The following is a 72,089-nucleotide window of genomic DNA, read 5'->3' as shown; positions in this document are numbered from 1 at the left end:
TGATAGGCCAACATTATCGCCCTCAAGTGGCCAAAGAAAGACTATCGTCTTTAAAACCATCTGGAAAGAGACGCTGCCGCCGCTGTTCCTAATTCTGCGAACATTGCGCTACCGTACCCCTCGCAACCGCCGCCAGCCCGCAAAGCAAGAGATAAACAGAAAGACGAAAACCGGCTAGCGCGCGAAAAGCCAAAGAGGGAGGTCCCGCCACGAAATAGGGACAGTACAGGCGCTACGCGTCGTTGTGTCTATTTCCGTTAACAACTAGGCCAAAACCCACACGGGTCTGATCTTACTAATTTTTCTATGCGTGTGTGTGCGGTTAACCAGAGCACCCGAAACAAATTTGCTGCACCTGGCGACGCGCCGACGGTGGGCCCGATTCACGCCTCGGTCAGCCAGCCCGCGGCAGACGTTGATTGATTGAAGGGTTTAACGCGCCGACGCAACGCAGGCGATGAGGCGCGCCGTAGTGGAGGGCTCCGGATTAATTTTGACCACTTGGGGATCTTTAACGTGCGCCGAAATCTCGTACACACGGGCGTTTTTGCTTTTCGCCTCCATCAGAAAAGCGGCCGCCGCGGCCGGGAATCACACCCGCGACCTCGTGCTCAGCAGCGCAACGCCTTAGCCACTGAGCCACCGCGGCGGGTCCGCGGCAGACGTGCCGCAACTGGCGGCACACGGCGCCACCGAGTCTACTCTCCTTTTCCCATCGACACGGCCGCACCAAATTATGCTTGGGACGACCGGCCCGCAAAAGACACGCAGCGACGAGTAGACTCTGGAGACCGCGCCGCTGAGTCGCCTCCCCTTCCCCATTCGTGGCTCGGCTGACGCAATCACTTCGCCTGCATTCGCTGGATTCAAACTGTGGCCAGTGATAGTCCTGATTGGAAAGATTCGAACTGCACGCGGCTGCGGCGGAACCCCTTGGGTATAAAACCAGCCCTGAAGCAGCGGCTGTGCGGCGGCATTTCATCAGAGGCACTGAGTTGAGAAGTGCCTTTGTGCGAGCCATGTAACGCTCTTGCTACCTTTGTATATATTGTATATGAATGCAGCTTAAAATCACCGTCGGCTCGACAACTTCATCGCTCTCCTCTGCGCCGCGTCGATGGCGGACTGAGCAGGGCAACGTCACAACATCTATGCATCTGTATATATGCATCTGCACCTGTGGCTTTTGTATCTATGTTGTACAACGCGCCCCTTATGTAACACCCCCCTGTGTGGTCTTTAAGGAAATAAAGTGAAGTCAATCGAACAGTGGTGACTGAGCTAGAATGGCCCAGTCCAAACAGTGTGTGTGTGTGTGTTCGGGGGGGGGGGAGGGGGCGTGGGGAGGGTATCGGTCGCTGTCGAGGGCCGCAGGGCACCCAGTTGCTGCCGGTACTTGGCAGCCGTTACAGCAGCGTAGAACTGCTCTGCCGTGCTTTGTGTACTCGAGAACAAAGTTTGTAGACGCGTTTTTCGGGGGCGTGATAGCTTGCACTGACGTCACTGTATTGCCGTGTTGGTGGGTTAGTTGCACAGTGGAAATTTGCAGCTCTTATCTCGAGCAACGCGGATGAAGCTTACAGCGATCGATCAAAAAGTCCGGTGACGTCGTTATGTGCAATCCACATGTTTTACGAGACGTTCCAAGATGCGAACTTAAGCGAAAATCCCGGCGTCTGGCGTTGGCGTTCATCAATTCAGAACAACTCCTTTACGAGGCCTTTCACAGTGCGAGCTTAAACTAGGCGGTATAGTTGCTAGCGAGGGGTGGTGTGGTCGCCCCGCCTGTAAACAGTAGTGAAGGTAGGGGAATAACAACCACCGAAATTCACCATCATCGTCAGCGCCCTCATTACACGGTGGCATAAACGAGAAGCGGCGAATCGGGTTGCCACAAGAAAGTAAAGCCATTCGAAAGCAAAACGCTCCTCCAGCGGCAAGATGACAGAGCTCTTCGACAAAATATGCGAGGCTAAACAAGCCGCCGCACGCGTTGAACAGGATATTATGATGTCCGATTCACAACTCACAAGCGTGCTTAGGTGTACTCGGATATTTTATTTCCATTGCTTGGGCAAATTTCACCGCCGCACCTGCACGATGTAGTGCACGGTGGGGCTATATCCTCACTTGTAAATGGCAATACACGACACCATATTACTAGCGAACCTGAGCAAAATGTTTCAAAACGGGAACCTAATAAAACCATATGGGCGCACGTACATCAGCCAAACTGTCGCTTGAATACGCACAGCGAACGTTACAAACCACGCAGTCGGTTTGACGCGAGTTACTTAAATTAACTGCGACTGTTGAAATGAGCGGTTCGGCTCACGAAACGACTACACAGCGTGACATGCGTCTACGGAAACTTCTGAAGACTGAAAAAGAGGGACTTCAGTACGCCTAGTTCGTGCGTTGTTAGCAGCCTCCACCACCTCTCCCCTAAAACAATTGCAAGGGAGCAAGCGCAATGAAGCCGCCACGCGTTCACAGGCCGCGTCAACAAAAATAACTGCGGCAGTCAACAAGTCCCATCAGAGACGAGCAACTGCGGCCGCGTTTCCCACCGGGCTCTCACCCCTCCTTTTTTCCTCTTCAACGTGACCCCTTTGCGAGCGACCGCCGACAAACGCTTACAGCGCCAAACAGAGACCGGGAAAGGAGGGAGGTGCAGTTTTCGTTGTCTAATTTTACCACCCTTGACAGTTAAGCTGCACAGCGGCACCGCTAAATGTTTGCGACTCGTACACGCGCGTCCGGACTCGAGCTTGTGATAAAACTTGTTTGCACTGTACTCAGGAGTGCATATACTCATGAATACACAGTACTCATGAGTACACAGTATTTTTGAGTATTGTACTCATGAGTGCTGTGTACTGATGAGTACTGTGTATTCATGAGTACTGTGTACTCATGAGTATTCATACTCATTAGTATTCAAACTCGTGAGTACTCATACTCATAAATACTGTACTCATGAGTACTCATACTCATGAATACTGTACTCATGAGTACTCATACTCATGAGTAGTGTACTCATGAGTACTGTACTCACGAGTAGTGGACTTACCCCTGTACTCACTCGTCATCGTACTCACTGTTTTTTTTCTGGGTGTGTGATCACTCATCATCGTACTCACTCGTGAGTTTGAGTACAAATGAGTACAAATGGGTATACTCACGAGTGAGTACCCCGACCTATGGTTGGCGACTATAAACTTAAGTTGTGTACCCCGCACATTGAGACAAAGGAGAGGTGTACACAACACTGTTTGGATGGCGTGCTTGTACGGTTTGCATTTCTCCGGTCTGCTTAGTGTAAATGTGTGCTCTTCGCATTTCAATACGTTCTTAGCCTGAGCCTAAAATGACCAAATCGGCATGCTATGCAGGGAAACGAAAAAACTGCAGGTTTTGTTGGCAAAGCAAATTTTTTTAGAAAGTGCGCTCCAGCGGTGACATGGCAAATTATTAAGACAGGATTGCTTGTAATTTTATTTTGTCTAAAACACAATGGAGAAAACTGTTGTGTATATCAACAGAAATATCCTAGGGCCTCAAACTGCTCGAATTGATTATTTGCATCTAAATATTACTAGTTCCAATGCCTAAGATTAAGTAAAGCTTTTAATAATCAACCTCAAAATAGCACGAACGCACTTGGGACATCGCTGCTGTTTCCGTAGCTAGTTCTATAAGGCTTGCTGTTGCGAGAGCATACATTGTTTTCTCGTACAAGGGGACAATTGAAATGCTTGGGTGTGGTTTTATTGTGTTTCTGATTTTACCGAGTGTAGGCCAAGCTGAGTGAAATTGTGGGCCAGTTCGAGAGCGACCACCGCAAAGAAGTCTGCGCCTGCTTGCTCACCTGTCCAGGACTCTAAGTGCCACAAGGTGTGGGCAAGGATGTTCGGGATGATGCCCAAGCACTGGGCCATGGGTCACACAGACCGGCTGTGGCAGGCCGAAGATAGAGGCCCCCTACCATAGCGGCTGTGCACCCACTTGCCTTTGCGTGTGTAGTTCCCTGTTCTTGCTTTTCCTCTACGGGCAGGTGGTGGCCCCTGTGGATGGGAGGGCTCTGGTGGGTCCCCTGCCCCGGTGGCCGAGGTGCAACTGGCAATCTTGGGCAAGCGCAGCAAACAACGGGCGCCCCAGTGTGGGCAGCCCAGTTGACTCGGGCCATTATCCGAGATGACCTGAAGGACCACACCCTGACCTATGAGGACGGTTTTGTGCGACAGAGACAGGGCTCGGCCTCAGCAGCCTCCCTGCTGGGGTGGTCAGCCGGCAGGCACTGCTGTAGTGCGCCGCGTCGTCAGTCATTGCTCAGCTGGTGTATGTGAGCCTGAGCCTGATGCTGGAAATGGAGCCCACCCCAGCTGTGTGCCCTGCTGTGAACCTCCCGGGTGGCCCTGGTGTGCATCCGGGAAGGTTACCCGTGCTTACTCCTGGTGCGGGGAGTGCCTTCTCGGGGCACCTGGGTATAGCCGCAGTGGGTGCCCAGACACGAAGCTCAAGGGCAACAAGCCAGTGATTTCTGCGCCAATTGTGCCTAACCGCGCCGAAAGGTAAATCCTGCTACGTCCTGCTACATTTCAAGCAATCTGTGACAATCTTGCACCGAAGCTTCGTTTCGCTGTGCTTCCCCGATATGGTCGGCTCGGGTGGGCGGAGTCCTCATTACACCACAGGCGTTGCAGTGGAGGGAATCACTTGCTATCTCCTTTGCAATAAAGCTTAGCAGGAGTTCATGTGACTAGCTCCGAGGGGTCGAGATGGAGAGGGAATTAAAAGGGGAACTAGCGGGAATAGGACGAAAGTTCAAGATGGCTTACTGGGGGGCCGGCTTTAAAGAAAGCAATCTTGTCTTGCTCAGCATGTCGTTCAGGAGGACAGCTACGGGATCGCTTAAAGGAGTAACGACATGAAATTCCAATGCTTAGATTACCATGTAAAATGTTTCCTGTTTAGAAGGAAATATCTCCCAGCAATTTTCAACTACTCGTTAGGTATAACATATATTAAATTTATTTTAATATTTGCTCTCATAAGATAGCCCAGAGCGGGCCGACATGACATCATGTGATACTTGCCCCATACTGCTGATGACGGGGCTCCCGTGCGTAGCCGACACGCCGGCTGCGGTTGGCGCGTGCTGCTAAGTCGTAGGTACCACTTCACTTCGTGGGTACCACTTCACCATCCCCAGGATCCTGGGGATCGTAGGGATGGTGAAGACCTTTGATTGATTGATTGATTGATTGTAGGGTTTAACGCGCCGACGCAACGCAGGCGATGAGGCGCGCCGTAGTGGAGGGCTCCGGATTATTTTGACAACCTGGGGATCTTTATCGTGCGCCGTAATCTCGTACACACGGGCGTTTTTGCTTTTCGCCTCCATCAGAAAAGCGGCCGCCGCGGCCAGGAATCGAACCCGCGACCTCGTGCTCAGCAGCGCAACGCCTTAGTCACTGAGCCACCGCGGCGGGTGATGGTGAAGACCTTGGCCGATATTGGAAGCGCGTCGAAACCGAAACTGACTCGAATAAACGACTGCGTAAATGGGTGTTTACGCTGCGTTCGACCGTCTAATGTGCCAAGGTATGATTAGTGGGCATATAAACCTTATGCAAAAGTGCCACCATCTACCGGACGAAAAACGAAACAAGCGCGAGACAACATGTGTTGGGATGGCGGTCGCGGAATTGCTTGGTACGGACCATGTGAGGAACTTTCTCGGACTGGCGATCCTTTTATTTTCAGATTTAGCGCAGCATAGCAGCGATGAGTGGTCTGTGGACCTTTCTCTGTTGCCTATATTTCCGAGCGACTTCGTAAATACGAATTATGCATCGAAAAAGCAGTCATAAAACCCGCAGGGAAGCTTTTGGGGGTGGTCGCGTTTATTTTTATTTTCTTTCTTCTGGCTTTGAGAACACAAACATTGAATTACATCTATGTTGGTTCGCACCCTGCGGGTTTATGAGGAAGTCATTCCTGAAACGCTTCGAGCCGATGCGGGCCGTCCTGAGGTTGAAATGGGGGCAGGAGGGGAAGGGAGAGGGACTCCGCGATGTAGCTATACACGTCGAGCTTTGCGATCGCCGCGTTGCCTGCCGCCTCATCGCCGCGGCTCATGCGGGATGACTGCTGCGTAGCTGATAGCGGCCCATACAGTGTTTTGGTTCTCTTTTGCTTCTTTTTGCGTTCCCGCGCCCTAAATAACTTATTATGGTGATGTGTGTAAGCAACTAGTACGTTTATAGTACCTTGAAAAACAGCTGCATCCTGGTATAGTGCTCGAACGCCAACTAGAGCTATACGGTGACGCGAACTGCGCGCTGCTTCTCCGCTCTTACGGCCGTCGGTGACGGCAGCAGTATATCACCACTGTCGCTTCCAAATACGTCAGGCGCAATTGCATTCTATTATCGCCTTGTTGAGACCTAATAATGGCACAGACAGGGGTTCGTTTTGTTTTGCAGCGCGGACAACGAATGCGGCTGTTTCTAATATATATACGTCGTAGAAAAATACTTTTTGGTTAAACAATACCTTATAATACCTTGCGCCTTTTATGGGAGGCTCTGCGTCGGGGAATGTGTGCCACTCGTGCTTTTATCAAGAACTTTGGTAAGTTAATAAAACCACGGAAAAATAAATGGTCTGCAATTCCGGAAAAACCAGAATAACTCGTACGGGAATGAGAAAAACCCGGTGCAGCTTCGGAAATGCTGGAGACGTTGGTCTAACTTAGGCAGGTAGTACTCACTAGGCCAACTTGGTTGGAAATGCACTGATATTTTCAAAGACAAATGGGGAGGGCAGGGTGCGCTTAACTATGGTTGTGTACAAGTGCTGAACGAAATCAAGTAATGTCTGTTTTAATAACCACACGCACAAGCTGCGCGTTCACTTTTATTTAGTTTTGCGACTTTAACGAACAGCTGATCACGCTGCGGACACATTTTTTTGAATTATACAGTAAGTTCACAAGCGATAAAAGGCGTCGTTGGAAGAGTGTGGTATCTGATAAGCCCGTCTGATTTCTTTTTTGTGCTAGATTTTCCTGGCTGCCTGTGTCATATAACGATGATGCGAAGAAGCGTTTAGTTGCGGACGCGGATATAATCGGAAGATGTATGTGGCAGATGAACGTTTGCGAGGGCTCACCTTGCGACAAGACGACCCAGCAGTAAATTCTTTGTCGTGTGCTGACTCCCGCCCATAATTTTGCGCATTATCCAAAGACCTTATTGCGTGGAATATCCGGCACGTATATGCCAGATTGGCTTGCTCAGGGTAGTTATCAATATCTGAGATATGAAGCGTAACTGGCGTCCTGTCAGGTACGAGTGCTCCGCTAGAATATGAAACCACACGAAACCGATTTACATCGCAGTGTATAGCCTTAGAATGAGCATCTGAACTAACGCTGCTGTTAGTAAATTTCAGGGCAGTGGAATTGCAATCAGCTCCATGCATAAGCCGGTTTCGCGACTCCTGGCTGTGACACACACCTGGCGCTTATGCGGACCGGATGTACCAGACTAAGATCGCGTCCCAAGCATTTACACTCTCGTAAATACACCACATTCACGAACAGCTGTTTCGCATAAATATGTATTTCAAACACGCATACAAACGAAAAATATCAGTCGCGAACGTGACGTAAAAGCAACGGCGACAGTGGTGAGTGGGCCGGAAACTCCCGCGACTGCTTTCGGAACGAGCCACTAGGGTGATTTCAGTGGCGCCCCTACAGGCCGCGCTCGAGGCGTACACGTTAAGAGGAAATCTGAAAAAGAAAAAAAATACACGCATAAAATAAATTGCCTACCTGTAAACATTTTTTAAACGCGGAGCTCTTGTAGCTGGCCGTACGCAGTGTGTAGAGCATAACGCATTTGGCGTGTAACGCGTTAAACTTTGCAAATAAATGTCCAATAAATTGCTAATAAATAATAAAATTACTAATAAATTGCCCACCGCTGGTGAGCGCATCCCTCGCGGTGGCCGCCGAGGGTCCCCGTCACGCGCGGAGGCTTTAGTTTAAAAAAAAAATAATAAACTGCGAGAACTTTGAACAGCGAGGAAATGTCGAGTGCCTCGACATTTCCTCGTGTGCCTCGTGTGCCTCGCGGCGACAACCAAACGTCCCCGCCTCGCGCCGTGAATTAAACTGGGGGCACACTGCCGCTTGGGAAATTCCACTAAAAAAAATGATCTTGGGAAAATAGGCTAAGGGTCAACAGAAGGCGACGAGCGGTAAATGACCGATACACGGGTTACTGCGGACGTTACTTGTGCCACTCATGGCGCTACGTGAAGGTTGTAGCTCTCGCGGATCCCTTATTTCCTGTAACGTTTGGTGAACGAAAGAACGCGTAGTACTTCCATAAAAGCTCACCGAACGTTCAGAATAAAAAGAAAACGTGGGCGTGCAAAGCCGAACGACAGATTGAGAACTCATCCCGCATGACAAAGTACTAGCTCACCGATGCAGTGCGCCTGAACTGCTAGCAGGACAGAGTGCTCCGTGGCCAATATTGGACAAGAAAGCAGCTCACTTCGGTAATTTTTTAGTCCTGCACATTATATTGGTTTTGTGATTCCCGCCGGCCTGGAATCATGCTTTCATTGAAAAATAAAAAATGTTTACGCTGATTCCGTGGTCGTCCTCGGATCATCTTTGTGCAAAGCAAAGTACACGGCAGTATTTGGGTATCTTGGTCAACGATAAATGCCGACGCGCACGTCGCTAACCCCAGACTATCATGTATACTGCGGTATCCGGAGATCCGGGAATCCTCCAACATGGCGGAAGCGCACGCGATCACGTCAAGAGGGCGCCAGTTTTTACATAAGGTCTATAGGCACCCATAGCAGCAAAAAAAAAAACGTAACACGAATATTTCGCAGCACTACTCGTTTAAGGAAAGCATTTTTTGATACAAATTTTTTTGGTAAGCTACTCTTCGTGAAGAATGTGGTCGAAGTACTCACTGACTTTTGGTCTTTGTTTCAAAGGGCGCTGGAAGTCCACCTACTCTATGATGAGATGGTGGCCTTCGTTCGCAAGCTAGGTGGATGTTTCGTGAAGGCAGAGTTTTACCTATAGAAAAAAATCCAGAGAGTTGCCGTTGCTGCAAACCTAGTCCCCTGCAAATCGGAAAGCGAGAGTAGAAGTTGGAGAGGGCGTAGAGAGGGCATTTCATCTTGGCAACCCGGAGAGAAATAGATATTTAGGTTGGGTGCTAGAAGCTTTTACCTAAAATGCACTGAGTACCTTTTCTCGCTTCTACCATTCAACGTAATTTTTCAAAGCCTGCGCTTCTTAAGCCCACGGCTGAGGGAAGAGGAGTCCTCTTGCGCTCATTTTAGGGTGCTAGCTACCAGGCTGCCGCAAGTGATCCAGCCTTGTGATGTGTTTACTTTGATGAATGAATACATGCTCGTCCAGCTTGAACATGCTGAATCAGATTCGTCTACACGGATTTACGAGTATTGGCAGCAGAGTTTTGCGCAGAAGGAGCCTGACAGCAAAAACAAATTCCCTCTCTTGGCAAGGCTAGCCGGGCAAGCTCCAAAGGTAGGGGAAAAGCACATCTCATTAGAGTGTCTCTCGTGGTGCAGATGACATTCATCCACAGCAAACGCCTCAGCTAGTGATTGTTGCGGTTCAAAGCCGTGCTGCCAGGAATATCTGATGCATTTTACAGCCGACAACTGGGCGGAAGTGCGATATGCCGATAACTGAGATATCAAAATACCCGGCCAACGATAACGCCAGATGCCAAGCATGTTACTCTATTTACTCGCGTAATTTGCGCAATTCTTTTTGTGAATTCAGACGTTTGAAAAGGGTGTTTGAAAATTACATGGGTATTGTGCGAAAAAGCCCCAAATAATGTGTAAACCGCAATAACGCAGAATATACAAATAAAAGAAATTTCAGTATACTAGCGCAAACGAACAATACTCATTGAGTACATAGTCAAAGGTACATACGTACATAGAAAAGTAGACGTACGTACAAAAGTCAAAAGTACACAGTCAAAAGTACAAAAGTAGTCAAAAGTACACTGAACATATTTTTGGCTAGTCCAGTCCAGTTGCGGTCTAGTCAGAGTCGCTGGTCGAGATGTCCTACTTCGAGTGATCGTCATGGCCGCCGTCACTGCCCTCGCAAAGGGCGTCGTCCTCAGTACCGTCGAGTGCATTCGACAGCCCCGTCTTCTTGATGCTGTGCTCCACGTTGCTCTGGGAGACCATGTCCCATACGGCCGCCATCCACTCGCAGACCGCCTGCACTGGCGGTCTTTTACCCTCCCAGTGGGAGCGAGCCCGTGCTTTCCGCTGGCCATCCACACGATCTACATCTTCACACATAGTCCGTGAATGGTTTGTTGACCGGCAAATCTAAGGGCTGCAGGACAGATGTTAGGCCACTCGGAATAGCGGCCAGGTTGGTCCAGATGTCGCGCAGCTTTTCCTTCACACTCTCCACAAGATGTCCTTTGAAGCTGTCACGAACCAACACAGCTGTGGCAGTCACAGCAAAGCCCCCTTTCTCTTGCTCCAGACAGTGTCGATACAATCGCGCAGCAGCTCTTAGTTCCACACTTTTCTTGTGCACGGACGTGAATGCGGCCCCCGGCTTCATTTTCAGCACCGCCTTTACCTTGAAAATGATGAAGGGCGGGGGTTTGTGGATGTCCGCTGTCACGGCAAGCATCACGGTGTTTCGTTGTTGTTTTACAGCCCGTGGTATTGATAGTCACAGGCGAGACTATTTTCTTACTCACTGTGGTGTTGTGCAGCATGTCGAACATTGGCGATGTTTCGTCGGTGTTCCTATCCCAATCACAGACATGATGAAGCCCCCCGTACAGTGTAATCCAATCAGAAAACAAGGAAACAATACAATTTTCTCCTCATAGTCGAGTGGTAACCATTGGTAGAGGGTCGCTCCTCGTCCGTTTGAAAGACAGCTGGTGGCGTTTCACGAAGCGCATCATTCAGCGTCTTCTTGCCTTGAATGCAAGCAGATGCAAGCAGAAGTACACGATGCTACTACCGCAGAACGCACAGCTACGCACCGAACCCCGCAGTCATAGCTAGGCGGTGAAATCAGTTGTTTGCTTTCAAATATTCGTAGTGTCTTAAATAAGCATGATGATCTATCCTCTTTCATTGATACATGTAACGCAGATGTCGTGGCACTAACTGAGACTTGGTTATCTGCCAAGGTGTCAAGTAGCGAAATTTTGCAGTGTCAAAAGTCTTTTCGTTTTTATCGTTGTGATCGAGGCACGCGAGCGGGTGGAGGGGTGCTCATTGCAATCGCAGACGCTTTTCAGTCTTTTTCTGTTCCTATTTCATCTCATTTGGAAATAGTCTGCGCAGGTATTCGCCTAAAACACCGTGACGCAATATTTTGTGTTTGTTACAGACCACCAAACGCCCCCGCATCATTTTGTAATGACCTCCATGACGTGCTTAACAACATTACAATAAGGTTTCCCAAATCATCGTTTTTTTCTTTTGGGGGATTTCAATTACCCCAAAATAGTCTGGACACAAAGCTGTCCAGGAGTTTCAGGCTCGTCACGAGAAACTGCAGAGTTCCTTGATTTGTGTTCAACCTTTCATTTTTCTCAACTTGTGACCGAACCGACCCGGATGTCAATAACGAGTGCTAATGTGCTTGACCTAGTCCTTACCACTTCCCCAGATCTTGTTTGCTCACTCGCTTGCACGCCAGGGCTCAGTGACCACTGTTTCATCCATTTTTCTATTAAAGCGAGCACAACCAAAACACGCGGTAAGCCAAAGTACGTCCGAGATTACCGAAAAGCTGACTTCTTGTCGTTAGGTAAAGACTTGGAGGTATTTTTTAATGATTACATGCCCACGTTTTACGAACGAACTGTCACAACAAATTGGGCTCTGTTTAAAGACAAAGTGCATTCCCTAATTAATAAGTATATACCTTTACGAGTGATTTCTTGCAATCACCGGTCCCCGTGGTTCAACATTACTCTTAAACGTTTCTTGAATAAGAAGAAAAGGATGTTCCGCAAAGCAAGACAGAGCACTAACAGCACCACGTGGTCCGCGTATCGTAGCTGCAACTTGAATTTCGAAACGCTATACGAAGCGCAAAACGTGTCTTTTTCAATGATACTCTTCCCTCTTTGCTTGTACAAAACACCAAAAAGTTCTGGAACGTCATTCGTGGCACGAAAACAAATTTAATATCTCTAGTTGACGAAAAAGGCGCAGTTGTACCCCATTCTGAAAGCTGCGTTCTGCTTAATGACGCATTCAAAAAAGTTTTTTCTACCATGTCAGCCACATCCCCATTCATATCCCTGCGGTACCACAATACTTACGCCAATGGAACCACTAGTAGTAGACTGGGTTGGAATAATACCTTTAATTGCCAAGTTAAAGCTTTCCTCATCGTCAGGGGTTGATGGAATAAACTCAAAATTTCTGAAAAACACCGACATTTATTGTTCCATAATTCTGGCGGAAATTTTTACTCAATTACTTAATTCTTGTGTATTACCTGACGATTGGAAAATTGGCAAAGTAGTACCATTCTTCAAGTCTGGTGATGCACATAACCCCCTTAATTATCGTCCCATATCGTTGACCAGTATCCCTTGCAAGCTGTTTGAACATATCATTTACTCAAGCCTGGTTACATTTCTTGAAAGTAACTCCTTTTTTTCACCATGCCAGCACGGATTTCGAAAAACTTTTTCTTGTGAAACTCAGCTAATTTCTTTTACAAACGACCTTTTTTGCGCTCTTGATGATGGTCATTACATTGATTGCATTTTTTTGGACTTTTCCAAAGCATTTGACCTCGTCTCCCATCACTTGTTATGTAAAAAACTACGTGATTTAAACATCGATCCCCGTATTCTAGCCTGGATTAAAAACTTCTTAACCGATAGATTACAGTTTGTTACAGCCAATGATTACGATTCATCGTTCTGTCCAGTCACCTCCGGCGTACCCCAAGGTTCCGTGCTCGGTCCACTCCTGTTTCTCATTTGCATCAATGACCTGCCTAACACCATTAGATCTCACATTAGATTATTTGCAGACGACTGCGTTATATACAGAGTGATTTCTTCTACGGCTGACTCATCAACACTGCAATCTGACCTTGATGCAGTAGGTAATTGGTGTGACAACTGGCAAATCCGCTTAAATACTAACAAATGTAAAATGATGAGACTTTCGCGACGAACTAATCTTGCTGAAACATTACCGACACTATACACGATTCAGGGACAACAACTTGAAATAGTTACTACTTATAAGTATCTAGGAGTACACATATCTAACAACTTATCCTGGGAAACACATGTTAATTATATTATAAGCAATGCTAACCGAACACTGGGATATCTGTGACGTAATTTTTTTATGGCTCCATCTAACTTAAAACTAGTTCTTTACCAGACACTAATCCGCCCTAAACTCGAGTATGCCTGTTCAGTGTGGGACCCTGCGCATGACTATCTTATTAACACCCTAGAATCTGTACAAAACCGCAGCGCACGCTTTATCCTATCTAATTATGCTCGCAAGGTCAGTATATCTTCAATGAAACGAACGCTAAACCTGCCTTCTCTTTCCCTTCGTAGAAAGCTTTCACGGCTTAACCTGTTTCATAAAATCCACCACTTCAATCCACAGCTAAAAAATGAACTTCTTTCCAGTCCAGCATACATATCGTCGCGTATAGATCACCCTTTCAAAGTGAACATCCCTCATTGTCGTACTAATCTGCGTTTACATTCCTTCATACCTAAAACATCAGACGATTGGAACCGCCTGCCAAGTCCGATAGCTACAATCATCGATGCGCGCGCATTTCGCTCAGCAATTGAACGACACTTATCTGTACTATAGTAGTGTCCCATCGTGTGTTTATTCCCTTGTGTATTTGTATAGCTCATCTTCTTTTGGCATTGAAAAGTTGTTTTGCCATTTTGCACTAGTGTAAATTGTGTGTGCACCTAGCTTATGGCACTCTGTCGCTTACTTTACAGTATTATTTTTTTTATGTGCCCTGTATTATATGCATATATTTACTTACATTTTCAGTGAGTTGTTCTTGTTTCTGTATTTATGGCTTCGCCTTTTCTTTGCTGTAAACTTCCCTTTTATGTAGTTATTTTTCCCACTATTTGTACAAACCCCACTCCCTTCTGTAACGCCCCATGGGCATTGAAGGTACCGAAATAAATAAATAAATAAATAAATAAATAAATGCCGCAGCAGATGCCTCTTACTCTAGTGTTATCTTCCTTGCCTTAAACTGCAGCATCTCGCACGACGCTGCGAGGCAGTACGACTTCATCTGTTGAACATACGTCAACAGCTCTTTTTGAACGGCATAAAACTTTCCTTGCTTCGGTCCCATAACACGCCGTCTTTCCAGGGTTGGTATTTTGGTGTAAACTCTTCCGTTTTTTTAAATACCGCACGTGGCTGTCTTTCACAGTGAAGTGCTTGCCGGTAGCATGGTTCCCTTTTTTCTTGGCAAACTCGGTGACAGTGAGTTTGAATTTCGTTGTTTGTTTATGGTAGCCCACCTTGAAGTTAGCAAAAGGTGACTGACTGACAGCGAAAATTGAACAGGGTGGATTCATCGCAGCGCGTACACATGAATGAGAGGCAGAAGATTTCGCCGCAGCACAAATCTACGAAAAGATAGCCGGCACTTGGCAAGGCTTGGGCACCCGCCGTGGTGGCTCAGTGGCTGCGCCGTTGTGCTGCTGAGCACAAGGTCGCGGGTTCGATTCCCGGCCGCGGTGGCCGCTTTTCTCATGGAGGCAAAAAGCAAAAATGCCCGTGTGTACGAGATTTCGCACCCGCTAAAGATCTCCAGATTGTCGAAATTAATCGGGACCCTCCACTCCAACGCGCCTCTTCGCTTGCATTGCGTCGGCACGTTTTTTTATTTATTTATTTATTTATTTATTTACTTGAAGTGCTCACCAACAGCACAGGGCCTACTCGGGTGATGCACCGCATACATAGGTACAAAGAATACGAACAGGCAACATACATAGATGCATGAATACAAGGAATACAAACAGTACAAATATGGGCAGCGTATAAATAAAAAATTGGTAATTGTGGAAGTGCAGACAGATATATACAAAAGCGTAGTGTTATCGAAGGAGACACAAACATTTTTGAACGGTAAAGGCTCGGAGGACGTGTCTGGAGTATGCACAGGAGAACACGTACGAACATGGGCAAGGTAACTCTGTATGTGAGGAAACACGAGAGCAGGGAGAGAAGTGCAGAAGCGACCTCTCCACAGCATGCGTATTCAAAATATCATACATTTAAGAGAGCGCTTAAATAGTACCCAATCGCTGCAAAAACGTCTATAGAAGATAGAAACAGACTGTTATAGGTGAGCTGGCGCCGGCTGGCTGGTGCCAAACTCATTGATCTGTGTACATCAAAGCATCCATGCGGCCATAGTGGTCTGCTTGGCACTAGCAGATGGACAGAGCTTACGAGGCAAGGGTAGTCGAACTTCGAGTGAATACAATTAAATAGAAAAGCCAGGTCGCGCCTGGAGCACCTCGCTGATAGCTCATCTAAATTCAAGATCTTCAGAAGCCCACCGTGCTCATATCGGCTCATAGGTGAGTGGCGAGAAAATACGGTTCTAGTAAAGCGCTTCTGAATCCTTTCTAGTCGAAGGGAGGACGAAGGGCTTAAACAATTCTAAATTGCACTAGCAAAGTCGAGCGTGGGCAAAATGACAGCGCGATACAGTGAAACAAAGCATGATCGGTCGGTGAAATCCCTGGTCGCGCGGGAAATTGCGCCAAGCGTACGGAGACAGGAGTTGGTCAGATAGTTCACATGTGCGTTAAAGGACTGCCATCAATGAATCACGGCTGGGGCAACACCGCAGCGGGGATGATACGCCGTCTCACACCCCCGATGCAGAAATTCGTCCTTCCGACCCCGCGTCTGCATTTGTGCTTGTTGTGTGTGAGTTATCACGACGAAAAAAAAAACGGAAAGGAGAAGGAAGGCTTATTCTTCAGCAGTTCTGACTCCCGCGGAATGGACGAGAGAAGCAGTGTGATTGATTTTATTGACTGTATGACTTAACGCGCCGACGCAACGTAGGCGAGGACGCAAGCCGTAGTGGAGGGCTCCAGGTTAATTTTCAATGCCTGGGGATCTTTCACGAACGCCGACATTTCGTACACATGGGCGTTTTTGCTTTTTGTTTTTGCCTCCATCAGAAAGCGGCCACCGCGGATGATAATCGAACCCACGTCATCATGCTCAGCAGCACAACGCCTTAGCCACTGAGCCACCACGGCGGGTAGAAGTGGTGTGCATGTGTTGGGGAGGGTGGGCAGGGAGAGCAGGAGGAAAAACTTTTATTTTTGCCCGGTAAGCGGTTGGGAATAGGAGAGGTGGGAGTTCCCGCCGCTTCCCCCTCATCCATTAGCCAGGAGTCCTTGGTCCCTGGCGGCGGCTTCGGCCATCCGGACTACTTGTAGCTCGATGTCTGCTTCCGGGCTGAGCAAGTCTGTCTCCCACTGCTCGGGTGTGTTTATATAGAGTGTTCTCTGATCACATTTATCTATTTTGGAGCAGGACCAGATGATGTGTTCTAAATCCGCTCTCTGCTTGCAGTGTTTGCACTTGTCTTGTATGCCTGGGTAGTAATACCTATGTAAGACTCGGTTTGCGTACATCCCAGTTTGAATTCGTCTCCAAGCTGTGGCCTGCTGCTTGTGGAGGGTTTTATGCGCTTCCGGATAGTAAAGCCTGCCTTTTCTGTAATGATCAAGTATTTCTCTATAGGTTACCATGCGATCGCTGTCTGCTTTGCGGAAAGTGAGTGGCTCGGTGGTTTCATTGGTGCTAGCCTGGTATGAAGTCCTCGGGCTAGCTGGTGAGCGTTCTCATTTCCGGGTAGACCAGAGTACGCTGGGTCCCAAACAAGTTGAATGTTTCTGATGTTGGCAGTGTCGTTGCTATTGAGTATTTTTAGTGCTGTGTTAGAAATACGCCCTTTCGCGAACTACGTATCGCTGTCTTCGAGTCACTGACTACGACCTTAGCTTGGGTACAGGCGATGACCAAGGATATGGCTGCTTCTTCTCCGATCTCTGTCGTGGTGGTAAGTACTGTTCCTGAGGTCAGGAGTTGCCCCTTTTGATTCAAAACCACTACTGTCCTCGGGCTGCCTGATTAGCGTAATCTGCAGCGTCTACAAAGACTCCCTCCTGAAGGTTTTTGAAGCGTTTATGGAGGGCTTTGGCTCTGTCCATTCTTTTTTCTTGGTTGTAAATTGGGTGCGTGTTACGGGGTAGCGGAGGTACATAAATGTGTACCCGGATTTAAGGTTGGATTTCTTTCTTGGCTACGTGTTCTGCGTCGTATCCGATGTTGAGTTTTCTTAGTATTTGTCTTCCTGTGTTGCTCTTGGTAAGTCGTTCGAGCTGCGATGTCTGCTGGGCCTTTATTAACTCGCTTAGTGTGTTATGTAGACCGAGTGCGTCGAATTTATTATTCGGGGTCGTAATGGGGATACCCAAGGCATGCTTGTAAACTTTACGAATCATCTTATTTATCTTGGACTTTTCATCCGTCTTATGTGATAAGAAAGGTGTGGTGTATGCCAATCTGGAGAGGATGAAGGTTTGTATTAGTCTGATCAAGTTTGATTCTTGGAGTCTCTTGTGTCTGTTTGCTACCCGTTATATCAGTCTTGTTGTCTGCAGCACACTGTTTTCGAGTGTCTTGATGGCTTCCGTATTGTAGCCGTTATCTTGAATCTTGAGTCCCAGGACCTTGATCATGGAGACTGCTGGTATAGGCTTGCCGTGTGTTCTTAGCTCTATCTGTGGAGTCTTGTGAACTTTTAGTCTACTCCTGCCTGACATGTACAGCAAAAGCTCCGATTTCTGTGGCGAACATCCTAGTCCTCTAGGTTCTACATATAATTCTACCAAATCGATGGCTGTCTGTAAGGTTTCTTGGATATGAACATCACTGCCGCCAGTTACCCAGAGTGTGAGGTCGTCCACATAGATGGTATGGTGTAGGCCTTCGATCTTATTCAATTCTTCGGTAGTGCTATCTTAGCGATGTTTAATAGTAAAGGAGAGAGTACGGAGCCTTGCGATGTGCCTCTTCCCCCCAATTCAAATTCTCTTGATTCTATGCTTCCGACTCGTAGTTTTGCCGTTCTGTCTTTTAGGAAGTTTGCTACATACTCGTGAGTTCTGTTGCGGAATCCCAGCTTTTCAATGTTTCGTAAAGTGGCCTTGTGTCAAACTTGATCGAACGCTTTGGTTAGGTCCAGTCCTATAATGGCTCTGGTGTCTTTGGGTGAGCTGCCCTCTTCATCTATAACTTTATGTTTAAGTTGTAGCAGTATGTCCTGTGTTGATAGGTTGGCTCTAAATCCTATCATAGTATGAGGATACAAGTCTTTGTCCTCCATATATCTATTCAGCCTTGTCAGGATAACATGTTCCAAAAGTTTGCCCAGGCATGAGGTGAGTGATAGTGAGTGATAGTGAGTGATAGTGAATGATAGTGATAGGAAGTAATCGTGAGTAAGTGATATAGAGGCAACGAGGAGGAACATTTTGGCACGGGGAAGCAAAGAAGTGAGAAAAGTAAGAAGGGACTATTTACGTGCAGTATCGTGTAACATGCGTGTACCAGTGCACTTCCATCCAAAGTGTGCGTGTTTGGTGTGCGCGCTGATGGGTTGCCTTGTGCGAGACAGGAAGCGCAAAATGGGCGAGTAAATTTTGTTTCTGTAGACCTGGCAAGACTGGAAAGGGTGTGGAAAGTTTCAGAGTAAATACAGTATTTCACACAACCGAAACAGAAACTGGTTTGCATTTTAATCTTGGACATCGTCCAATCACGTAGTACCTTGAATAGACATCAGTGCTTAAGTTGCTTCCGCATACCGCGCATATAAGTTTTTCTTCTTTCAGGGCTTATAAAATAAATACCGCCGTATCGACCCGAGAAACGATTAAAAGTGTGCTTATTTGAGCCATTCTACGTAGTACCAGCAAAAACAGGAGCTTGACAAATTTAGCTCGGTGTCCCTTTTATACCTTCACTACCCCCTGCGGTGTCTCAGTGGCTGAGGCGTTGTGCAACTGAGCCAAAGGTCACAGGTTGCAATCTCTGCTGCGGCAGATGCTTTTCTGGTGGAGGCAAAATGCAAAAACGCCCGTATGCTCGAGGTATCGGCGCACGTGTTCAAAATTGTAATCTGGAGCCCTCCACTATGGCACACCTCATCGTCTGTGTAGTGTCTGCAGGCTAAACGCCATAATCGCTTGTATTCACTGGCGAGGCACGCATGCAGGCAACTGTGTTAGTGCGCCGTCAATTGTTACGTCGGGTTCCGCGGGTTGGCTGTACTTGTCCGTGCTAAGCACATGACTGTGTTGCACGCTAACATAATCTATCTCCCCGAAAGCAAATTATTGCCGCGAGTTCACTGTGATTGCTATTATTAACATCTCTGTTGACGCCATTGTTGAGAGTCTGGTTGCAAAGGAGCAGACGACGCACGCCAGTGTTTTTTCTTCGGAGGTCGCTTGCAATGGCCGAAGTAGCGCCATGTACGTGGCGCATCGGCCATGTGTGTGGCCATTTCTAGTGTTGCCACGCGATAAAATGGACAGCTAAACGTTTCAACGAATACCACTTATAACCCTGCACGCCTTTGCTATCATCTCTATCTGCCTGTCACTCCTCTTCCGCCCTCCCCACACGTGTGGACATCCTGGTGTCCGCCCCTACGTGTGACAATGCTGGTGGACTTTCTTTTGCATTTTCCTGGAAATTCATTCATTATGGTAAAGAATAAAAATTCCTCGAGCCCTAATTCTTATGCTTGCTTACCTGTACCCGTGGATAATAGGTACATATTAAAGCTTGAAGAAGGGTTTGCGTTCAGGCTAGTTGGTGTTCCATAACTACTTCTTAAGCGCCAAAAAACTACAGGGACATAGAGTGAGACAGGGACAAGCGCTAACTTCCAAATAAATTTTATTGAGCAAGCGTGAAATATATACATAAAAAAACGGCTATAGGAGAAACAGAAAAGATTAGAATTACACACAAGAGATAACAGACGAACTCGATGCTGTTCCACACGTTTCAGGCACTACCATGACCAGTTCTTTTTCAAGAACCTGCTTCCTTTACTGGCAAGGCTATCGAAAAGACGGCCGTGATGCCGTACCTGCATGGTGTTGCACATAGGCTCACGAAAATAGGGCAGAGGGCCGGGGTTCAGGTTGTCATGTCCGCACCGCTTAAACTCGCAAGGCTGTGTAAGGAAACGTGTCCGGTAAGGCAAGAAAACAGTGGCTTTAATGTTGGACATAACACGTATGTCGAATGTGATGGTGGCGTAGTGTACCGTGTGCCGTTGGCTTGTGGTGGAGTATATGTAGGACAGACTGGCAGATGCATCAACTCAAGGCTACGTGAACACCAGAATAACATACAAAAAAGAAAAAATGGGAACCTCTCAAATCACTGTGCTAAATGCCAGGGGTGCGAACCCTACTTTTCAAATTCAGTCACGTTGTTTCATGATTCTGATCAACGCACGCGTGAAATAGTTGAAGCGGCTGAAATGCAATTAGTTGATTTCGAATGCGTCAGCACAACGTCGATAGCCTTGTCAGTAAAGGAAGCAGTGTTCTTAAAAAAGAACTGGTCATGGTAGTGCCTGAAACGTGTCGAATAACACCGAGTTCGTCTGTTATCTCTTGTGTGCAATTCTAGTCTTTTCTGTTTCTCCTATCGCCTTTTTTTATGTATATATTTCACGCTTGCTCAGTAAAATTTAGTTGGAAGTTAGCGCTTGTCCCTGTCTCACTCTATGTCCCTGTAGTTTCTTGGCGCTTAAGAAGTAGTTAAGTAGATATCAAAGCTGGCACTTGTACCTTATCTACCTGTGTCCTTAATTAGGTAGCTGTCTGTCTGATAACTTTCACTACTCACTACTGGTATACACTGTAAGTGGCATGGTGCATTGTGTTTTACCCAGGCATACCGCTGTCATGGCCCCACACGACTGGAGGCAAGAAGCAAGCATACTCCGATTCAACGAAAGAAGCCTTACTGCTGATCCCTGCCACAAGAAACTGCCATCACCGCTCATAAGTAAATAGCTTTTTGAAGGTTACTTTTTTGTGTGAGAGCTTTCTCCTGTATTGATTAGTGCTTTAACGTGTATACGTATATCTGCACGAGAATTGAAGCTTGGTTTTCAATAGATCGCATGTTGATTTTATCATTTAGTTGTACAGAGGACACGAAACATGTCAAATCAGACCTAGCTGGCATCAAAATCTCTATTCATGCGAGTTTATGAGAATAGCCCCTATTTGTGTTGTGCTAACACACCTTCAGTTGTGCTGGCTGCTTGGTTCTTTCTCTGTTCACACAGGCTGGTTTTGGATGTTGCTACCAGCTGTCAACAATTGAAATTCCCAGTGGTTGCTTCGAGAACACTCAACAATGAGCAGCCATTCTCTGATTAAGTGTCTTAAACTGCATGACAGTTTATGAAAAGGTATTTAATTGAAGTACAGTGGTAAGTCGAAGTCACTGTTCCAGAAGCGGCTGCCTTGTGTCTGAATTGAAAACAGCTCGTTAAATATTTCAGGCTAGCGTGTATGTACAGAGAAAGCATTTACCGGGTGGCAATAACTAACCCCTGAGTAAACGTAGATAGAGAGTTTCCGAAACACCTTGAAAAATTCTTGAACGTGAATGAAAAGTTATTTGGGGCCAAAAGTTGCTCAGGTGTCCTGCAAGAAGTTGTGTACACTTCGCATGCACCACAATAGATGGCTATAAGCATCATGTTAACGCAGCTACAAGACTTTTAAGTGCGAATGCACTTTATAAGCGACCCCAAACCATCCACCGCCGGCGTCGGCGGCGTCGGCGGCGTCGGCGTCCGCAGTGCTCCTCTATATTTAAAAAAGAAACAGCATCCGGCGCCAGGTTTCGATCCGAGGACTTTGAGGCCGCAGCGCGACGCTCTACCGACCAAGCCACGGACGCTTTTTTTTTTATCTTTATTGCCTGTTTTGGCACATACAGAACACAGACATTCATTCACAGACAGCCGTCAACCTGACTTTGGTTGACGTTATGTGTTTAAAAGTCCCTTAGGTGTACCAACGATTCCATGTCTGCAAGACATTCGGGCGGATTCGACGCATATTTTTGATTTTCCACGTATTCACTCATTGCCTCTCTAAAATACTGTCTCGCGCTTCGCGCATCGATGTCAGAGTACCTTGCGGCCATTCTTGCTTTCCAAATAGAGCTCAATCCAACAAGCATGATCAGGTCGTAAGGCATACCATCCTCGTTTTCAACAGGCAAGTACCGTATGCCTTGGGCATCCACAGGCACATCCTTTTTCAGAGTTCGTTGGAGCACATCCCACAGGAACACAGCATCCCAACAATCGATGAATACATGCTCAATAGTTTCAGCTTTTTTGCATATGATACAGTCAATTCCCCATGGAACGAACAAGTCTTTTTCTGCTATCCACGTCTTAACAGAGAGGGTTCCAGTATGCAGTTTGAAGAAAAAAAGTCTTTACGCTAGGGGGTACCTGCATACGCTTAACTCTTTTAAGCACATCTTTACCCCTACCTACTCTATACATCAACAGGTACATTGGTTCAGGGAGGACTACATCACACACGTCTTTATACAACTTTTTCCTATTTACTTGACACAAGTATACCCAAGAAAATCGAACAGCCAAGAAACGGCATGACAGTACAACTTCTCTCATAAAACCATGCAGGCCGCCAGGTATAACATTGGACGTGACTATATTATCCGGTAACGCTCTACCCAAGCGCAATTGACAGATAGTTCTTAACGTTGGGTCCTTAACATCGCGGAGAAACAAGAAACGGTTTACAATTTGACGTACAAACAAGTGTGCTAGTCCCAAACCTCCGTCCCTGACCCTACGAAACAGGTTTGTCCGGCTTGTCCGTTCCCAGTTTGACCCCCATATAAACACAGCGAATACACGATGCAGTCTTTGAACATTTGCTCGGGAACAGTGAAGAACCTGAAGGACATACCACAGTCTGCTTACAAAAAATAAGTTGCACACAGTCGTTCTTGAAAATATTGATAAGCTCCACCCTTTCCACTTTTCTGCCCTTTCTTTCATTACTTCGGCTTCCTTCCCCCAATACGGATCGCTGTCTTTATAAAACTCCAAAGGCACACCTAAGTACTTTGCCGGTGTGCTGACCCAATTCATGTTAGCGAAGATGCTTGGGGTTGATGGCCAATCTCCATGCCAAAAGCCCAGGCATTTTTTCCAGTTTACGGCACTCCCATTCGCCTCACATGATCGTTTGACAATTTCCACTACCGCATTGATGCTTTCGACATCTGAACAAAAAACAGCAATATCGTCCGCATAGGCTAAGAGTTTAACTTCTGCCCCATGCAGCCGAAATCCGTGTACGCTGTCGCTGCGTATAATACTTAAACAAAGTGATTCTATGTATAAACAAAAAAGTAACGGGCTAAGTGGGCATCCCTGGCGTACAGAGCGCTGTACTTCTATGCTTTCTCCCACAACCTTATTTACTATTAACCGCGTCTTGCAACACCTGTACGTCATGGCCACACCTTCTCGAATAACAGAGCCAACATTCACATAGTTTTAAATGCACAGCCCGCGGTAACAGGTCTTTTGCCAGTGTAGAATCTGTCAACGAGGAATACCAAGTCATTCTGCCCCACCTTCCCAGCGGACCGACCACCCGGAACACTCTGTTTCTGCATGCTGACGTGAAAGCTAGGCCTTATCGGGTCGAAGAATTCCGCGACATGTTGGTTGGTCTGGCATTGCTCCCCGAAGTTATCGCTTTAGGGGCATACCAGATGAACCACTTGTGGGCGGTCACCTTCAAAGATGCGGAAGGACCGAAGAAGCTGCTCGCTTTGAAGGAAGTGACTGTGAAGAACCGCCGGTGCATCGTGATTGATCCGCAGAATCAAGAAGTGCGTCTGAAACTTCACTGGGTTCTTCAAAATGTTCCCGACGATGAAGTGCGGAACGCCCTGGAGCCCTACGGAAAAGTGATAGAGGTCACCAAAGACCGGTGGCGTGTGCAGGGCTGCACAGCGCAGGCCTCCACGACGCGCCTCGTGGCTCTCAGGCTCAAAGCCGGAATAACCATGGACGACCTCCCGCACCAGGTGCGAGTTGCCGGCGACCAGGCGTTGGTGGTTGTGCCTGGAAGGGCGCGGCAATGCTTGCGGTGTCAGCAAAAGGGCCACGTGCGACGCCAGTGCAGGGTGCCGAGGTGTGCGCTGTGTCGTCAGTTCGGCCACGAAGAAGGTAACTGTGTCCGCACCTACGCGAAGGTGGCCGCACCGGCAAGTGGCGAAGATATTGCGGAACTCATGATGGACGAGACCGAAGCCGAGGAAACCGCCGGCGGAACGCGCGTCAAGGACAACAACCCGGGCGAGACAAAGGCAGCGTCACCAGACGCGGCGGCAGCAGCATTGCCCGAAGAACCTCGTCCTCGGGACGCGACGCAGTCTCTTTCACCGGTTCTTTCCACCGACAGTGACAGTATGGAGGAAGACCAGGGAGCAGCTGACGAACCAACTGAGGTGACGCTCACCAACACCGACGGCGAAGGCGCCGACGACGGGAACGCGAGCCCTGTGGTTGTGAAGCGTGCGCTCGACGACGTAATGAGCGACGGAAGCACCGCAGCAGGCGACAGCGTGGCCGCTGAGCCGCCCACAAAGGCGCCTGCTTTACGGCGGTCTTTGTTGCGTCCTGCTCCAAGCGTTCCTCCCGAAAGAAGTGTGAACGGAAATCGACGGACTTGACTCCCTGTACCGTCGCACGAACGGCGCGCTGCAATGCAATGGTAAGCGCCACGCTGTCGCCTTCTCTTCACTAATCGACCACGAAGCTAATTACTAGAACATTGCGAATTGCCACTTTAAACGTGCGAGGGCTAAGCACAAAAAAGAAGCAAAACCAGCTGTACCGCCTCGCTAATGAACTTGACCTTGACGTATTGGCGGTTCAAGAAACTAAGGTCGATGGTGATGAGCAGACGGACAGTATGGTGCGCCGCTTTACGACGCAGTACAATGCTGTTGTAAGCCGCGCAGTCGGAGTGTCAGCGGGCTGTGTGTTGTTTGTGCGCCAAAGTGTGGGTGTTCAGGTCAATGAGGTGGAGACTTGCCATTCAGGGAGGCTTGTGGTTTGCGATTTCTCGCTGTCGGGTTTGGAATGGAGGATTATATGCGTGTACGCTCCGAACACGGTAAACGAAAGAAAAACATTCTTTGAGGGCATGCGCCAGTACTGTGACAGCGACAAGGTACTCATCGTGCTAGGGGATTTTAATTGCGTGCTAGCCGCCGGTGACAAAACAAGCACCACAGCCTACAGAGACGCAAGCACTTTAGCACTTGGGGATATAGTAAATGACTTTGCGTTAGAAGACGTTGCCGAGTGTCTCGAGGGTGGGCGAGCGGTCACATTTACGCATTTTCAGGCGGCCAGTCATGCCAGACTAGACAGAGCGTACGTCACGCTCGATTTGGTGCCGTTGTGTCACGATTATTGTGTGCGGCCGGTCACGTTTAGTGACCATTGTCTGGTCGTATTTTCGATAAAAGGTTCGAACAAGCAAGACAAACAATTTAAATGGGATCTGTGGAAGATGAATTCTAAATTATTAGAGGATGAAGTGTTCAGTAGCAACTTAATGATGCGTATAGAAAAACATAACGCTGACAACAAAATAAGGCCCGGTGTGAAATGGAAAATTTTCAAAGAGCAAACTAAAATCGACGCGGTAGAACGATCGGTAGCAATAAAAAGAGAGGAGATAAAGAAAGAAACTATTTTGCGCGAGAATCTAGAAAAATTAACGCGGGAAGAGTGCCGAATGCCAGGCGAGTTCACGGCCGAGATACAAACAGTGAAACAGAAGCTAGATGTACTCGAGACTGAGCGCTATCGCGGAGCGATGGTACGGGCAAGGGCCGAAAGAATTATCGCCGATGAAGCGCCGACAAAGAGAGCGCTTGGCACCGAAAAGTGGCATGCGCGTCGAAATCACATTGCTGAAGTTGAATGGCAAGGTGTTGTTACAAGTGATAAATACGAAATAGAAAACTGCTTTCTCCAACACCTCCAAGCCACGGACGCGATGGTGATATCAGTGATAGTGACGCGCCTTATATCTTTAACGCATTCAAACTACGTCGTCAGCGGCGTGCGTTGGCGACTCAGCGGCGTTATAGCGGCTTGATAACTGCGTGGTGTACACGTGATACTACAAACCCGATGGAAGAGATGGAAGAGAAGGCGGCGAGGCGGTGGGCTGCGGGGGCCGAGCGCAAGCGCCGCAAGCGGGCCGACAACCGTGCATTCGCACTTTCACATTCTCCCCCTCGGAGAAATGCGGGGGAATTTTTTAAGGACAGCTTCCGTAAATACCTTCTTGGCTGAGACTTCTCTAAGCAGTTCGAATCGCCTTGTGCAGATGACTTAGAGATTTACAATAGCCCTTTTCGGTTTCAAGGGAGGGCGCGTAACTGACCGCCCAACTGTACGATTTTTCGACATTTTCCCGTACGCTAGCCGCGAACAACCCCAAATCAGAGACAACTGTACTGTGTCACCAGATGTATATATACATATAGAGTGTGTCGCAAAAAAGCATCAAGCGATGACTGCATACAATTTAGAAAAGTAAGTTTATTGTCACTTGACGCAACACAAACAAAACTGTAAGAGAAAGACAGCACAGAGAAACTGGCAAGGCTTTGTAGAATCACATATTTGAGGCAACAGAAACATGACCTCGAGAGAAAAACAGCATACAGAACATCTATTATTAACCTATACAGTTGGATACAGAAACTGATTAGACTTCGTCGAATCACATAACTTGATGGCACACAACCAATTCCTTAAGAGACAAAGAGCCCACCGAAAATCTGTTTACAATCTGTACAGTACATCCGGAAACTGCAATAGTCCGTAGAATCATATACCGTGACGCAACAAAACCCCAAGAGAAAAACAGCACACACAAGGATCTATTTACAATGTTTACATACAGAAACTGACAAGGCTCCGTAGAATCACATAACTATGTACAACAGGGTAAGAGCTTATTTGCAAACATACATTACTATAACAAATTATTTGAACTAAACATCCTAAAAAAGAAGATACACCAGGCTAGAGAGTATGCAGAGAGTACAATAGGCTAGAGAGGGATCTTAGCCATCATGATCTTATGTGGGAGTGGAACAGCTTGCCCCATAAATAACGTTTGAAGCAAAACGGGACCAAAATTCCTGGCCGAGTTCAAAACTCTTACAGCAGCCTCTGCTCCTGGCCAGACCAAACTTGAGAGCAAAGAGAGCTTCTACTGTCTGGTTAGGCATTTTAATTCAAATGTGATTTTAAATGAGGGAATATCGCCTGAACACTCGTTCCAGAGCAGCGTTTCACCCGGGTAGTGATAGCAAAGAGAGCGGCAGCTGAGACATCAGAAGGGAGGTCAAGTTTCCGGCAACGGTTTTGGCGCTTTTCACCCTCACCTACAATTTGTTCAAGTTCTGGGTACCCTCTGCCAGATCGTCGACATTTGTTTGGAGCAAGCGATACTAAAATTCTAGAGCCGGAATAACAGTTTTCTCCTAAAAGCAGCGAACGAGTATTACAAAAAATCGAACGAGCTCTTTTTTTATATTTTTTGGTTCAAGCAGCTGCAGGTCACTCAGAAGGTTCAGGATCACAGGAAGGCGCTTCAGCGGACTTTTGATACAAGCTATAAAAAAACTTGCAGCACCTTTCCAACAGAAAAACTTTGTTAGTATCACCAGAGTACTTGTGAGGCATTGAAGGACTCTGGTATCACTGACCGAAGACTTCTCAAGACAGACTAGAAAAATCACTCCAATGGCGCATGCCCTGACACGTTTTATATATGCGCTCCTCCCATTCCGTCTTGTCAGGCTCTTCATAGCCAGGTATTCGAACTCGTCGCACAAGTATTTTAACAAAGGAAATGAATTTCTCACTTGGCCTAACAGGGTCAAAGTCTTTTCACTGAAAGAGCTTGTTCATTCGCTCAAATACGTTAAAGATTGGGTTTAGAAATTAAACAAAGCGTAAATTCTGCGGATCAGTGTACATTTCACTCAGTACTTTAGCTGCATAGCAGCGTTTCCTACTTTTTGTTGCTTCGGAGTTGGATTGCAGTGCACCGACTGATTCAAGATTTACCGCAAGGCAGACGCAATGCTTAGCCGTTTTCTCGCATAGACACCTAACAGTTTATTTGGGACATCACTTGAGGTGATGACATTGTATGTTTCCTTGTATTCTTGCTGCCTTTTTTGGGGAATGCGCGAAACAATTGAAAGTTTCGCGTACAAGTTATTCATTGTGCGTCAGTGGCCCATCGGTCGCTTCACTACAACTAGCTGCAGCGAATGGCACACACTTTACAAGCTGAAGTAGAGAATTTTCTGCCTTTATTTTAGTGTAAAGGTTGTTGGGCTGTCCACACACCACGCTTGTGCCATCTGTCCCGAGGCCTATATAAAATATATATCAAGTTTTGTTAAACTAGCAGCGCCTTCAAATGGTCAAATAAACCCTCCGCACATGCATCAGTTACAGTCACCAGGCGGAGAAAGGCCTTACAAAATCATTTTTGCTGCTAGAAAAAAGCGCGCATGACCGATAGTTTTTTTTTGTGCATGAGACGTCCATGATCTCATCCACAATTAGAGAATATGATGTCCCCTACAAGTCTTTTAAGAGCTAATCTCTAAACATTGGTCCCAGTACCATTGTGACGAGTGCAGAACACTTCGTTTGGCTCAATGTGATGCCCGACGCAAACGTAGAATCACTGAGGCCCACTGATCACGGGAGCCAGGTTGTTAGCAGCCAGGAGGCTCCTGTGGAAGGCAACGTGTAGCTGCTCGAAGTTCCATTATCTATGCTTCCTTACATTAGGCAGTTAGAACTAGGGCTCCCTTCCAATTCCCTGGGAGACGACGCCCTGAACAGCAGCCTACCGGTTCGAGACTAAAGCAAGGTCAGTGAGTCGCCGCTGAAAGGCTCGTTTCTCTGCGTCGGGCTTGCTTTGGCCAAAGGATGACCTCACGCTCCCCTCCTCCCGCCCCTTACTCCGAAATGCGCCAGTGTTTGTGGGGAGGAGGCACGCGCCCGCCCTTCGCTTTAGCGCGTCGTAAGCCTGCATGTGGAAAGCCTGCAAACACGCAAGTAAATCGGTGCGGCGTTCGCCCCATCCTTAGCGTCACCAGTTAGGAGGGGATGCGTTGGGGTAGAAAAGGGGGGCTGGTAGTTCTCGATGTCATACAGGGACCGGTCACTGCTCAGATGGAGCGACGAATATGTACATCCAGCGCCGCCCCGCGGAAGCTTGAGCAAACTTTGGGTCGGTGAGAGCCAGACGGGGGGCGCGCGTTGATATGTTCGATACCTCTGGGTTGTTTGTTTTCGCGATTACGTGATTGTTTTTAGACGGTGTCTCGTGCTCGAACATTTTTCTGGAAAATAGTTTACCCATGTCTGAAGTGCTTGTGTGCGAGTTCCGGACAATTGCAGGGCTTAACTACTGCTGTCGGCCTCGCGTGCGCGAGATGGGACAGATATTGTACGTTGCCTTGCGCGTGTACGCCATGAAAGAAATTTACGGGACAGACATTGTTGCGAAGTGCCATTCTCAGCAAGGGAAACGTATTTACAGCGCTTCTCTCCAGATCAGTACCAATGTTTTTAGTTTAAGTGACCCCAGCGTATACAATGGCGCTCTATGACAGGGGCTTGTTTGTATTGTTGCTTCCTCGGTTCGGGAAACCACACTAGCAGTTACGTTTTCGGTGGCCCTACTTCAGATCAGTTGGACTTGTCACTAATTAACAACGCACTGCAAACGTTATTAGCTGATGACACTGTAAACAGAGTTTCATCCAGTTGGAAATCCGCTGATACAGCGGAGCTGCGGGCTGTCTTTACGAAGATTCTGTTTAGTTTCGGCTTCTTCCTTGTTAGTAATATCAGAGTCCCCATAGTAGCTAATTGTGATACCAGTTGTTTAGGCCGTTCAGAATTCTCCATAAAACTCTCTTTCTGCTCCTAATCCTCTGCTTAAAAAATATTAACCTCAACTTTCAGAGTACGCAAAAGGCATTAAAAAAGTCAACACGTGTAAATGCCCCCTTGCCTTTGATAGCTTGCAACGATCTCGCTTGGAATGCGTGGCCGAACTCTGTAGAGAGAGAGAGAGAAACACTTTATTGAGGCCAGCACCGCGCAGGGCCGATCCCCGCCTCACGCGGTTATCGCGTCCCGATGACTAAAGCCCCGCGCCGGCGTCGGCGGGTTCGGCGCGCGTCGGATCCCCGAGGCGTCCTGCCCCCGGGGTCCCCCGCTGCGTCTCCCCCCGCCTCTGCCGCGCGAGAGTAGCCTCGAGTTGCTGAACGACGGCTGTCTGCGTGTCCAGGTCTGCGGACCTCACGGCGTTCGTGATGCTAGCGGGAAGAGGCCCGTACGGGTCCGCCGCCTCTCTCGGTCGCACTTCACAATCCCACATGATGCAGTGTGTGCGGTGCGGTGACAGCCGAACTCTGTACACTTCGGCGAACAAAGTAGGGCAGTACGGGGGGTGCGTATTGACCGTCTTGACATTGCTTTTCGCCCCACCGGCGATGTGCTGGGAACGTATTCTTGTGCCGCCTTTTTGACGTCCCTTTGGTGCCTCTAGTGTTGCTAATAAAAGGTTACTGCTGATAAAACAATAGTTGCGGAAGCCGTAATACCTTGTGTTATGCAAATACTAGGGCATGCGATATAGAAATATTGCACTGTGTGATGTGTATAAAACACTGAAAGAAAACATTTTAGTTTTACGGCCCTTTGTGTCAGCGCTAAGCGTAGATGGTAATTGTACTCATAATTTTACTCCTTCCACTGACACAAAAAGTCATAGCTTTCTGTTTTATTTAATGTTCTTGGTGCCAAATTTCATTTATTGCGACGCCTATTTTCCCTCGGCTGCCCGCGAATCCTCGACAGCACGATGCAGCTAGCTGCCGTTCGCGATTGTGGCAGTCCTTCACGCAGCAGTAGCGGCGCTACGAGGAACTCTTTCCTGCAGACGAACTTTTTCCTGCAGCATTAAACACTGCAACTTGCACTTATAAGTGTTTCTTAAAAAACGGCCGCCACACAGCGTAGAACCGCACACAGCGAACGTATTTTCACGTGCGCTAAGCGCCCGGGCGCGACATCCACCGACCCAAGGTTGCTAAGTGCCGCCGCAAATTGGCTCCATACCCCGATTAGCGAAAAATTAGGCCGAGAAATAAAGGCTCTTACAATAGCTCTGTCGCAGCTTCAATTGTGAGATGATGTACCACAATTCCCAGGCAGCGCAGCCAGTCCGATTCTTGACTGGCCAACCTACAGCTGTTCTCCGGCATGCTCGGCCATCGGCAATGAATTGGCCAGCGTTGAACTTAAGATAAACTGTTTGAATACGGCCACCATCCTCTCCGCACGTTTTCGGCAGCCAATGTTCAAAAGTTGGCCAACTGTCGCTCGTTAGCCGTACACACGGTTTCAGCTGGGCGAAAGTTTCGCAGAAGTTACCTGGCGGTTCAACCACCGTCGATGAACGGCACTTGCTCCAGCAACGTTCAATCAAAAGATAGGCGGCAGGTTTCCCGCCGCCGGGTACTCGCTTGTTGCTTGAAAGCGGGTTTGCAAAAGATGATCAGCTTGTGCTCGGCCACCGGGCGACCGCTTTGTTTCCGCTTGCCGGGGAACACGTGATGAATGGCTGTTATCCGGTTCTAGAGTACTCGTGTTTCGTCAGCAGCCGTTGTTCAAAAGTTGCTTTGGAAATGTACGTTACCTGGTCCGCTTATGAATTTTCACGCTCCTGCTCTTCGAAAGGTGAACGGCTGATGTCTGTCACAGGTCTAGCACCGCCCGTGCCCAATCACCGGAATTCCGAAGGTCATGCGTGGGCTAGCGCTCAGCCACAGAACACAGTGTGCTGTATATACATGTGCACTCATGGACGAATACATGAAAAAACGAAAATATTAAACGGAACGCTCTAGATGAAAGAATATGGATAGTGAATGCAAAATAATGGCTCGCTAGTGGTATATTTGGAAAGACACATTTTCAATTTTTGTTACTGTTATATAGCGGCGCGATTATTTCACTTGCATGGAAAGAAATGGTGCTATTTGTGTGTTCTGGTTCATAGTGTCGTGTTCGCGTTTCATTTGTCCATTATACGTTTTAGGCCATTCTTTAGACTTAAAACCAAAAATAAGTGTCACTTTTTTGGACTAAAGAAGAAGTGCGCGTAAAACAACTCGTGCTTTGCGAGCCTGCATAGACACTGCCCGCATTGGTACAGACGCTGACCTCATTGGTATTGTAATTTTTGATACAAGTTAAGAACGTAAGCTTTGCGACGAACCGCGACGCCGAAGAGGTTAAGGATCAATGCTGCGGGCGCACAACGCATATTACCTAGACTAAAAAAGACCGCCCTCTCGGCATTCTTTTTTCCTCGGGACGTCAAAGTCACTGTACGCAGAACGTTTGTCAGCAAGTTTCCTTGCTCGTACGGAAATATGTATTCTATAGAATCTGTATTTTGGAGCATTCATCGCGATAGCCGTAAATACATGCAACTGGCCCATGTCGTGCCATCAAGCAACCCTTTTCATTCGCCGTCTGTGCTGATGGAAAGAAGCAAAAATCGTATGTGCTATTGAACGAGCTCCTGGCTTTAGCACCTAAGTAGTAGTCACGTAATGCACTAACATGGACCCGAACAGCGGCGAAAGCTCGTGGCTTCCTGCACTGAGAAAAGGCCAGCAGCTATGTGCAAACGCTCGGCGGTCGCTAAACATGACAGCAGATCTATGTACCGATAAGACTAAAAAAATTGCCGAAATTCAGGTTAGAGACAACGTTTTTTTTTTTCACCCGTCAAGAAAACGAGAATTTCACCCGCCGAAGCCATGATAGCAGTCTAAATATGAAGGCAACGATTCATTAATTAGACCACGTGGGCATCCTAAATTTTAGTTCCCTCATTGTTTCTGTGGAAGGCGAAGTGGTCCCAATCTTATCTTTACAACCCCTCAGACGTTACCAGTAAAAACGGTGCATAATTTGAGCGTATTTTGTTATAGCCCTGAAAAAAAATAAACTGGTACGTAAATTTCTGTGATTGGTTGATTTATTACTGATTATGTGGCTTAACACGCCGACGCTATAGATACGCAAGTGATGATGCGCGCCGTAGTGGAGGGCTCCGGATTAATTTCGGTCACCTGGGGATCTTCAACGTGCGCCGAAATCTCGAACACAAGGGCGTTTTCGTTTTTGGCCTCCATCAGAAGTATAGTTGTATGACGGCGTCAGCAATGCAATTTCAACGTTTCAGAAGAGCTAGCACTTTATGTTTGATTTCTAATACTTTTGATTGACAGCATATATACTTCGTTTATACAAAACTAGCTTTAACCACAGGTAATTATTTAGAGGAACTCTTTCGTTTGGGGGTCTATAACCTAATATGCGCAATTACGGGGTGAGTAAGCTGTCACGCACACACAAAAAGCCACAGCTAGCCGCCGCTGCAGCTACAACTGCCAACCGACCACTACAGAAATGACCCCGCCTGGGCTTCCCGAATGCTGCGTGGACCAGTTCCAGTTACTTCAGCATGACCTACGGAAACGTGGGGAAGCCTCAACATCGCTTTCGCCAACGACTACCTGCATGCATATGACGAGACGAGTATCACCTCTTGTAGTGTTCGTTAGGACATTGAACCTGCACTGTGTGCTGAAACTCGGCGTTAGCATAGGCTCACAGCACTCGACTGCGTCTGCGACAAGGGCTGCGAATTAAAGGCCTTGCCTTTCTCCGTGACCGCGCTTTGAGGAAATTCTGTGAATGTTTGCACTGTGTGCGCGTTTGTGCGTCTTTCAGATTTGCGTTTCTAGAGTACTGATCGTGTATGTGTGCGTTTTTCTGTGCTGGTGTATTCATTCCTTGTCGTCATTTTCATTCATCAAGCTATCTTGTTTCCAGGCTGACTTCTCCGTATCATAAAGGTATTCCTCCCTCCCAGTTTTCCTCGCAGGAGTTACGAAGAAAACACCCGACAAAAAAAGAAATGCTAGTGAATAGTCCTGTGCGAGTACAGTAAAGACTCACATAAACGCTGTACCTTTTACGAGTAGTTGTAGATTTACCAACCAAGCGGTTGAAAAAGCGTAAGGCGAGCGACACCTGCGACAAAGATTTCCCTCGGTAATGATTACGCACCCTGAAGTAATTCAAATGATTGATGCAACATCACGATCTGCAAACGCGCAAACCCAATGATTCAGGACTCCCCTGCAAGCCTGCGCTGAAGCAGGCCGAACGCCAAATTTTGTTCGAGCTGAACCGCATTGTAAGCCACACGTGAATTTTCATTTGTCTGGTTATGACCGACTAGTCCACGAGACCGGGTACGGCGCGGGGAATCAGAGCCAGAGATAGCGGCAGCTAAGACAAGTCCGAGGTAAAATAAATAGGCCTCCTGCGCTGGAGTTTTGGCGACATGCAGCGCCCCTAGCGGCCGACGCCTCTGGGTAGTACAAAAGCAGACGACCCTCGCCGCCCTCCATGTGTTTTCAATTACAAGCCAGAGTGAAAGTTGGTTGTGGTGCTTTGTGGCGTGTTTAAATCACTGCATACTGTATGAAATAGCCCCTAAAGTAGCTGCAGAGGCTAAACAAAATAATATCCGCAAAAAGAAGCCGATTTGTCGGCTTTCTTTTGAGCGAGCTGTCGCGGTGGTCGCGGCGTGGGACAGTATATCGCCAGGTAGGGTGGTTTAACTGTTTGACGACAGTTACAGTTTTTTCTTCTTGCGTGCGGTCGACAAAGGAAAGTTCACGAGTAGCATAAACACGGAACGCTGCTCATCTTACATCCTGAGGTAACTGCAAATGTTGCTTCAACGGGAGCATGCAAGCGAACGCAAGAATTGCGCAGCCGACTCAGCTGACACTGCTGGCCTGGCACCGCCTTTAAAACGAGTGGAAATTTTGTTTCGTATTTTCGCAAACTAAATGATTCTTGCGTAACGTTTTACGCCGCACGATTTACGAACGGCAGGGTACATAGCGAGTAGGTGGGACAATAGCGCCAATAAATAAACAAATTAAGCGCTATTAAAGGACGCAAAACACGCACCAAATCACACGCCCTGCAGAGATGTGTACTTCTATAACATCACATAACACAGCCGCATACACGACGCGGGGCCCCGAATATTTCTATACGATCATCACTGACAAAGTTGGTTTTCTAGTGCAGGGGTCGTACGCCGACACGCCAGTTATGACTTCAAATGGAGTTAGACAGCGAGACAAGAACAGAGAAGTGGCGTCCTCCAGTTGAATTGCCCCCCCCCCCCCCTCATCTTCACACTTCGCCAGATTATTGTCAAATATTATTAGAAATTCGCTGAATTTTTTCCTCTTTGCATTCAAAGCCCCCCTCCTCTCCCCCCCCCCCCCCCCCCGATTTGCCGTCCAGCCCTCGGCTGTGTAGGCTGCATGGAACTCAGCCGTTGCTGACCCTGATTCTAGGCTATTAGGTGCGAACTGGGAATGTATGCTGCAAGAGCGTAATTAAGTAAAGTGAGAGCAAACAAGGAAAGCGAGCGGCCTCTTAGATCGCCCGACCACTTTGTTTTACGGCCACTAATTTCGGAATCGAAAACCGATTTCACGCTTCTGACGGTCGCGGCATTTTGTCACTGAGACACGCAACAAAACGGCTAGCTAACGCTGCACCATGTATTCGTAACGGCGACGCAAACGAGCACTGTTTAATGAAAGCGCACGCATAGTGTGCAGGTACGCAAAAGAGCGGCGCACCGCAGCAGGCGAGCCTGCGGTCCGTCGGACTCGCTGGCTTTTTAAAGCGCGATCATCGCCGATTGCGTCACTCTTCTTTTTTGATCGGCTGTTTTTGAGAAGTCTTTGTCACCTAGAGTATTAGTTTAAGCTAGAAATTTTACTTAAAATTTCACTTCGTACGACCATCGATCGGTGATCCTGCGAGTAGCAGACGCCGTCACGGGCCCGGCACTTTCGTCGGCGCTGTAAACGTGTTTAGCGCTGCAAAGCTTTTTCCCCTAATGCCAAGTTGATCGCTGAAATAGATCTGAAGCGTCGGGGATGAGCTGGTGACCACGTCGCCAAATAATTGGGAGCGTCGACCTCATTTTGCTTCTGTCAACACGGGATCCTATGGGACCCGCGCAGCTTTGTACTACCCGGAAGTACTGCCTGGAAGCCGCTTGCGCAGCGCCCCCTGGGCAGCGCAGGAGGCCTATAGCTAAGACGGGTGAAATGGCACATGCCGTCACCCCGCTTCAAAGACTTTTATTCGCCATCATCATCCCCGTTCAAGGTTTTTTCTGGGCGCTGCCATGCGCCAAAAATACAGCCTGATGGGCTTAGATCTTCTGGCCAAAACTGGCAGCCAATCGGAAAAGACTGGGAGCAAGAAGGCCCCCTCCTATCTCTTTATCACCCCTTTCTGCTCTAATCTTTATATCCCCCTCCACCTCCTCCCCACCGCACTGGGTTGTATGCAGGTGAACCCCCAGTTGGGCTCAATAATATCCCCAGTGCACTTCCTTTTCCTTTTCACCCGAACCACCTAAGAAGAAAAAGCAAGAAGGCAGCGATCGGGAAAGTTGCAATCAGGAGTCTATTAAAACTGAAATGCGTGTGAACACAAAAGGAATAATTTTGAATGAATGATTCTTTAAAGATTGACAAATTTGGCAATGTTGTGGGATCACTTTGCATGAAAATACAAAGAGTGAACTCTGCTCTTGTGTTCGGCTTCTTCCATGTGTTCGGCCATGGAGGAAGGAAAAGGTTCTTTCCTCCATGTGTTCGGCGCTGCAGTCGTTTCCGATCATGATTCTATTTAAACTGGAATACTTGTGAACACCGAAAGCAATGACAATTTTGAATAAATTATTCTTTGAAGATTGAAACATTTGGCAATGTTGTATGATCACTTTGAATAAAATATAAAGTCGTAACTCTGCTCATGTATTTGGCCGTTCCGGCGCTGCGGTCGTTTCCGATGTCATTTTTCCATCAACGAGTGCTGGCGGCGAAATCGACGGTGGGTGCGCGTTGTCCGTGTTGTTATTCATGTTTTTTGTGCGATATACCGTCGTAAAATGTGTTCGACCTTTGTGGATAAAGCCTGCTTGCCACTTTGGAAACACGTGAGGTTAAGGATAAGCTGAAATACAGCGGCAAACGATCGAAGAACGGCGGCGTTTTCCTGTGCCCGGACAAAGAAGTTCGGTAAGTTCTTTTTTTGCTGGACCTTTTCTAGCGCGACTAAGGTTCGGTGCCAGAAACGTGTTATCTGCTTGATTTCTCGTTTCCGCGTCAGTCTCACGCTGTGGTTCGTGCAAGCTAAATGCAATTTGCTGGCGCTGCTCGATATGTCTAGCGTTGCTGACGGACAGGTGGTGGGCGCAGCGGAGGACCTTAGGAAGCTTGAAATAATTTCCTCCACTTTCCCTTCCCACACACAGAATAGCTGGCCAGATATACTACCGTCAGGCCGACCTTTCTGTGTTTATTTCATTTCAATAAAATTCCTCTCTCTCTTGCCGGTGCTCTTGATAACATCGTGAGGAATCGATGTGTTTTGTTTCGTATGCGGTTTTTATCGCATTAGGTCTGTTTCTATATGCGGCCGTGCGGTTTCACCGCGCTTTTGTTTTCTTTCGATAGCTGTGGCACTTTGAACAAAGCAAAATACAATGCGCGACTGCTCAACTTATCGGACGTAAAACTTCCTTTGAGAAAAATGGAAACCGGAAATAGTTTGAACATCTTAACTTGGCAGTAAAAGTGTTTTGATATTTTTTTATTGTATTGTTACTGGCTGAAAACCTTTCCTGACCCTTTTTCGCGTTCTCTTTCTTTGGAAACTATTTGTTTTCTTCAAACAGTTTGTAGTTCAGGAGCACCTAGGTGGAGTATATTTCATTGTGCTGTAAACGCTATCTACCCTTACATAGCATTGGTTTTAAGCACCTTTCATCAATTCTGTGGTCAGGTCTTTTAACATAACTTTCTTGATAATAAAACAATCATTGAGTGAGTGTTCTTACATCTCGGAATGTGTAGTGTACTGTGAGCTTTTAACTTTGGCAGGTAACGACGTTTGTGCTTATGTAACTTTTCTTTGCAACCTTTTCATTTAAAAGTGGCTGGAGCTTCAGGACGAGGGCTGTCTGGCAAGATGAAAAGCAATAACAGGTACGTACTGCATTTATGTGACCGCTATAGGAACCCAGAAATAGAACTGGACCTATAAGTATGCGTTTGAGGGATGTGGGGCCTTTACAGCAGGAATTATGCCCACCTAACTTGTGGGAGTTGTTTATTCTTGCATTACCACAGGAATAATAGTAGTAGATAGCCCTTTCAGCGGTAGAATGCTCTGCATGTTTAGGACATTTAAATTATGTTGAATGTACAGCCGTGAGCTGAAGTAAACAGATCACGGGAGCGGTGGCCAAAACTAATCGCTGCGCCGTCTGGTTGCGCGGCGCCTGTTGTCGAGACCGCGCACAGCGCAGGCGCGGCCTAGCAGCACAGCACACATGCCGCTATCACTCGCTGCTTCGCGATTGTCTCACGCTCCGATAAATTGACGCCAGGGGAATCACGCCGCGCAGTTAGAGGAACACTGCCGGGCACCGCCCTATCACAGAAAACGATGCGACTCACCTGATAAGTGGCAATGGTGCTACGCTGCCACACATAGCGTGCTGTGGCTGCGTTGGGCTCGTAGCCTTTTACCCGGTCCTAAAAAGCATGAGGTTTCTTCTTTGTTAAGTGATGAAGTTTCTCAGTTGATATCTGCTGTCTTGTTGTTCGTTCGAGTTCGTGTTATTCGTGTTTTTCGAGTTTCTGCATGAGAGTGGGTCCCATAGCTATTTGTGTACACAACAACAATTGACTGTCTTTGTGGCCGCTCAGCGGCCTATAGTATTGGCTAATTGATAGGTCCTCCTCACTCTCGGTTGAGACATCTCTTTGGGAGGCGGGACTTTTGTAATTAAATAAAGATTATGGCGTGGTGAAGTAAAGGGCTGCCCGCAGGACTTGGCGTGGTTCAATGGTATCTCATATCGCAATATAGTTTTGGAACATAAAATGTATGTGTTGGTGCCTCGAACTTGAAAAATTGCGAAGCTGGATTTTCCCGAGCAATTGCGAAATGGCACATATGCCGCATGCGGCAAACGAAGTTTCATAAAGCAACGCAGTACATACCTAAACACAGCAGTATTTGTCAAAACCTTGGCATGTAAGGTTAGCATCAATAATATTCTCGGGAGGCTGTGATTTCGCATCTATCCTCAAAACCGACAAAGATGGTGTTGTGTTTTATTTTCTTCGACTGTCCAGTGATCTTTTTCTGCTTCATTTTCTGCTTCAATATATGACGGGAGGAGGGGAGGGGGGGGATTGCAAAAAAAATAAAAAAAAGCTTGAAGCCCGAGATAATCACCAGCGCGCCAACTCTGCCAGCGGATCCGCGTTGCCGCCGATTGCGCCAGCGCGCCATTTCCACTGAAGGTGTGTGACCCGCAGGCGGTAAAAGGGCAGCGCGGCTCCCCTGGCGTCAATTTATCGGAGCGTGAGACAATCGCGAAGCAGCGAGCGATAGCGGCATGTGTGCTGTACTGCTAGGCCGCGCCTGCGCTGTGCGCGGTCTCGACAACAGGCGCCGCGCAACCAGACGGCGCAGCGATTAGTTTTGGCCACCGCTCCCGTGGTCCGTTTACTTCAGCTCACGGCTGTACCTTTTTATACGTGCAGAAAGTGAATTCCTGTTTTATATTTTTTTTGCACACAATGTAGTGCCTGTGCAAACCAGGTTTTCTGGGTGAATAGTCTTCAACATCTGCTTGAGGCTGGGCAGCTGTTATGTCATAATGCTTGTAATGTGAGTAAGCACAAGGTCTTGCAGGTGCAGTACCAGTGCCGCAAGAAGTAATTGGAATGCTGGAGCTGGGGCCAAACTCGGGTCTGTGTAGCTGCACCAGCGGTAACTGACAGCAGCATATCATATATGCATGCATATCGGCCACAATATCCCCTCTATACCTATGGATTCTTCGGTATTACCGTGTCACTGAGTATTATGCATTGGATGTTGGATGCCGCGCCAGTGGAGTGATGGTGCTCTCAGTAGACACTTCTGGCAGCATAGCCTGCATGCTTCCAGTGAATGTGAGCTAGTCAAGCTGAATCTCTTGCAGATACAGGAACGCACTGTTCTTTTCTGTGAATACAGACTCCTGACATCCTTTGGCGCTATCTATGCACTGAATTTGCATGGGTTCTGTGTCAGTGGTCAGTTAATCAGCCGGCTGTTTTGCAATGGGTCAAGCAAACTAAAAAAAAAACAGTGGGAAGGTTATGCTGGGTGTGCGTGCAAGGTCCCGAAGTTATTTGTGAACTTGAGTTGTAAGCTGATCTGTCGATTGAATTCCTTTCCTTTTTTTGCATTCAAGCTCACCCACCCCTTCCTCTGAAATAGGATCATGTCTATGCTACTGAGCTGCACTGTTGGTGGCACCTAGAGTGAGGCATCTTTATGCTTCATTTCTTTATTGTGACTGCATACTGTGACTGCTCAAAATGCTGTAAGCACAGTGCTTACATTATGCGCACAGGCTCAGTTGTTGTATGAGTTCAAATTCATTTCAACCAAATTATCCGCCGCGGTGGCTCAGTGGCTAAGGCGTTGCGCTGCTGAGCACGAGGTCGCGGGTTTGATTCCCGGCCGCGGCGGCCGCTTTTCTGATGTAGGCGAAAAGCGAAAACTCCTGTGTGTACGAGAATTCAGCACACGTTAAAGATCCCCAGGTGGTCGAAATTAATCCGGAGCCCTCCACTACGGTGCGCCTCATCGCCTGCGTTGCGTCGGCGCGTTAAAGGGACAGACATCCGATTTTTGTCGCGTATATGTTCTCTAGCTCATATGAAAGCCAGCATTTTATATAGCCGGGTAACCACAAGCAATTTTTAAACAAACTGGCGGAAATAATTTTAATTTGGCAGCAAACTTCCTGAAATCGGAAGGGTGGCGGTTCGTAGTGTCGAAACTTGACACTACAATATGTGTCCCTGTCACGTGACCTGCAAACCTAGCAGCTACTGTAACAGCTGAAACGTTTATTTACGTATTGAAAACCTTTTAACACACGTATTTTTTACAAGCTTAAATAGTATATGTATTTCTAAACATTACTTTGAAAATTCTAAAGACACGCCGCCCGCCGCCGCTGGGTTGCTCTCAGTGTGGCTAACTGAGCCACCATACCCAGAATCAACGGCAGCGTTCAGTAAACAGACCCAGCGAAGGAGCTTTGATGATTCTGTCTGAGTGAGGGGCGTTTGTTCTGCCAAAATATTTGATTTCAGTCTTCAAATACGCCAACGGCAGCTTAAAAAAAAAAAAAAAAACATCACGCCCGGGGAGAATTGAAATTCCCGCCTCCACAACGTGAAGCCAGATTCTACCTATCGTCTATCCCAACAGATGGCACATTCGTGCAAAATAGACCGTTGCATTAAAAAAACACATAAAGGAACAGGAAAGCCTGCGATTCAAACTTTTTTAGCTGAGAACAAGTTTTTAAATATCGTTTTTTATTTCGCATACAGACAAAAGTATGTTGCCGAGCTACTCTATGTCATGGTTGCCAGCATTAGTTTTGAGAGGGACACATACGGCTCGTAGATCAAAAAATTCGATTTAAAAAGTTCTAGAGCGTTAACAGCAAAACCGTTTCTCGTCAACGTGCTTTAAGTGATGCCCTTTCATTTGGAATGGAGAATATATACTCGACAAAAATCGGTTGTCTGTCCCTTTAAACCCTACAATCAATCAATCATTTCAACCAAATAGATTTTTGTCGCAGCAAAACGAACCGTTATGCTTTCTTTGCCATATTTTGTTTATTCTTGCTCATTATTAAAAATATATATATTTTTTTTTCATCTATATAAAATGGCTTTAGTGCCTCTAAATGTGTGCAGACAAAAGTTTACATGCTGGGTTCTGTTTTTAAATGAGGCATAGCCACATGCTACTCAAGATCATGAGTTCGCTTTCTCGAATCATAAGAATTGACGATTTCATTCTTTCGGGCCAGTAAAGTGACTGCACATGTTGATGGGATGGTAATTCTGGCGAGGCATAAACCGCCTGGTCATCATATTGAACATATATTTGGCTAGATAGTGTGCGAAGGATTTGAAAAAAAAAAATTGTACCAAAACAATGTAAATTAAGTGCAGTCAAAAGTTTGGTTTTTTGCATTTACTGTATTCGCAAGCTTGAGACACTGACAGCATAATGCACCCGCAGCTAGGCTCAGTGGCTAAGGTGTGGTGCTGAGCCCATATATGCAGGTTTGATCTCGGCCGCGGTGGCTGCTTTTCTGATGGAGGCGAAAAGCGAAAACACCCTTGCCTCGAGACTCAGCATAAGTTAAAGTTTCCCAGGTGCTCAAAATTAATCTTGAGCCCTCCACTACTGCACGCCTCATAGCCCATGTGCAGCTTCAGCAAGTTAAACCCTGCCATCAGTCAATCCGACGGCGTAACGTAATCACGTGATTTTTGTCAGAGCCTTTTGGTGGGATGAGGGGGCAAACGTTGATAGTCCTGGCAAATAAAATGCGTCAATGGTACGGATGGGTAGATGATGATGATGATGATTGATTGATTGTGGGGTTTAACACGTTGACGCAACGCCGGCAATAAGGCACGCCGTAGTGGAGGGCTGCGGATTAATTTTAGCCATCTGGGGATCTTTAAAGTGCGCCGAAATCTCGTACGCATGCGCGTTTTTGCTTTTCGCCTCCATCAGAAAAGCGGCCATGGCAGCCGGGAATCGAACCCGCAACCTCATGCTGAGCAGCGCAATGCCTTAGCCACCGCGGCGGGTACGGATGGGTAGGTTTACCTAAAGTAGCCCATGCTGGCTTGTGCTTTTGCATGGTCTACTATAGGTAGATATTGAAGCAGAAAGGCAGTGCTCCCTAATGATTTGGCCGCAACCCCCCTGTGTACCAAGCAGGGGTACCTGGAACAGTCCTTCATCATTTTTTAATACCTCAAAAGCTTGTCTCCCATTGATGATCGGGCACAAATAAGATTTCGTTTCGTTGTTGCTTATAGTCTTGCTCTTCTGATCAATATCGGTCTAAAAAAAGCACAGAGAACATAGTGTATGGTAATTTTGAATTTTGCCCTTCCAATAATAATGCCAAAGACAACCACGTACCGTGTTTACTGAATTGTAATGTGACCACGATTGTAGCGTGAGGGGTGACTTCATCGCATCCAGAAAGAAAAATTAAAACCACTAAAGTAACTCAAGGGGTAACTTTCTGTCGCGCCAAAAAAAAAAAAAAAAAAGCCGCCAAGTACTCTTGTGAGGCTAGGGGAATTATGGAAAAGCACATTTATTTTTCAAACACTTTGGCTGGGCGCCCACCTTTGACACTTATAACTTCGCAGGAAGCCCACCTGTCCAGCGATATCGCTTGTTTTGAGCTGTATCAGTTCAACACTGACCGCCAAGAGGTGGTTGCACTGTTTGGCGACAAAATCAGCAACACCCTTTTGTAATTCGATGTGGCTGCTGTAGCAAGGCCCTTGGAAACTTTTTAGGCAGGGTTCGCATGTAAAAAGGCGCTCCCGCAGTAGCTGCCATCCACAGACGGTCGATGTTGACTCTTCGGGGAGCTGCCGAATTGCCGATTTCTGGAGCCATTAAAATAGCATGGGTCATACTGAGTGCAACACGTTGCCGTAACAAGGGAAGCTGAATAGGTGTTGAAACACTTGAGGGCAATGAAAGTTACCTATGCCTCAATACAAAAGTACGGCGCAAAAACAAAGGAAAAACATTGCGCACGCTGTCAACCACCACAGGAAAAAAGCAAGGACACGGAAAGAGTTCATCTAAGCTTTAATGGACCCGAACAACTCTGACACATCTTGCTGACATAGATTGCAAAATGGTCAAAAACTGTAGCCATTGATGACAAATGGGTGCACCATTGCAATTTTTAGGCAACTTCAGTTGCGGTATTAGATTGTAACGCGAGAGTCGACTTCAGGTTGCAAAAATAAAACATGTTATAATCTACTAAAAACAGTGAAATTCGTATTTGTATTTAACTATTTAAATTCAATTTAAGAAATGTATGAAATTTGTTCACCTCCTATTGTTTTGATTGTTCAGGATACTTGAGGATGACAGCATTATGTGACGTTTTCAGACTGCCTAGAGATGAATGAACTCATGTTGCTCATGGCAATTTGCTGAAGCACTGATTGAAATTTGGAAAAACTAGAGAAATTTTGACGCATCAGTTTGGTAGGCGCCCTGACTATAGACCACAATTTTCCAACCTTCCCAGGGTGGCGCCATTTGCCCGGGATTGGTGTGGAGCTGTGCAGGCATTTCCCGGGGGACAGCGGGAGCAGCCACGGCCCCAGCCACATGCCACCAGCCGCATTGGACTGCGTATCGTGTGGCTGATTCGGACACCTAATCTGATTTGAAAATTGGTAAGTTCATATTCAACAGTTTGCAACCCACAGTTTAACAGTGCAGTAGAAAGTGGGTTGAAGGCGAGTGAAAGCTAGTTGCATGCGAGGATTGCGTATGCTGTTCACAGGCTGCAAATGGACCATGCTGTGCAAGGTTCTCACCAAAAACGCGGTTTGTTGAGCTGTATTTCTCTGTGCCAGGCTTTCTCCAGTCAATTGCGGCACCCGACTCCTATACCCTACGAATTAGCTGTGCGCTTATTGTCCCCGCAGAGCTGAGCTGTAGCGCTAGAAAAGGGTTGATTTTTGTTTGTTTCTCGTCTATAAAAAGAACACTGCTAACCTGTAGTGAACAGAAATTAGTGATAGATAATGGGATGGGAATCAATAACTGCGCTCTAAAAACAGCGTACGAGAGGCGTATTGTTGCAAAGGTGCTACATTCAAATATGTTCAATTGGGTGTGATAATCTATCGGCGGAAGCACTCAGGGACCCCTAAAATCGTATGTATGGTTTTTAATGCATAACGATCTTGTGTTATTTTTTGGTGTACTCAACAACTGTGCAGTGACGCTCAAACAAGTAGCCTTTGCACATTGTTAATTTCACCCAAGGCATGCTGACCTGCATGCTGGAGGAAAAAAAAAAGTCATGTGGGTACAGCTGTTATATTCAAGAGGACTGCCATGACAAAATATACCACTCAGAGGCCATGAATCTGATAAGACAGCATGCGACACGGTGCATTTGCAGCCTGTGCACAGCATGGGCAAACCCACCGTGCAGTTAGTTCTCGCTCACCATGAGTGCGCTCTCTAGTGCACTGTTAAGCTGTAGGGTGCTGACTCGTTGAATAAAATTGTACTTGCCAAAACCTTGGTGGTGAGACAAATCGTCTGGAATGCAATTGAGTAAGCACTCTTTGATGGTAATGGCACTATCTAACCTCATCGGTGCTTTATTTTTAGAAAGTTAATAGCATTATCGAAAACCGTGAAAGATGCAGCTTCTCGCAGAATTTCACGATGTGTGCTCTGAAATCAAGTCTGCGCTTAAAAACTTCCTTACTGGGGGCAGCTGGATGAAACATAAAAATATAATCGTACAAAGAACTAAATATTGCCAATGTAAATTCAACAGAAATTCGTCTTTATTGTCTTTTAAGCAGCATTTATTTATGCTTCCTCAGAAACTTCACTGCAGCGACCAAGCACAAGTTCAGAAGTTCTTGTACTGTATAGACAAGGCTTGCTCAGTATTTTTAGTATCCTTTACTGTGCAAGTTTCTACCCTCTGTTGTTGGCTAGAAGCTTACTGTGTTAATAACCGTGGAATAGAACAAGCTGACAATGTTCCTGCCAGTGCTGCGGTACTAGCTCAAGAGGCAGCGGCTTTTTTGCCATTCACTATGCCGATGGAGAAAAAGCCATGTGTGCATTTCTCCTGGCAGGCCCCTGGAGACAGTGGGGTGCCTGAAGTAATGAATCAGTGCTGAGGTAGATAACGTTAAGCAATTATCACAATACAGACCTCAATCAAGAGCTTCTAAGTCGAGGTAGGTATCGGTTTGTAAAGGCCCAGTTACGATAGTAGGAAATTGTAGCGCACTTTCTTGCTCGAAAAGAAAAAAGTATTTTTAGATGTGATGATATTTCTCAGAAGATTTTGCTCTAGGAGCTTGTAGGTATTTTGCTTGCACACGGTGGTGCGTGCATGCTTCCCAGCTTTGGGCTAGTGCATGGGCCGCCGCTATCCTGTGGGCACTGCAGCATAGACGTGAATATTGCCGGCTGGTTTTTTTTTTTTATTGCGAACACAGTACACTGCTAACCTTTAAATGGAGGTTGCAAACCTTCCTAAGAAAGCTAATATAAAAAAAGAAACATTCGAGGAAGCCATGTTTCTGCAGTACAAATAAACCGCTGTTTTGAAGGCAGTAAAGATGATGCTGAGTGAAACACTGCGGCGAATAGTTTGTTCTTCACAAAACAGTATTTCTGGTAGAGAAGTTCAGAATGCAGCATGGCTGTAATTTTTGAGCAGTCGTAGTTATTAAGAAAGAAGCCGTGGCTTTCTACAGTGCTGTGAACCTCTTAAAAATAAGTCGTCAGTGAGCTTGGAAAGTGCTGTACTGCTAAACAGTGAGTAGTCAAATGCATTCACGCATTTTTTTTTGGCAGAAAGTAGTTTTTCTACCTTTAGTTGTAAGACAACCGCTGGTGGCTTTAGTGAGCAACTACTGATGCCCCCTCCTCACCCCTCCCCCCCTACACACACATACGCACCCGCACGCTGCAATTTCTGTGGCTGCAAAGCTCGGTGTGAGCGTACTGAGTTTGTTCCCTGCCATTTCCGTAGCCTCATCAATATTGGGGCAGCAGGGTTTAACAATCTAGGCAACTGACCATTCATAGCCGTAGTGCAAAAAAATTGGGCCTGTTTGTTTCTTATTGCGTGTGCTTTTTTTTTTTTTTTTGAGGTTCAACTTTGTGAGGGCACCTATGCGCAGAATTTTGCGGCGTGTGCTTCTTGCAATACCCTCGCTTTATTACACAAGACTAAAGAGGAAATGCGGTACTATGCCGTAGGCGAAAAAAATCACCTGGCGCTCGCAGAAGTCGCAGAAGACAAAGGCCTCAAATAGCGGAGCCCCGAAGCTGCCAGCTGACCCCAAAGGAGCTTGTGCTCATTGCGTCGCTCTCGCAGTCGGCATGACCGCGCATGAGCAGCAGCTCGTTTCCCGGTCCACCCGATCAACTATGAGAAACGCCTAAATTTGTAAATTCCGCTGATCGTTCGCCAAAAAAATAGACAAAGCAGGCAATCATGAAGCGTTTTCAGCACTCGGAAACGATCTGCGCGCACGTCGGCCGTTCCTGCAAACACGCCGGCGCATCTGTCCGCACGGCACTGAAAGTGGCTCGAACCAGCCCAGACTACGGCAGCAACAGCTTGTCTCCCCTCTTCGAAATCAATCTGATCGCGGAAAAGAAGTTCCACATGCAACAAAGTTGATATTATAAAGGTAAAAAATTGGGCTATGTATTGTAATTCGCAGTTGTAGAGATAGCGCCGGTCAAATATCGACCACGATCCTCAGTTCGCAACACCGAACCGACCCGAGAACAAGCCGGTCGCGAGCTGCTGGGGAAGCCCCTTTTTCGCCGTACGCGAGTGCGTCGCGTTTGGGTCTGAAGCAACTGTTTAAGGATATTTTTTGTCTACACTGCTTCGGCTTTTGTTTTTATCCTGAGGTTAAAAGTTTGTTACTTTATTTTTATTACGCTCACAACCAAGTGACCACTGTCGACAAACTTGGAATTTCGCATGTAACAGCCAAAGCCGCAGTTTGCGATAACCGCGGTTAAAATTTAGTAGTTTGAAACATGTTTATTCATCGGAGCGCTCTCGCGAGTACGTTTAAAATTGCGTTCAGTAGACAAAGATAATGTTCACAAATCACCCTCTGGCCTAGAACTCTTCAGCAATCGTAATTTTTTTCTAGTTTGAGAAAGATATGGTTTTTTTGTACATAAAATCATTGCCTCTCAATAAATATCTCTATTTAGTAGCGCTGTGTCATATTACGCTACTTTATTGCCATTGTGAATGCATTTATGAATTTCTTTAATAGCTAACGAGATGACATTTGGTAGAACCGCTCAGTTTGCCCTCCATTAATGGCCCGTGCCGGTGCGCACCGTCGCACGGCACTGTGCACCACACCGGTTTTGGGGAAAACCCTGCTTCATGTTTATCGAGGACGCTATACAGTGACGCAACTCGATCGGTTAGCGATAGCTAGAGCACGGTGCCGAAGCGGCGCCGCCTGCTGCGCCTACCCAATGTCGTGGTCGCTAAAGCACGACGTGCGTGCTGCGTTATTCAGATCATTCAAACAGCCCTACAGCGCATGGCATCTTAAAAGAAAATGGACCTTTTTCAGCAGCGATCGGATCATACGCAGGCTGCCAGTCCGCCATTCTTGGAAGGCGTCTCCCGCAAAACAAACAAAGGGGCAACCCTCAGCTTTCCGCTTGGGGAGCGGCTATGCTGTCCAGCCTTGCACGTTTCTCTTTTTTCTCTTTCGGCAGCTCGCGGTGAGTTCGTATACATACACCGCTTTGAAAGGGACAAAGCCTCAGTTCACCCTTTCCACTCACGCTCAAGAGCCCAGCGGAGGCAATCACCCCTCCGCGACTTCTAGGAATTAAACGTCCGGCTGCAGGGTGCCCCTACTGTCAAGCAGATTCGGCATTCCACGCCGTGTTTTTTTCCACTTGCGTCTTGTCGCCGTCGACTCGTTCATTTTTTGCGTGTTTCTGTGAGTGTCTCCGCGTCTGAAAATTTTGGCAATATCAACGCAAGTACGCTGAGATGCCATGCAAGTGCTGTGTACGACGATGCAACTGCGACTACACCACGGACATGAAGGTACACGTGTTAAAGTTCCCCAGAAAGAAAGACTGAGGCATGCATGGATACACGCAGTGCCGCGAGAAAGCCTCACTGTCACCGAGAATTCCAGGGTAAGCTTTTTTTTTCTCATTTTGGTATAGAATTGCGCTCTCATTTCAAGAGGATACGCGTGCACGTGTAACTTTTTGTATGTCAAGCACCGAAGGCTTTGCTTATTGGAGGTAATATTTTTTCTAGGTATGCGAATTTCACTTAGCGGATGCGGATATATTACCCGTGTAGCCACGCATACAGATCAAGCCAGTGGCCTTCGCTTTCGCGGGTACAACAAGTGTACCCAAACAACTGATGTCCAAGCCTCGATTGGTATAAACACGCTAGAACCAGTGGAACCGGCGTTTGGTTCGAGACTCGCTTAAACTGGGTGGCGCGTCTGAAGCGTTCTATCACTCGATGCTTTACGCTTCCGAATTCTCTCGGAAAGTTGTCGTGGCAACCCTACTTGTTTTAATAGAAGCGCTGTTTTACAGCTCACCCTCTCCGTCCCCTTTTCCGCTGAAGAAAATTGTATTAACGTTAGGACTTCTCGGTGATCTGTCGGGCGCGTACATACGTGCTGAGGTTGTAGCTAAGGCGTTTGTAATACTGGTGACGCTTAGTTTTCTTCAGAGCTGCTAACCTGGACACTCAGTGTTTCCCTGTTTTACCGCCTTTCCCTGCATCTATTTTTCAAAAACTTAGTGCGGCCCACTAGTTCAGCCGAGGTACAGTCGAATGCTTTGTGCCAGTAAACACGGGAGCACGCGCCGCTCAGTGCATGCACAGGGCTTTGCTGGGATGCTCACGCGCCCTCTCAGTCTGTGAGCTTAGCTGGCGCTCTCCCTGAAACCGCTTTCTCGCGGCTGCCTGTTACATTGGGTTACATGAAGGAAGATAAGGCATTTTTTATCACTCAATCGGGCAGCCAAAGTAAACATTTTGATGCGTTCACTGGGTAATTCACCGGAACATGAGAACGTGAAAAAACAACAGCATCGCTTGTTTGGCAAAACAGGTTTGCCTTCGTATTTATTTGATGGATGCGGTCTTTATCGGGTGGCTTTTCAGAGCTCGGATTAGGATGAAGTTTTCACAGTGTCCACGCACGAAGGGCGTTTTCTGCTTGTGCTGTTTTGGATGTCGGGAGTTTTTGAAGTTTCTTCAAAATAATGTGTTGTCCTAAAATTTCTTTATTTTGCTTTTATATGCTAGCTTCTCAGTTTCGAGACACGTGCTAGCCAGCTATTGCTTTATTACAGCCGATATAGCACATGGCTTAATGTTTCAGTTTTGTTATAAAAAGAATGTGCCACTGAATTGAAACGTGACCAACCAAAGTTCGTATTAAGTTCGCTACAGCTGATAATTCGCTAAATTAGCGTTCGTTATAGCGTCGTTCATCTGTACTCCACTGGGCATTTAAATATAGCTTACACATCTTAAAATAATATCCACGGGGCTTTCACTTATACTTTAAAGAAAAGTCGGTGAATATAAATGCATGCTAATAAAATTTTAGTAGCACTACCGCCATGTAAAATCTGCCCGAGAAATGTGCCCCTTGCATGAGCATGCTCTCCTGCGCATTTTTTTTTGATGAATTTTCGGTCATTTCTGTTTGTTATTTTCGGTGTTAGCACTACAGTGGAGTGGAATAATGAGGTGCTTTTTTTCCTCGTTACATTCTCCAGAAATGCATTAAAAGTCAAGTGTTTGCACATTCCAGCCATCCAGCAGACACCTTCCATGCAGGAATTGATGCCGTTTTGGGTCGCTTTTTTATTATCTACATCAGCAGAAAAAATGCTCGGTGGGCTGGAATTTGCATTTACATTTGACGAAGTGATTAGCTGAAGTACATTTGTTTGAACCTCACGTTGAATAGTCCAAATTGGGAGTTCTTGATTTAAACACAGAAAATTGATAATATAAAAGTTGCATGAAGGTTTTAACATGGACCATGGTGACAAAATTGCAAGGAATTACCTTTCAGCATCATCGATAACAATTTTGCTCTGTATCCTGTTGCGAAGAGTGTAAGGCAGAATAAAAGTATTTCCAAGGGGAACAAATCTATTCAGGCCCTCTTGAGGTGGTGACAGTAATTTTTACGGAAATTATTTTCAGGATTAATTAAACAAGAGACTAAACATTGACTACTGATAATTCTATTTGTTTCATTTCATTTGCAGGGTTTAGGAAAGCCACAGCTGAATACAAGAGGTAAATCTTAATAAATAAAGAGAGAAACTTGTGCTTGCATCAAAGGGGGACAAGCTGGCCAAGAAGAATGCAGCCACTGACCCGTCGCCACAACAAAGCAACCTGCCGCCACCTTAATTCGCCTGCACGTGGTCGGAAGTCGGGGATAGCCAAAGGCATTTCAGACTGCTGAAGCCAGAACCCTCGTAATGCATTTTGTAGAACAGAGACGTACGGGACGAGGGATTCCGTAAGGACACATATCAAAGTTGCAGTCCTTATTGCCAGTGCTGTTTGGCGTTTTTAACAGTGTTTTATAGTGCCGAATGAGGCATGATTGCATTTTTTGTTGCAGGAATAAATAATAACGAGGGTTCTGGCTTCAGCAGTCTGAAATGCCTTTGGCTATCCCCGACTTCCGACCACGTCTTACGTGCGGCCGCTGGGAAAAGAAGTTCTACGTCTTCCCGCGGTGGTCGAGGGGCGGCGCTAGTTGACCTGGCTCTGAGCAGTCGTAAATACAAAACCCCGCCGTATAGTCGAGAAGGGAGTCTCCGCGGAACTAGCTCAATGGTAGGGCACCGCACGCGTTATGCGGAGGTTGTGGGTTCGATTCCCGCTTCCTGAAAAAACGGCGCATTTTTTGTCGACTTGAATTTTCAATGATTTATTCCTGCAAAAAAAAATGCAATCATGCCTCATTCGGCACTATAAAACACTGTTAAAAACGCCAAACAGCACTGGCAATAAGGACTGCAACTTTGATATGTGTCCTTACGGAATCCCTCGTCCCGTACGTCTCTGTTCTACAAAATGAATTACGAGGGTTCTGGCTTCAGCAGTCTGAAATGCCTTTGGCTATCCCCGACTTCCGACCACGTCTTACGTGCGGCCGCTGGGAAAAGACGTTCTACGTCTTCCCGCGGTGGTCGAGGGGCGGCGCTAGTTGACGTGGCTCTGAGCAGTCGTAAATACAAAACCCCGCCGTATAGTCGAGAAGGGAGTCGCCGCGGAACTAGCTCAATGGTAGAGCACCGCACGCGTTATGCGGAGGTTGTGGGTTCGATTCCCGCTTCCGGAAAAAACGGCGCATTTTTGCTCGACTTGAATTTTCAATTATTTATTCCTGCAAAAAAAAATGCAATCATGCCTCATTCTGCACTATAAAACACTGTTAAAAACGTCAAACAGCACTGGCAATAAGGACTGCAACTTTGATATGTGTCCTTACGGAATCCCTCGTCCCGTACGTCTCTGTTCTACAAAATGCATTACGAGGGTTCTGGCTTCAGCAGTCTGAAATGCCTTTGGCTATCCCAGACTTCCGACCACGTCTTACGTGCGGCCGCTGGGAAAAGACGTTCTACGTCTTCCCGCGGTGGTCGAGGGGTGGCGCTAGTTGACCTGGCTCTGAGCAGTCGTAAATACAAAACCCCGCCGTATAGTCGAGAAGGGAGTCGCCGCGGAACTAGCTCAATGGTAGAGCACCGCACGCGTTATGCGGAGGTTGTGGGTTCGATTCCCGCTTCCGGAAAAAACGGCGCATTTTTTCTCGACTTGAATTTTCAATTATTTATTCCTGCAAAAAAAATGCAATCATGCCTCATTCGGCACTATAAAACACTGTTAAAAACGCCAAACAGCACTGGCAATAAGGACTGCAACTTTGATATGTGTCCTTACGGAATCCCTCGTCCCGTACGTCTCTGTTCTACAAAATGCATTACGAGGGTTCTGGCTTCAGCAGTCTGAAATACCTTTGGCTATCCCCGACTTCCGACCACGTCTTACGTGCGGCCGCTGCGAAAAGACGTTGTACGTCTTCCCGCGGTGGTCGAGGGGCGGCGCTAGTTGACCTGGCTCTGAGCAGTCGTAAATACAAAACCCCGCCGTATAGTCGAGAAGGGAGTCGCCGCGGAACTAGCTCAATGGTAGAGCACCGCACGCGTTATGCGGAGGTTGGGGGTTCGATTCCCGCTTCCGGAAAAAACGGCGCATTTTTTCTCGACTTGAATTTTCAATTATTTATTCCTGCAAAAAAAAAATGCAATCATGCCTCATTCGGCACTATAAAACACTGTTAAAAACGCCAAACAGCACTGGCAATAAGGACTGCAACTTTGATATGTGTCCTTACAGAATCCCTCGTCCCGTACGTCTCTGTTCTACAAAATGCATTACGAGGGTTCTGGCTTCAGCAGTCTGAAATACCTTTGGCTATCTCCGACTTCCGACCACGTCTTACGTGCGGCCGCTGGGAAAAGACGTTCTACGTCTTCCCACGGTGGTCGAGGGGCGGCGCTAGTTGACCTGGCTCTGAGCAGTCGTAAATACAAAACCCCGCCGTATAGTCGAGAAGGGAGTCGCCGCGGAACTAGCTCAATGGTAGAGCACCGCACGCGTTATGCGGAGGTTGGGGTTTCGATTCCCGCTTCCGGAAAAAACGGCGCAATTTTTCTCGACTTGAATTTTCAATTATTTATTCCTGCAAAAAAAAATGCAATCATGCCTCATTCGGCACTATAAAACACTGTTAAAAACGCCAAACAGCACTGGCAATAAGGACTGCAACTTTGATATGTGTCCTTACGGAATCCCTCGTCCCGTACGTCTCTGTTCTACAAAATGCATTACGAGGGTTCTGGCTTCAGCAGTCTGAAATGCCTTTGGCTATCCCCGACTTCCGACCACGTCTTACGTGCGGCCGCTGGGAAAAGAAGTTCTACGTCTTCCCGCGGTGGTCGAGGGGCGGCGCTAGTTGACCTGGCTCTGAGCAGTCGTAAATACAAAACCCCGCCGTATAGTCGAGAAGGGAGTCGCCGCGGAACTAGCTCAATGGTAGGGCACCGCACGCGTTATGCGGAGGTTGTGGGTTCGATTCCCGCTTCCTGAAAAAACGGCGCATTTTTTGTCGACTTGAATTTTCAATGATTTATTCCTGCAAAAAAAAATGCAATCATGCCTCATTCGGCACTATAAAACACTGTTAAAAACGCCAAACAGCACTGGCAATAAGGACTGCAACTTTGATATGTGTCCTTACGGAATCCCTCGTCCCGTACGTCTCTGTTCTACAAAATGAATTACGAGGGTTCTGGCTTCAGCAGTCTGAAATGCCTTTGGCTATCCCCGACTTCCGACCACGTCTTACGTGCGGCCGCTGGGAAAAGACGTTCTACGTCTTCCCGCGGTGGTCGAGGGGAGGCGCTAGTTGACGTGGCTCTGAGCAGTCGTAAATACAAAACCCCGCCGTATAGTCGAGAAGGGAGTCGCCGCGGAACTAGCTCAATGGTAGAGCACCGCACGCGTTATGCGGAGGTTGTGGGTTCGATTCCCGCTTCCGGAAAAAACGGCGCATTTTTGCTCGACTTGAATTTTCAATTATTTATTCCTGCAAAAAAAAATGCAATCATGCCTCATTCTGCACTATAAAACACTGTTAAAAACGTCAAACAGCACTGGCAATAAGGACTGCAACTTTGATATGTGTCCTTACGGAATCCCTCGTCCCGTACGTCTCTGTTCTACAAAATGCATTACGAGGGTTCTGGCTTCAGCAGTCTGAAATGCCTTTGGCTATCCCAGACTTCCGACCACGTCTTACGTGCGGCCGCTGGGAAAAGACGTTCTACGTCTTCCCGCGGTGGTCGAGGGGCGGCGCTAGTTGACGTGGCTCTGAGCAGTCGTAAATACAAAACCCCGCCGTATAGTCGAGAAGGGAGTCGCCGCGGAACTAGCTCAATGGTAGAGCACCGCACGCGTTATGCGGAGGTTGTGGGTTCGATTCCCGCTTCCGGAAAAAACGGCGCATTTTTGCTCGACTTGAATTTTCAATTATTTATTCCTGCAAAAAAAATGCAATCATGCCTCATTCGGCACTATAAAACACTGTTAAAAACGCCAAACAGCACTGGCAATAAGGACTGCAACTTTGATATGTGTCCTTACGGAATCCCTCGTCCCGTACGTCTCTGTTCTACAAAATGCATTACGAGGGTTCTGGCTTCAGCAGTCTGAAATACCTTTGGCTATCCCCGACTTCCGACCACGTCTTACGTGCGGCCGCTGCGAAAAGACGTTCTACGTCTTCCCGCGGTGGTCGAGGGGCGGCGCTAGTTGACCTGGCTCTGAGCAGTCGTAAATACAAAACCCCGCCGTATAGTCGAGAAGGGAGTCGCCGCGGAACTAGCTCAATGGTAGAGCACCGCACGCGTTATGCGGAGGTTGGGGGTTCGATTCCCGCTTCCGGAAAAAACGGCGCATTTTTTCTCGACTTGAATTTTCAATTATTTATTCCTGCAAAAAAAAAATGCAATCATGCCTCATTCGGCACTATAAAACACTGTTAAAAACGCCAAACAGCACTGGCAATAAGGACTGCAACTTTGATATGTGTCCTTACAGAATCCCTCGTCCCGTACGTCTCTGTTCTACAAAATGCATTACGAGGGTTCTGGCTTCAGCAGTCTGAAATACCTTTGGCTATCTCCGACTTCCGACCACGTCTTACGTGCGGCCGCTGGGAAAAGACGTTCTACGTCTTCCCACGGTGGTCGAGGGGCGGCGCTAGTTGACCTGGCTCTGAGCAGTCGTAAATACAAAACCCCGCCGTATAGTCGAGAAGGGAGTCGCCGCGGAACTAGCTCAATGGTAGAGCACCGCACGCGTTATGCGGAGGTTGGGGTTTCGATTCCCGCTTCCGGAAAAAACGGCGCAATTTTTCTCGACTTGAATTTTCAATTATTTATTCCTGCAAAAAAAAATGCAATCATGCCTCATTCGGCACTATAAAACACTGTTAAAAACGCCAAACAGCACTGGCAATAAGGACTGCAACTTTGATATGTGTCCTTACGGAATCCCTCGTCCCGTACGTCTCTGTTCTACAAAATGCATTACGAGGGTTCTGGCTTCAGCAGTCTGAAATGCCTTTGGCTATCCCCGACTTCCGACCACGTCTTACGTGCGGCCGCTGGGAAAAGAAGTTCTACGTCTTCCCGCGGTGGTCGAGGGGCGGCGCTAGTTGACCTGGCTCTGAGCAGTCGTAAATACAAAACCCCGCCGTATAGTCGAGAAGGGAGTCGCCGCGGAACTAGCTCAATGGTAGAGCACCGCACGCGTTATGCGGAGGTTGTGGGTTCGATTCCCGCTTCCGGAAAAAACGGCGCATTTTTTCTCGACTTGAATTTTCAATTATTTATTCCTGCAAAAAAAATGCAATCATGCCTCATTCGGCACTATAAAACACTGTTAAAAACGCCAAACAGCACTGGCAATAAGGACTGCAACTTTGATATGTGTCCTTACGGAATCCCTCGTCCCGTACGTCTCTGTTCTACAAAATGCATTACGAGGGTTCTGGCTTCAGCAGTCTGAAATACCTTTGGCTATCCCCGACTTCCGACCACGTCTTACGTGCGGCCGCTGCGAAAAGACGTTCTACGTCTTCCCGCGGTGGTCGAGGGGCGGCGCTAGTTGACCTGGCTCTGAGCAGTCGTAAATACAAAACCCCGCCGTATAGTCGAGAAGGGAGTCGCCGCGGAACTAGCTCAATGGTAGAGCACCGCACGCGTTATGCGGAGGTTGGGGGTTCGATTCCCGCTTCCGGAAAAAACGGCGCATTTTTTCTCGACTTGAATTTTCAATTATTTATTCCTGCAAAAAAAAAAATGCAATCATGCCTCATTCGGCACTATAAAACACTGTTAAAAACGCCAAACAGCACTGGCAATAAGGACTGCAACTTTGATATGTGTCCTTACAGAATCCCTCGTCCCGTACGTCTCTGTTCTACAAAATGCATTACGAGGGTTCTGGCTTCAGCAGTCTGAAATACCTTTGGCTATCTCCGACTTCCGACCACGTCTTACGTGCGGCCGCTGGGAAAAGACGTTCTACGTCTTCCCACGGTGGTCGAGGGGCGGCGCTAGTTGACCTGGCTCTGAGCAGTCGTAAATACAAAACCCCGCCGTATAGTCGAGAAGGGAGTCGCCGCGGAACTAGCTCAATGGTAGAGCACCGCACGCGTTATGCGGAGGTTGGGGTTTCGATTCCCGCTTCCGGAAAAAACGGCGCAATTTTTCTCGACTTGAATTTTCAATTATTTATTCCTGCAAAAAAAAATGCAATCATGCCTCATTCGGCACTATAAAACACTGTTAAAAACGCCAAACAGCACTGGCAATAAGGACTGCAACTTTGATATGTGTCCTTACGGAATCCCTCGTCCCGTACGTCTCTGTTCTACAAAATGCATTACGAGGGTTCTGGCTTCAGCAGTCTGAAATGCCTTTGGCTATCCCCGACTTCCGACCACGTCTTACGTGCGGCCGCTGGGAAAAGAAGTTCTACGTCTTCCCGCGGTGGTCGAGGGGCGGCGCTAGTTGACCTGGCTCTGAGCAGTCGTAAATACAAAACCCCGCCGTATAGTCGAGAAGGGAGTCGCCGCGGAACTAGCTCAATGGTAGGGCACCGCACGCGTTATGCGGAGGTTGTGGGTTCGATTCCCGCTTCCTGAAAAAACGGCGCATTTTTTGTCGACTTGAATTTTCAATGATTTATTCCTGCAAAAAAAAATGCAATCATGCCTCATTCGGCACTATAAAACACTGTTAAAAACGCCAAACAGCACTGGCAATAAGGACTGCAACTTTGATATGTGTCCTTACGGAATCCCTCGTCCCGTACGTCTCTGTTCTACAAAATGAATTACGAGGGTTCTGGCTTCAGCAGTCTGAAATGCCTTTGGCTATCCCCGACTTCCGACCACGTCTTACGTGCGGCCGCTGGGAAAAGACGTTCTACGTCTTCCCGCGGTGGTCGAGGGGCGGCGCTAGTTGACGTGGCTCTGAGCAGTCGTAAATACAAAACCCCGCCGTATAGTCGAGAAGGGAGTCGCCGCGGAACTAGCTCAATGGTAGAGCACCGCACGCGTTATGCGGAGGTTGTGGGTTCGATTCCCGCTTCCGGAAAAAACGGCGCATTTTTGCTCGACTTGAATTTTCAATTATTTATTCCTGCAAAAAAAAATGCAATCATGCCTCATTCTGCACTATAAAACACTGTTAAAAACGTCAAACAGCACTGGCAATAAGGACTGCAACTTTGATATGTGTCCTTACGGAATCCCTCGTCCCGTACGTCTCTGTTCTACAAAATGCATTACGAGGGTTCTGGCTTCAGCAGTCTGAAATGCCTTTGGCTATCCCAGACTTCCGACCACGTCTTACGTGCGGCCGCTGGGAAAAGACGTTCTACGTCTTCCCGCGGTGGTCGAGGGGTGGCGCTAGTTGACCTGGCTCTGAGCAGTCGTAAATACAAAACCCCGCCGTATAGTCGAGAAGGGAGTCGCCGCGGAACTAGCTCAATGGTAGAGCACCGCACGCGTTATGCGGAGGTTGTGGGTTCGATTCCCGCTTCCGGAAAAAACGGCGCATTTTTTCTCGACTTGAATTTTCAATTATTTATTCCTGCAAAAAAAAATGCAATCATGCCTCATTCGGCACTATAAAACACTGTTAAAAATGCCAAACAGCACTGGCAATAAGGACTGCAACTTTGATATGTGTCCTTACGGAATCCCTCGTCCCGTACGTCTCTGTTCTACAAAATGCATTACGAGGGTTCTGGCTTCAGCAGTCTGAAATACCTTTGGCTATCCCCGACTTCCGACCACGTCTTACGTGCGGCCGCTGCGAAAAGACGTTCTACGTCTTCCCGCGGTGGTCGAGGGGCGGCGCTAGTTGACCTGGCTCTGAGCAGTCGTAAATACAAAACCCCGCCGTATAGTCGAGAAGGGAGTCGCCGCGGAACTAGCTCAATGGTAGAGCACCGCACGCGTTATGCGGAGGTTGGGGGTTCGATTCCCGCTTCCGGAAAAAACGGCGCATTTTTTCTCGACTTGAATTTTCAATTATTTATTCCTGCAAAAAAAAATGCAATCATGCCTCATTCGGCACTATAAAACACTGTTAAAAACGCCAAACAGCACTGGCAATAAGGACTGCAACTTTGATATGTGTCCTTACAGAATCCCTCGTCCCGTACGTCTCTGTTCTACAAAATGCATTACGAGGGTTCTGGCTTCAGCAGTCTGAAATACCTTTGGCTATCTCCGACTTCCGACCACGTCTTACGTGCGGCCGCTGGGAAAAGACGTTCTACGTCTTCCCACGGTGGTCGAGGGGCGGCGCTAGTTGACCTGGCTCTGAGCAGTCGTAAATACAAAACCCCGCCGTATAGTCGAGAAGGGAGTCGCCGCGGAACTAGCTCAATGGTAGAGCACCGCACGCGTTATGCGGAGGTTGGGGTTTCGATTCCCGCTTCCGGAAAAAACGGCGCAATTTTTCTCGACTTGAATTTTCAATTATTTATTCCTGCAAAAAAAAATGCAATCATGCCTCATTCGGCACTATAAAACACTGTTAAAAACGCCAAACAGCACTGGCAATAAGGACTGCAACTTTGATATGTGTCCTTACGGAATCCCTCGTCCCGTACGTCTCTGTTCTACAAAATGCATTACGAGGGTTCTGGCTTCAGCAGTCTGAAATGCCTTTGGCTATCCCCGACTTCCGACCACGTCTTACGTGCGGCCGCTGGGAAAAGACGTTCTACGTCTTCCCGCGGTGGTCGAGGGGCGGCGCTAGTTGACCTGGCTCTGAGCAGTCGATACAAAACCCCGCCGTATAGTCGAGAAGGGAGTCGCCGCGGAACTAGCTCAATGGTAGAGCACCGCACGCGTTATGCGGAGGTTGTGGGTTCGATTCCCGCTTCCGGAAAAAACGGCGCATTTTTTCTCGACTTGAATTTTCAATTATTTATTCCTGCAAAAAAAATGCAATCATGCCTCATTCGGCACTATAAAACACTGTTGAAAACGCCAAACAGCACTGGTAATAAGGACTGCAACTTTGATATGTGTCCTTACGGAATCCCTCGTCCCGTACGTCTCTGTTCTACAAAATGCGTTACGAGGGTTCTGGCTTCAGCAGTCTGAAATGCCTTTGGCTATCCCCGACTTCCGACCACGTCTTACGTGCGGCCGCTGGGAAAAGACGTTCTACGTCTTCCCGCGGTGGTCGAGGGGCGGCGCTAGTTGACCTGGCTCTGAGCAGTCGTAAATACAAAACCCCGCCGTATAGTCGAGAAGGGAGTCGCCGCGGAACTAGCTCAATGGTAGAGCACCGCACGCGTTATGCGGAGGTTGGGGGTTCGATTCCCGCTTCCGGAAAAAACGGCGCATTTTTTCTCGACTTGAATTTTCAATTTTTTATTCCTGCAAAAAAAAAAATGCAATCATGCCTCATTCGGCACTATAAAACACTGTTAAAAACGCCAAACAGCACTGGCAATAAGGACTGCAACTTTGATATGTGTCCTTACGGAATCCCTCGTCCCGTACGTCTCTGTTCTACAATATATATATATATATATATATATATATATATATCTTTGAGAGAGTCGGAGAGAACGCTTGAGGTGGGCTTTATTTGCAGGAGCAGGGCAGTGCCACAAACGAACAGCAACCATTCCAACAGCGGAGATGACGATGATCGCTCGTTGCTAAGCCTCTCGTATGCTTAGTTCACGCTCAGACTATTATTCCCTTTGGCTGAAGTGGCCATGCTGGCGGTCACTGTCAGGTAGAGGAATGGCGGCAAAGGAAAGGCATTGTAGAGCGCCAATGAGGCGAGAGAGACGGCACCAGACATCTTGCCACAACCGGAACATAATTTTTGTCCTCTGGGCGTGGCTCGGACTGCTCACACAAGCACCCGCGCTACATGATGGTGATGATGATAGAGCGTGGGCGATGTTGATGATGGGCGCATCTGTGGTGATGATGTTGATGCCCCTTCAGGGGTCCTCCCTAGCGCGCTTCGCGATAGAGGAATTTGGGACATAGCAGAGGAGAGCGGCTGAAGGTCCTTGAGTACGTGGGAATGTCCGGCACAATTGTTTGTTTGTGGTCGTCTTTGACGGGCGGCACATACCAATGTACGTGGCGGGTTGCAGTGCACATATCGACACTTCAGGTCCAAGTGTACGTAGAGGCTCTTGTGGAGGATCCAGAGTGGCATTAGCCATATAGGCGGGCCTGAGCCTCTCGAGGGCAATGGTGTCAGGGCGGCCGTTCATGTCCACGAGGTACGTTGACGAGAAAGGGCCGGCGTAGTCAGCTTGGAGTGGCCTGCGAACAGCGTCGTTGCACACACTAACGTGGTTGAATTGCGAAGGTCCGAGGTGATGTAAACGTCTCTCGGCGGGGAAGGCCGTGTAGGCTGAGGTGGAAGTTCCGAAAGAGCATGGGTAGTCTTTGCACATGGTCACTGGTAGGAAATGACTCTGCTGGTGGGTCGAATAAATGACCAGGGAGCCGGAGTGTCGAACCATAAACGAGTTCTGGACTGGAACAGGACAAGTCGTTCTTGATAGCCCATCGAATAGCCAGAAGAGTGAGCGGAAGGCGCTGCACACTCACGGATGGCGTCAAATGAGCCGTAGGAGCTACCTTGAAGTGGCGATGAAAGCATTCCACCATCTCGTTGGTCTTGGGGTGATATGCGGCCATGCGGAGTCGAGTCGTCCCAAGCAGGTGGAGAAGCTAGGTAAAGATGGATGATTCGAATTGGCGGCCACGATCTATTTTGATGGCTGTAGGGCAGCCAAACTGTGAGACCCAAGTGGAGATGAATGCTCCGGCAACTGTGGTAACCGTGGGATTGGCGTCGCTTCGGGCCATCGCGTGTACCTGTCGACGCACGTTAACAGGTAGCGGAAACCTTGACAGGTTGGCAGCGGTCCAACGATGTCGATGTTGATGTTGGCTGCTGCTGTGGTGGAGGCAAACGAGAAAGACCACCAAAAACAAACAAACAAACGAAAATACAAACACAAACAAAAAAAGAGTGGGGGAGAAAGAGGAACGTACTGCATGTACGGGAGTGGTGGGGATGGTAGGAAATGCGACAAGTTCACGGGTGGTGAAAGCCCGAAAAACGTCCGTTGTCTCCAAGAGGGGAAAACTAGAAAGCACATGCCACCACGAGCAGTGAGTGTACATTCGCGCCGCTGGTAACAAGGATTGACTATCGACCGTATTCAGCGGCAAGGTCAAAAATGCAAGCGTGGCCCTTTGCTGTATTTGGAGCCCAGGAAGCTTCCGCGAATATGGGGGGTCCTACGAAAACTAATGGGGGAGCTCATATGAGGCGTCTCCTTTCCCGCCTTCCCCTCCCTCTGTACACGGTGTCGAGTCGTGTCCTGCAAGCCCAATGCACGCCGCATTAACTGTAAGCACTCGGCTTGTTGCCCGCACGCGTGGACCCCTGGGCTTATTCCGCACAAATTTGGCGAATCCCAGCAATTTGTAAAACATTGAAAACAAAAGAATATATAAATATATCTATAAATATGTATATATATATATATATATATATATGTGTGTGTGTGTGTGTGTGTGTGTGTGTGTGTGTTTTGGACGCTACTTCGATAGACTCGTTGCAGAGACGAGGCAGGCGCTCGATAGGGCGTATAAGAGGGAGGCGAACATTTATCTCGATCCGGCGAGTTAACCAGAAGAATGTACCGCTACAAACAGAATGCTATAAGAGCCTCCATTCTAAGGACAGAAAGTTCGGTTCGGAAAGGTCAGAAAGACGCCAATGGACGTGGCCTTGGTACCGTGTTCTTACAATGCAACACCTCCTCCATGGAGAACGTTGCGGCTTACGCAAGTATGCGTTGACACCTGCCCAACAAAACTACTCAATAACTCAGCAGGAATATCTTGCAGTTGTCTGGGCAGTACAGAAATTTCGTTCATACTTGTACGGACAGCCTTTTACTGTGGTCACTAAACATCATGCTCTGTGTAGGCTTTCGCAGCTCAAAACATTTACTGGACGGCTTAATCGCTGGATTTTGAGGTTACGGGAATACAACTTTACTGTAACATACAAGTCTCGCAAGACGCAAATGGATGCGGGCGCCCTTTCCCGCTGCCCTGTGTCTCCAGAAGATGATTCGCCATCCAATGCGCCACAAGTCGTCTTAACCATGGCACCTTTGGACGACATCAAGTTCAACCACATCAAAGATCTGCGGTCCCTTCAACGTGCTGACGGGTACTGCAGAAACCTAACTGATAAACTTACCGGTTTGGCGAAACCACTTAACAACCACTTGCGCCGCCAACTGCGAAAAGTTTGACTTTTTGACGGTGTTTTTTACCATTATAATTACGCTACTACCGGTGAAAGGTGGGTTGCCATCGTTCTACGATCTCCGCAGCAGCACATTCTGTTTTTCATGACGACGCTGCTGCCGGACATTTAGGTTTCCACAAGACCTACCACCCCGTAAAAAGTTGTTTCTTTTGGCCTGGCTTTCCACCAGTGTCTGCAAATACGTCCCCTCCTGCACGCCCTGCCAGCACCATCAACGGCCAGCGTCACCTCCGGTTCGAATGCTACAACCGCTATCTTGTCTGTCAGCTGTGTTCTAAGTCATCGCCATAGACTTGTATGGGCCTGTGCCTTTTTCCACAGCTGGTCATTGCAGGGTTGTAACCACCGTTGACCATCTAACCCGCTATGCCGCAACCGCACGAATTCGCACTCGTTGCGCTGTAAAAGTCGCCGAGTTCTTTTTGCGCTCCATATTTTACGCGCCACGGACCTCCCAGAGTTCTTCTCAGCGACCGCGGAATGACATTTCTGCCGGCTACTCTTGGGGAAGTTCTTCGTGCCACCGACACCGTTCACAAAACTACGTCCAGTTATCACCCTCAAACCAATGCTTTGACTGAACGTTCTCGTCGAACGCTATCCAACATGCTCTCTTTGTACATCCGACCAGATAACAATTGGGACACAATTCTTCTGTTTGTAACATACACGTGTAATCCCACAGTTCAGCGCTACACTTGTTTTGGCCCTATTTTCTTGTCGATGGCCGTCTGCCTCCCTCAGTTCTGGGCTCCCCTTTCTTGTCGCATCTGTTGACTGCACGGCAAGTGATCCTGAACAATTCCCTTCCCGTATCACTTACTGCCGCTGTCTCGCCCGTATGAACACATAATCCAGCCAGAACGCCCGCAAGTCGCGGTACGTCGATTATCATCGAGACGTCACGTTTCACCCAGGCGGGACGCGGACGCGGTATGGACTCCTGTGCGTCAACCTGGCGTTTCAGAAAAGTGGCTTTCTTTTTACATCGGACCCTATAGAGTGCTCGAGCATTGCTCCTGTAAATTATCTAGTGGCTCCAAACAGTACCGTTATTGATCATCGCTGCCTTGCAACAGAAATAGTCCACGTTTCGCGCCTCAAGCCTTAAGTCCAGCAGTCCGACACGACCTCGAGAGCGGCCGGGTGACCACTTCCTAAGAGGGAGGATAAGTGTGAGCACCAGCAGAATGTACAGTCCTAGGACAATGGCAATGCTCTGATATGAAGCACTATCGTTATCGCTTCATTTCATCATCTCGGCTTCTCGAAGCATCATCACCGTTTACTGTCTGGATCTTCCAGAGTCCTCGCCTCTCGGAAAAAACCGTTCTCCTTCGCGAGCATCCGACTCTCGCAATATATATATATATATATATATATATATCCATATATATACAGAAAGATAGGTCGGCAGTCTACAACGCCAAAGGAGGCATAGCGGTGTGGTTAGGCTCTTATTTTTAGTATGGTTAATGAAGTTAATATATTTTTTTTAATATACGGAAGAAAGAAAGAAAGAAAAACACGCGCCCAGAGTGGGGACCGAACCCACGCCTTTCGATTAGATCTCGAATGCCTTACCAATACGGCTATCTGGGCGACTGTGTTCTCCTTCACTTTTTGGGCTATTTATATTTACTAGAAGTGTATCTGACGCTTGAGGGTGGTAGCCAGCGCCACTCAGACTACACGGGGAGAAGGGGACCTTCTTTTCAACCCCCGGGGCGAGACTAGAACGTCTACAGCCTGTCATGAGCGGGTAACTGGCGGGAAGCCCTCTTATGCTACCTAGGCATCAAGGCTGCCAGAATCGAGACCCTCGCTAGGCTTTCGCAGAATAATATAGTAAGAAAATGAGGGGCTCGTTGGGGAAATACATAAAGATAAGTCGGCAGTCTACAACGCCAAAGGAGGCATAGGGGTGTGGTTAGGCTCTTTTTTTTTAGTTCGGGTAATGAAGTTAATCTATTTTTTTTAATATACGGAAGAAAGAAAGAAAGAAAAACACGCGCCCAGAGTGGGGACCGAACCCACGCCTTCCGATTAGATCTCGAAAGCCTTACCAATTCGGCTATCTGGGCGACTGTGTTCTCCTTCACTTTTTGGGCTATTTATATTTACTAGAAGTGTAACTGACGCTTGAGGGTGGTAGCCAGCGCCACTCAGACTACACGATGAGAAGGGGACCTTCTTTTCGACCCCCGGGGCGTGACAAGAATGTCTACAGCCTGTCATGAGCGGGTAACTGGCGGGAAGCCCTCTTATGCTACCTAGGCATCAAGGCTGCCAGAACCAACACCCTCGCTAGACTTTCGCAGAATTATATAGAAAGGAAATGAGGGGCTCGTTGGGGAAATACAGAAAGATAAGTCGGCAGTCTACAACGCCAAAGGAGGCATAGGGGTGTCGTTAGGCTCTTTTTTTTAGTACATATAATGAAGTTAATATATTTTTTTTAATATACGGAAGAAAGAAAGAAAGAAAAACACGCGCCCAGAGTGGGGACCGAACCCACGCCTTTCGATTTGATCTCGAATGCCTTACCAATTCGGCTATCTGGGCGACTGTGTTCTCCTTCACTTTTTGGGCTATTTATATTTACTACAAGTGTATCTGACGCTTGAGGGTGGTAGCCAGCGCCACTCAGACTACACGGGGAGAAGGAGACCTTCTTTTCAACCCCCGAGGTGTGACTAGAACGTCTACAGCCTGTAATGAGCGGGTAACTGGCAGGAAGCCCTCTTATGCTACCTAGGCATCAAGGCTGCCAGAATCGAGACCCTCGCTAGGCTTTCGCAGAATAATATAGTAAGGAAATGAGGGGCTCGTTGGGAAAATACAGAAAGACAAGTCGGCAGTCTACAACGCCAAAGGATACATAGGGGTTTTTCTTTCTTTCTTTCTTCCGCATAAATAAAAAAATATATTAACTTCATTAACCGTACTAAAAAAAGAGCCTAACCACACCCCTATGCCTGTGCATTGGTAGTGCCCTCGTCTGGCGGCAGACCCCCCTTTCGATGATTTAGAAGCGGATTTTGGTCCATGACCGTCGAGGAGCAAGTATAGCGTGCACTGGGGTTTACGCGATGTGCAGCTTCTACAGAAGCATTGGTGGCGACCGCACCATCGACCGCCACCAGTCGACCGTCAGCCGGTGTGTGCCTAACAGGATCAGTGAAGATGTGTTTGCAAGACCTCGCATTTTTTAGGTGATTTGGCGGACATGGCTTCCGCAGTTTCCTACAAAGCGTATCTATCCGTCTGCAGCCGGAGCGTGCGCTTCAGTTATGGTCTGCCCGCAAAGCAGTTTCGAACGAAGCGTTGCATGACTGTGCGTTTTTGTTTATCATAAGCGCGGCAGACAGGCTCCCTCGAGGGGTTGCGTGACGGCATTTCTTATGAAAACGTTACTGGCAGGGCGCCTTATACATAATACATATACAGGCAAGGAATCAGTCGATGCACAGACAGCCGGTAGATGTTGTTTATTAGCAGAGGTGAATGCGACAGGAACGCAGATCCGAGCGTTAAGATAACCCAGACCGTTTCTCGCGCATGCACCTGATGGGGTTCATCTTCTCCTGGCACGTCTTTGGCGCAAATCCCCGTGTCTGGAATGGACATAATCCTGCCTTCCTCTTCCACACGGTTGATGCTGGTAGGATGCGTACCTCGATAGCTTGATGACCAATTTCATTTCTTCATTATCTTCGCTACACTAAAATCTACGGCGCGTGCCTATTGTCAGAAACGATTTTTACACATTTCAACGGGCTTTATTTAGCGTCACCTTCGTATGGCAGGAAGCAGATCATATAAAGCGAGTAAAGGGACGAGCTAAGAATTAATGTAACCGCGTGACGCCACAATGACGGTAAGCGGCAGTGGGAAGGGTGCCAAATACGACATGGTTATCAGGAGATTGAACTCTATGAAAAAAAAAACGACTGTGGAGAGCTTCTTGGAACAAGAGCGGTGAAGAGCAAAATAAAATAAAGCAAAGAAATCTGAAAAGTTGTCCTTGTTCCTCTTTTTTCCTTCGTACCACATCGCCACTTGGGGATTCGCCCGCAATTGGGCGCTTTGAGGAACTAACGTGCCCGGTGCACAAAATTAATAACACTGTGAATTTGGAAAGTAACAGTTGTAGAATCGTGCGTGCAGAGTGAAGCCTGAACGTGATGTCGCTGCAGTAGGACAGGTGCGCACCACCCTCGCAGAACCCTGATTTTAGGGAGGCTGTGGCGTGTTCCAGTCTGTTCCAGACACTAAGACGATCACATTTAATAGAAGAAACTGACACAAGCACATAGCAGAAAAGAAGCCATTTAAATTAATCCGTGCCAAAAGACAAATAAACGAAAGCGAGGAAATGGCGTACGTACAATGTATTCGAAAAAAAAGTTGCTAACACGTATCGCCAGGCTTTCGCCTTAAAAACGCGTAGGCAGACTGGAACCCGCCGAAGAAATTTTGTGTCGAAAAGTGGAGGCTTTCAATAACGTGTTAGAAGCAGCAACTGTTTTGAATGTGGTGCGCTTCTATCACCCGCTTTCTTATTTTGCCAGTCGGCCGTAGTCACGTGATTGCACTGTCTGGAGCCGACGGAAGAAAGTAGTTCTTAGGACGAAACATTTCCTACAAAAAGGTCATATGAACTGAAATACACATTAATAAAGTAAAACTACAATAAAACAAAGTAGTTGTATTTGCTTTCCCCAGTAGCCACCAGTGCAGCAGTGGTAACGAGAGAACGCACTGAAAGATGTGTAACGCCCTAGTCGTGCATTCTTGGAGCGCGCTGCCCTGGATCGATCACGCCACCTCAATAACCAGGAAATAGCATGAATCGCATTTTGAAAGCGTTTTGACCCTGCCCCGAAATATTTCCATGGGCTTATTAATATGACCAAAGCTCCGCCTTGCCCGACGTTCGCTCAAACTCGGGCCTTCTGCAATAGCACCCCTGTTCTGTGCTCCGGAGAAACTCTAAGAGTGCTTTGATTGCACATGCAGCCTGACTGAGACCCGACCAATGTCCCAAAACAGCACTCAGTTCAAGTCCCGCACCAAGCTGCCTGCACAAAGATAATAATAACTTCTGTCTGTGCACGGTGTACTTTGGGCACACGCATATAACATGACGAATGTATTCTCGTGAGCCGCATGTGGAACAAAAAGGTGCAGATGCCTGCTGGATTTTGCACAGGTAGTGTCCGTGTAGGCCACATTCAAGCGCAGCCTATGCAGAATAGCTTCCTTACGCTTGCTGAGCCCAGGTGCACTTTCGATCAATTACATTAAGAGGTGCCTTGTAGCAGCCAAGATAGACATCTGCGCTTTCCATGCAGTTGATGCGAGTACTGCCGCTCCCTTTTTCGTGAATGGGATCGGCAGAGCATGAGTGCAGAGTCTGTGGGCAGATGAGGCGGCTTTATCAGCTGCGTCGTTGCCGGCAACTCCGCAGTGGGCAGGAAGCCAATGTAGATCTACGCTGTGTCCTCTATGTATAGCTCGTGAGTGCAAAAGATTGATTTTCCGAGCCCGCTGTTCTTTTGAAAGCAATTTTTCGCTCTCGAGTGGTGACCTGGAGTCTGTAAAAACAGCGCATTGATTTGCCGGCTGCTTTATAATATACCGAAAAGCCACGCGAAATCCAGCCGGCAAAGTTGCTTTCGGAGAGGGCTTGCGGATATGTAGGGCGTAGATGTTAGTCAGCTACGAAGGTATTCACATCCTTATCGCCGAAGATGTAGCCGTCACTGAGCCATCAGTGTACACGTGAGAGTGACATCTGTATTTGTCGTTAATGAGCTCCGAGGCAAAGAACTCTAGAGCTGAGCTGGTATATCCGCTTTCCGCCTAAATCCACGTACCGTGGTTACAATTTTCATTTGAGGAAAGAGCCACTGAGGGTGAGGAGAAGAGGTTGATGGCTGATACTGGGAAGGCAGATAGTGCGGTACTTCAGAGACCCCGGTGGCAGCAAGAGAATGCCCATGTTGCCTTGCCACAACACATAGGCGCGTACGAAGTTGTTCCATAGCCTGCACAGGAATGGGCGGAAGCGCCTGCTCTCTGTCTTGGTTCCCACTGTGGAGGTAGTCTTCGGGTCACCAAGACGTATCCGCAGTATTCAGGCCTGCAACCCCTCTAGTATTTTAAAATTCCCTTTGGAGAGAGAAGTCAGGGCTGGGAGGCTATAACGAAGTAAGACTTCGCAGAGGGTGTCGTGAAGCCTTAAAAGAGAGCTGACGTTACATCCATCAATGCTGTTGGGAAGCATGCCGAAAATGTGTGCGAATGACGTTAACTTCTCTTTTAGGCCTTGGATTTGCGGCATCCACGTCAGACGGCGGTCGAAAATAAGCAGTCAGAGCTAAGAAGCTTATCATTTTTTAAATGTCGTTTGTGTAGTAAGCTTCCCCCTACACCCCACAAATATCAGAGCAGCAGCGACGGCTTGCCATCATGCTATAAAAGCAATCGGCAGTGTCTGTTTCTGCTGCCGACCCGTTTGCTAGTTTATCCTGCGCAGAACTGCTTCTCAATTTTTGGTTTTACGTGTCACTATAAAATCATCCTTTGATTTTAATTTTGAGTTGCCTTATTTTCGACGATTCGTCTCGTTGCTTTCATTGAACTTACATTTTGTACAAATGTACTACAAGCACACGAATCTGCAACTTACATAAAGCGACGAGGGCGATGCGTCGTAAGGTGACACAAGTGTCGCGTATACACCTTTGTGTAGTTATTTCTGCTCCATCGACTTTAGTAAGCTTGATACAGTCTACAAAATACCACAAATAAAGCCACGTTCTTGCAGGCACAAATATCCACCCTCGTTTTTCTCTGCGCGACGGAATTACGACCCGACGGCAAATCGATGGCCGGCCGACTGCTTTTCAAACTAATGGCCGGCCGACTACTTTTCAAAGCCCCGCAGTCAAACTAATCCGAAGGGGTTTGTGCTTAGGAATTGTCGCCGAATATCGGCAAGAAGAACCCAGGAAAGAAAAAAAGTATCTAGCCAAACAATTCGCATAAACGCACCATTGTGGTCAAAACATAGCCCAGGTACTCCAGGCTTCAATCTGCAAAAGTAATATCACAAAATTGTCGGTTGCTCTTACACAGGCGCCACGAAACTGCACGAGGGGCATAGTTCACCTTTGCCGCACCAGGTGCCTACATGAAGGTGATATGGACGCTAGCAGGCGCTTGATTAGTTTGTACCTGGGTTATTGAACTTCGCTAAATCACGCGTTGGAAGTGTTGGCTGCCCCCATGAACATAAATATGATTCTTCAGGCGTCGTATTTGTGTAGTGTAGCATTGGCTCCTGCAACTTAATTTAGGTTAATCGAGAAGGCTTCTCCGAATTCAACGGCGGTCTTATTGCTTTGTTTGAAAAGCATTTCGGAGCTCCCAAATATTGCCGTGTGGCCACACGAATTCAATAGGAAAGTTAATTTTCAGATTTGCCATTTTTTATTGTCCCAAAATACTCTCTTAGCCGTACATTCAGGTGGCGCCCCGCCTGCCCCACATGCACGTTTCCACAACATACGGTAGTCGGCTACAAGACGAACATTCTAAATGGCACAAAAGCCCGCTTCTCTCTGACACCGCAGCTGTCAAGGCTGGCCCCTTTCCCGGTATGCCTTTTTGTTTGCAAACGAACTCGGCAATTCATTTTATTTGCGCCTCAGAAAGTCGTAACTTTTAACGGGATCCCACATTGTTCATCCGTGTGCTATGTTGGGTGTGTATGGCAAATCAGCTCGTTTTTTCGTTGTTTCTTCCCCTACTTATTCTTTCGCTGGTAGCTGCAGTACAGATAACGATTTCTCAATCTGGAAAGCCGCCAGACTCAAGGCGGCTGACATCGTAAAAGAAAAACCCGGCAAGGCGCTGGCATGATTTTGTTTACCGTGCAGCGTAGGCCTCAGGTGGTCATGCCCGTGTGTACTAGCATGGAGTACCAGATGCGTAATTAATAATCAGTTTTACAGATCCAGGGTTCTCCCTCCAAGAATGGTCACCCTCCACAAACGTTACTATTACCTCCCAGAACTGTAAACCTTCTCCTGAGGGTAGGTCTATGGTGCACGTAAGCCCCAATCTCTTGTTTTTCAAAGCCTCCAGGATACCGTTAGCGTTCTGTGACGCTTCATTCTGGGGAACAAGTAATCATTTACATGAATCAGGATACGAACCACATCTCTCTCAAGCATTTCTTTCATTCTAACTGCAACTTAAGCAAAAAAAATGACGCGGATAACTT

General features: G+C 47.5%; 1 long non-coding RNA gene across 1 annotated transcript; it reads left to right on the top strand.

Annotated features, from left to right (window-relative positions):
- Positions 1-37,380: 37,380 nt before the first annotated feature.
- LOC144139500 (uncharacterized) lies at positions 37,381-44,913 on the top strand. The gene is made up of 3 exons (XR_013316234.1): positions 37,381-37,602; positions 38,520-38,571; positions 44,769-44,913. It is a non-coding gene; the product is annotated as an uncharacterized LOC144139500 (long non-coding RNA).
- Positions 44,914-72,089: the final 27,176 nt, after the last annotated feature.

Source organism: Haemaphysalis longicornis, unplaced genomic scaffold (assembly GCF_048455015.1).
Source record: "Haemaphysalis longicornis isolate Haplotype H1 unplaced genomic scaffold, Haemaphysalis longicornis Haplotype H1 scaffold_5, whole genome shotgun sequence".
In the NCBI taxonomy this organism is placed as follows: domain Eukaryota; kingdom Metazoa; phylum Arthropoda; class Arachnida; order Ixodida; family Ixodidae; genus Haemaphysalis; species Haemaphysalis longicornis.
The sequence above is the reverse complement of the archived record's forward strand: the minus strand, read 5'-3'. Positions and strand labels throughout refer to the sequence as shown.